This window comes from Cyprinus carpio, chromosome A22, assembly GCF_018340385.1.
Source record: "Cyprinus carpio isolate SPL01 chromosome A22, ASM1834038v1, whole genome shotgun sequence".
NCBI lineage: Eukaryota > Metazoa > Chordata > Actinopteri > Cypriniformes > Cyprinidae > Cyprinus > Cyprinus carpio.
Genome location: NC_056593.1, coordinates 14,770,101 through 14,842,189, shown reverse-complemented (window position 1 = coordinate 14,842,189; position 72,089 = coordinate 14,770,101). Strand labels below are relative to the sequence as shown.

The following is a 72,089-nucleotide window of genomic DNA, read 5'->3' as shown; positions in this document are numbered from 1 at the left end:
AGCCCCAAATTCATATTTTCAAATCAGTTAGACAGATAACCTTGTGAATATACTCAAAAACTTTCAAACAAATGTATAATCAAACATGTGGGAAAAAGTTGACAAAATAATGAATCAAATGTTAATTTTCATATTTAAAAAGTCATTGACAAACAATTGATTTAGCACCTTAAGGGGATATATTTTTCAACCACCCAATTTATTTATCAAAAAAAAAAAAAAACTGATTTTCTTTTTTATTTGTCTGACATGAAATGTACCCCTAAATATAGAATGACCCAGCTAATACTGCGGTTGTCCTCTCCATGTTCTGTATATTAATCCAGATATACTGTTTATCATTTAACACCTCACAAGACTCCAGCTATTTGTCTTAAAAATAAACACTAGTATCAAGTTACCTGATTTCTCTTTCGTGTTTCTTTTTTTCTTTTCTGTTTCTTGTTACATGTAAACTAATGGCAATGCGGGAGGAAAAGCAAAAAATACGAAGCTCACGTTGTCGCTGCATGTGAGAGTGCACTTGATAAGACCTCTGGTTGTGTTTTCTGCTCTTCAGCACAGATAGCCTCTAAAGACTATTTTGGCGGGCAGTAAGGATGAGTCAGATGAGTTTTCGAGGAGAAATTTGTGTGACACATTAGCAGACACACTGTGCAACCTGTTAAGTATTTGAAATCGGCATGGAATCGTTAACATAGCATGCTAGCATATGTTGTTTTTTTTTCTTTTTTTTTCACAGAAATTTGGTATCTCTTTTAGAGGTTTCTCTGTGCACAAAAACCCAACTGCAGATTCCAAATGTCTATCCAACATATTTTCATGAAAAACAACTGTAATAAACTATAATAACCAACAAACAATCATATTCTGGAAGCCATGCAGCTCTATATACAATTTAGACAGAACCAAAATGGCCTTGTTTAATTTTTAAGCCATTATCTACCAGATGGGCAACAGGTGGGATTGTTCTGTCCATTCACTCATGTTGTAAAATCAAATTAGCATGTTTTATTAGCCACCTGTTTGTGTTCACGTGATAAATCTAGCATTGGTTGCAGGTTATCCCGTTTATCAATTGGCAGGCCTACGTTTCATCTACTTTTTCATCTGGTTTCTCCTGACAGGAACGGATGAGGTTCCCTGCGCCCTAAGCTAAATGTTATGTTATACTTTGTCACGGGAAGCAGTCCAATTTATTTGGAGGTAATTATTTCTTTGTCTGCATTCCACATGATGAAATGTGATTGCAAAACCTGGGTTTGCAAAACACATGTTCTATCATAGCACATTTTGTTTTAAATGAGGTTGCGCAAAAATATTTTTTCTTTTCATTGGTGTTTTTTTTTTCTCTCTCTCTGAAAAATTATCCAAATATCCTTAAAGGGTTACTGTAGTTCACCCAAAAATTAAAATAAGGCCATAAATTACTCACCCTCAAGGCATCCTAGGTGTATATGACTTTCTTTCAGACAAATCCAGTCTGAGTTATATTAAAAATTGTCTTTGATCTTTCAAGCTGTTTAATGGCACTCAGCAGGTGTTGCAGTGCTTCAGTGCAAAAGAAGTTAAATAAAAAGCACCCATCCATTAAAAAATATGTGTCTTACATGGCTCCAGGGGGTGAACAAAGGCCCCCTGAATCAATGCATTTTTGTAAGAAAAATATTCATATTCAAAACATAATAATCACTTTAATATAGCTTGCGCCAACAGTAGTACACTGAAGCAGTTCCGGGCTGATGACGTATGAGGTCAGCTTTGCGCATGCACCAGTGAGTCTCGTGAAAACCAACGTTTGTTAACAAGAGCACAGGAAGCAAAGTTTCCTATTCCTTATTCCTTATTTCCTTTAGCAAAGGAAAATCATTCTCCTCTTATCTTATATCGAAATCCTCTCATATTCTTCTTTAAAAATCCTCGTTTTGTACTTCTAATTAGTGACATTGTTTTGTTTTGATCTCTCCCCTGCATTTCCGCATTCGTCACTTCTGAGCAGCACATGCGCAAAGTCGACCTCATACGGCATCCGCCCGGAACTGCTTCTTTATACAGCAGTGAACGCAAGCTACATTAAATTGATTATTACGTTTTAAATATGGTTATTTTTCTTACAAATACGCATCGATTCGCTACAGGAGGCCTTTGTTCACACTTGGCAACACACCTCATGCGAATAAAGTAAACTTAAACTTTAAAATAAATAAATAAATATAAACTAAGTAATAAAATATCTATTAAAAGGCTTTAAATTAATTACTAAAATAATTTAATTAGAAATTAACTAGAAGATACTGTACACTATACTGTACTTACCCAGACGATTGATTATATAAGGAACTGCAATTGTATTACAGGTTTCTGAAATGTTAGGTTTTAATTAGCAAATGAGAGACTATCTAATTAAATATGCACTCTTTGCATAAATTTGCATATATATGCACAATTTGTATACATTTTCAGAATGGAAATCTGAACATCGGATAAAACCTGGTTCCAAATTTTTGTTTCATTTCGTTAACATATTAAAACAACAACAACAACAAACATTTTCACCATGTTTTAGAAATAAAATTTATAAAATCAGCTAAATGATATATGAACAAATCCCTCAGTAAAGATCTTCAGAATATAGACAGGAAAATAATTAACAAATAATTAATATTACTATTAAAAAATATGTGCTACTAAACTTCAGGAAAAACAACAACAACAAAACTTATTTGCGAAAAATGCCCTAAAATTAAATACATGGCATAATGGCATAAAATAAACATTTAAAAAGTGCATTTTGCATGTTATTATTTATCAAAAGCCAAATAACCCAAAATCTCAGAATTGATGAGTGCATGAAAAAGTTTTTGCATGTAATTTCTCGCCTTAAACTATATATATATACTTCCAGTCCTTGAGAAAAAATCTGTGAATGATACTTTACTCACCCTCATGTCATTCCAAACCTGACTTACTTTCTTCTGCTGAGGTTAAAAAGAAGATAATTTGGAAAAATGTCTCTGTGCTTTTTTATTTTATTTTTTTTTTCCTCCACAAAATGGAGGTCAGTAGGGTTCATTGTTTGGACAAAAACAGGCGTCTATGGCGTCATACGGCTCAGCTTCCTAATTTCAAAAGATAGTCAGCACTTCTGTTCATGATGTGATGTGAATGAAGTCCCTATGGATGTGATGTAATGCTACGCCACCCTTTGCTCCGAAGCCCTTCTCCGCAGTCGAGACCACACAACACTGTCCAACCGCCAGCTTTTCTGCTTCCTCCATCAACCAAGTGCAGCAATACTTTTCATCTCTGAAGGTTTCCTTACCTCAGCTTAATGATAAACCTCCATCTCGGTTTTTCCTTTTTGGAAACCAATACAATCTTTCTGTGTTTTCTTGGACTGGACGCAAGATTTTGCTTTGATTTGTATGTAAAATAATGGGATGGGAAAGTCATAGATTAATCAACCAGGTAGCCAAAATTGTCCGCACAAAAACGAAAACCTGTCAGAGTCAAGTTAGAGATTAAAATGTAATACATATTGTTTGCTTGTTTTCTTGTAGTGCCTGCAAGCTTGAACGATGTTTGAGGTGATTAATCAGTCTGTAGATACAGTGCAATTTGCTGTAATTGCGCACATCTGTTCTCCAGGACTGTTGCTGTGGAGTTTAAATGCAGAGAAAAGCCATCAATCATCACATATCAGGGGTTCTTCTTGGTGGCAGTGGAAATTCGGGCTATAACATCAAGTACTGGTCAGTGTTTCTCATCAAAATCTCCAGAAAATGATTTCTTTAGGCTGTTAATTAAATATTTCCTAAAGCATATTTCTGGCCTTTAGCATTTGCTTTGATTTACTGTACATGCACAGTTGCTCATATTTCACATTGGCTGTTTTCATGCCAATGTCGCAGCAAATCAACCAAATGTCATTATGAAACTAAATGTAGTTATGAAATAACTTTTTTTTTTTTTCATTTTAAATGTACTATTTCAAATATTTTTATTAAAAAAATATTTTAAGTCTTTTTAATAAATGATATAATAATATATAACATATCATATATGAAAGTATAACACACACACACATACACACAACCATCCAAAAGGAAGTCATATTATTTAAAAAGGATGCATAAAATTGATAAAAATTTGTTTGTTCGCATGACCCATGGAATATTTTCATACCAGTTTCATTACAATAGGCTAATGCAATCAAAAGTTATTAGCATTTTGGGAAATTTAATAATTAACTGTTAATGAATGGTTTATTAGTCTTGACCAATAGGTGGCGCTGTTACCAAATGAATGTGGCATGGTCAGGGTGAGGTGATAATGGCACATACAAAGTTTGGTTTCAATATGTCAAATATTTGCAGAGATACAGCCAAAGATGCAGTTTGGCACTGTGCCTAAAATTTGTAGCAGCACTGTACGAAAACGGTTTTGCTTATCGACACGAAATCCATAACGTTTTGTCACCACAGTCAGAAAATCATCTGGTGAAAATTGGACCAAGGGTCAAGGAGGAGTTAGAAAAAGTACGCTTTCAACATACATCAAAATGGCGGACAGGAAGTTGGGAATGTTTAAAAATAGCGAAAAAAAAACTAAACCTTGCGATTTTTTTAATTTTGGAGTTCATTCAACTCAGCATGAGCCAAGGATTCAGAAGAAAAAATAATTTTCATTTTCTGGATTACGGTTCGAAAGTTATTAGCATAAACATGAGTGCAACTTTGGACAAGTGGTGGCGCTAAAGAGTTTGAGTTAGAGACTCCAAATTTGCTATGGTGACTTTTCTCACTGTCCTCTATCAGTGTGACAAATTTCACAACTTTCCCACAGGCGGTTCTATGGGCTGCCATAGACTTGCGGCAGAAGAAGAAGAAGAAAATCACGCTAATGGATACAATATGTGCCTAAGCACCTTTGGTGCTTGGCTCCTAATAATAATAAATGTTTCATTATGTTTCAATAATAAATGAATCATTTCTAAAGACATGAGTAATGATGCTGCACATTTAGCATTTCATCACAGGAATAAATTATATTTTGAAATACATTCAAATAGAAAGCAGTTATTTTAAATTGTAATAATATTACAAAGTATTTATATTTTTACTTGTAATTTTTGATTAAATAAATGCAGTGTTGAGCATAAGAAACTACAGATTATATGTTGAATTACACTGGATGTTTTGACACTGGATGATATATATATATATATATATATATATATACAGATATATATATATATATATATATATTATAATATTTACTTTTTTATTTCCCCAAACATTACTGCAGGGGCTTTGAGGCCCACAAGTGAAGAAAAGTTGGGAAACACTTGATTATATCACGTGCAGTACATTTCCTGTCTCTAACTGATGGTGCAGGGTTTACCATGCCTTGGAAATGAATTTCATTTCCTGCTCCTCAAAAGTAATGGATCACAGTGCTCTAACTTCATTTGCTATGTTTCCTTTTGGTTCTCACTGATATTTACAGGCGGAGCTGCTGAATTAGAGCTTTGTTTATGTTCTGGTTTGGTTTAGAATATTGTCAGCCAGCATTTCAGTGAGTATTAATCAACAAAGCGAGATGAGAAGGGCTCCAAAGCGGAGAGATTCCCTTGGCTAAACCTACCTGACAAGTGATGGTGTTTAATTTCCTGGTCCCTATTGCAATCCTGCATCTGTTGAGCTCAGACCGCAGGGTGAATAGGTCCTTTTTTGTGGTTTCAGTACATGTGTTTTTAAATTTATGTTTGTATATTTTGTAAATTGTTTTGTAATATGTTTATATTATATATATATATATATATATATATATATATATATATATATATATATATATATATATATATATATATATATATAGCGAGTCAGCTACAGGTGTCGAGAGAGCTATAGTAGAACAACAGAGAACTCCGGTCAGAAGAGATGTTGTCTGGCCATATGTCAGGAAAAGCGTTAAACTGTGCTCTTAAATTGCACACACAAATGCAGTGGCACGCACTGTTGTAATTTCATATTAGAGTGTAAAAGAAACTTCGAGCATGCATTGTCATAGTTATGTCATCAGCTAAATCATGAAGTTACCAATAAAGCTAATTAAAGCTGCCTTAAAACTGTGCATGCATGTAAGTATTTGTTATGTATGTGTCAAATTTAAGAACATGTCTCTGAAATGCAGTGGTTTTCAAAACTGTACTGGAGCAGCACTGTCGCCCTCATCTAACACACCCGATTCAACTCGTCAGCTCATTAGTAGAGACTTTAAGAGCTTAAGTGGGTTAGAAAAGGTAAAGTGTTGTGAGAAAATACGATGTGTGTCAGATTATATATATATAGTTTGTATTTTAAAGTTATTTATTTATTTCGATAGACTAAAATTACAAGTATAAATTTTCTAATTATAACACTTTTTCATGTGTAAATATTAAATATATTATAAATTATAATAAATTTATTAAAATATTTTAGTTCAGCATTTAAAATTAAATCAACCCAATAAAAAGTATAAGGCCCTTTGTAAATATCTTAGTTCGTTAAAAAATCTCTTATTAAAATATTTTACTTTAAAATTAAAGAGATCCGATAAAAAGTCTAAAGCCATTTTAATCTATCCAAAACATTTCTTTTATGAAAAGGTCCTCTTAGTGAAGAATATATAATCTTTTTTTAAAGAAAGAAAATAGAATATCTATATAAAATATTTAATTTTAGCATTTAAAATTAAAGTAACCAAATTAAAAGTATTAAAGTCAGTAAGAATTTAAGTAGAAAGCCATCATAGTCTATCCCAAAACGTAAATGACTATTTCATTTCATTCCATATCATTTCATCCTGGGGAACAGAAAAGTTCCCCTTAACTTAAAATCATCCATTTATGTCACTGATTGTGCACCTAAATCTCCGGCAGTGGATCAGATGTTGATTACAAAACCAGGGTTTGGGGTTTGTATTTTGAGGTGGTGGTGGTGTTCGAGTCATATGAAGTTATAGCAGCAGTTTGTTCATTTATAGGAGTTTTGAATGGGGTCTGAGGCCAAGGTAGTAATGTACTCATGAACCAGGAGGGTCAGGACAGCCTCAGGCCCATGTTTTTTCCAATTACCTTGGCTACGTGGGTCTCAGAGGCCTATTGCTGTGGTAAAAGGACATGATATTTCATCCAGGTTTTCTCGTGGTAATAAAAGACTGATTCAGCATGCCTCATTAGACGAGGCTGGTACGGCGAACGCTGCCTGTATTGTTTGGCTGACAGAACACTGAGTGTATAAACCTGTTTATGGTGCTTGTCACTGCTTTTTAACAGGGATGATACTTTTTATCTCTTTGAGACATATCTAATGTGACTTCAGAGATCTGCCTGGTTAATTTATGGCTTTGGAGAGGTTTGTTCTTTACTTCCATGGGCTCCTTCTTCTTTTATAGGCTCATGCTCATTACCTCTACAAAAATGACTTGAGCTGAAAAATTAGATATAAAAACAATTTTCAGTCAGAGACTTCTAGTAAATTTCATAATTACAAAGACACGTTGAATTAAACATGAAGGTTTTTTTTTTTTTTTTTTTTTTTTTTTTTTTTTTTTTTTACGAGTGTTTTTTTGAGGGTTGTATAATGACTGAAAGAGGTTTGTTTTTGCTGATGCTGCAAGCAAAGCTTAACATTTTTCCCAGAGTGCCATCTGTCGACAGGCCATTTATCTGAGCAAACAGGAAAAAGGTGTTTTTTCACTCCTCTCTTGCTCAAACGATGTCCTCCTCCACTTTTAATTCATGCCCCAGGGTGTGTTTATCATCTTTAAGGAGGCCAGAAAGCCCTGCTGAGACTTAAACTTACCACCAAACCCCAACACAGCGGTGTATTTTGATATCGTAAGTGCTTTTGAAGGGTTTCATGTAAAACTAGCCCACGGGCCAGCATGATAACATCGGTCTGTGCATTGATGGGCTTTTTGGAGACACCTGTCTACTAAAAAACAGTTGGAGCCAAAACCGTAGCCTTCAAGACCCAGACCAATATTAGACCCCTCGAGGCCCAGATCCATATCAAAACTGAAACACTTAAGGACCAGGTCCAAACCAAGACCTGTCAGTTTTATTGAACTGAAAGAAACAAGAAAATGCAGTTCATTTCATATACCCAATAATCAAGTTTTGCCTTATTTTCAATGCTTCTTTTTTCCATATATCAAAATCTACTGTACTATAAAATCTAGTAAAAGTGCCCCTATTATGCCAATTCGTATACCACCTTTCATGCGGTGTGTAAAGTAACTGTATGTGAATACAAATTATCTGCAAAGTTGTAAATCCGAAAGTGCACGATAAATAAAGTTATTGTCTCCCAAAAGAAAGAATCGACTCTAAACGAGTCGTTAGTAATTTGAATCCCACTTCCGTGATGGCTATGTGTCACATGGTAATATATTTTCATTAATACCCACCTATGATCTACGTTGGCCGGCCGCGAACAACTTGACCCGCCCACAAACACTGTAGCTTGTTCGTGTTGAGAACACGCTTTCCTACGCTGTGAAATAATAAAAGATCTACTTATAAATAATTGCAAATCCCAAAAGATATGGATGGGGTACAGGGATAATTCTGAATTATTATAAATATTTATTATTTAAAGTTCTATTTGCTTCTTCTCTTGTGCTTAAAATTTGTATTTATTTTTTAAAATGATTTCACAATGGATGGCCACATGCCAGACACCTTCGGTGACTCCTGGTGAATGAAGAAAATACCCTGCTGACTTATGGTTGAGGTCTTTTTCACCTTTAATATGCTGGAATTAAACTGCAGTCTTGTCCGAGACCATAAGCCGAGACCCAGATCCAGACCAAGACACTGAGGAATGAGAGCCACACCACGGTCACATTAATGTGGTCTCGAGAGTTCTCAAGAACAAACCCACAACATCAAGACTCTGATTAAAAGTGTATTCATTTAAAACTATTAATTGCAAAGATTAGTACCTGACATGCACATGGAAACCCTATTCGTCTTCAAAAAACAGTTTGGATGTTCCAGCCATGACACTGTGGTTCTTGTCTTACAGTTTTCTTGTCCATTTCAATGCTGTCTAAGCGCTCTGAAGAGCTGGAGTCTTGATGTGGAGAGAGTCGGATGGCAGGACCGAAGCCAGTGTGGTTTCTGCGGCAGACCTACTCTGACAGGTATAAACATATGAAGTTGAAGCGGAAAAAGTAGGATAAAGCAAGTGTACTAATGCTGAGGGGTCATTTTATAGTATCAAAATTAACCCCCAAAAGCTAATTGGATCGAAATAACGTAATTCTTTCATAAGCAACACACTTCTAATGTGTCTAATGTCTTATTTCTGGACAGGCTTTTCAAAGTTTTTAATAATTCTTGTGCCGTCCATGATGGTGAAATTGTGGCGGGCCTTCTCTCCTCAACTGTTGCCTGCCATGACTGTGAGGTTCATTCCATCCTGATTATAATTGCTTTCATCTTGTATCGTGACTGTTTTCAATTCTTCAGGGCCCTGTCAACTCAGCAAGGTTCACAGAGGTTGCTGTGGTTTAGGTGAGTCTTTAATAAACACTTGTTTTGGGCTCCATTATCAGATATTTTTTTTTTAAAGAAATTATGTTCACAGTATAGGGAAGGTAATAGTTTACAGATTACAAGTTACCCTATTTAAAATGTAATAAGTAGTGTTCAGTTACTTTATTAAAGTAATCTACAGTAACTGATTACATTTGATTACTTTTTTAAATTCCTAACAAATGTTTTCAACTGTTAATCATATTCAAACATTTAAATCGGGCAGAGTTAACCTTACAGTAATACTCAAAGTGGCTTTGGCCACAGGAGTCTGTTGGTGCCCTGGATTTCATTCAGTGACCCCACGAGTCATTAATGTTTAATGTAGGTTATGCTACAATGCTGAAATTACTGTATAGTTAGATCTGGCATGGTTACCAGCCTTATTCAAGGAGGAAAAACTTTTTTATCACTCGCCATTATGGTAGGATATTCCAGATTATTTTCAAAAGGAATTGCAAATCTTGCATTACCATTTGTGTTTTTGCTTTCTTTGTATTTTCATTACCATTAGTGTTTTAATGCAAATGCAATTGCAAATCTTGCATTACCATTTGTGTTTTTGCTTTCTTGAACACACAGTGACTGCCAAATTCCAAATGCAAAAGCTAAGTCCATTTGCAACTGTATTTCCGTTGTCTTACATGTTATGGCGACAGCGCACATCCACTCATTAGTTTTTTATGTTGAGGATCCGAGACCGCGTCCCGGCAACAGCGAGTGATTCAAGTTTGTGGCATGGGGACATCCTATCTGTTGGTCACTACGAGTTATGTCATGATGAAATTAGGGGTCTATAGAAAATGCCACAACTTGAACACCATCATGACCCTGTGGCACTGCAAATGTTGAAAAGCCTTAGTGTGTCAAGACAAAAGCTACGCTAAGGTCATAACCTGCCCAAAGCCCCAGTGCAAATTCACTGACCTTGGTACCGAAGGGGACCAAATGGTGAGTACATTGTTACTGGAGAAGGCCATGCTGCTGTTCCATCCATAAAACATTTTTGGAAGGGATTTCAACCTACAGTGAAAGATTGCTTCAAATCTTTCCTATTTGTTCTTTTCAGCCTGGCAGAACGATGGGGAAGCGAGCCTTCTGGAAAAGATCGCTACGGAGACCACATCCTACCCATAGGGAGGTGACTAGATACTGTGTGTAGATACTGATATGCGCTGACCCAGGGGGCAGTACTACATATGAAATGGGTCTCTGAGGCAGGTCCTACCTTAGAGTAAGGATTGAACAACTGCCAGAAGAGACTGACAGAGCAGGTCTGTCAAAGGAAGATATGAGTTTACCAAGAGGGAAACCTTACCGTTGCAGAATACACATATGGGATTACTCGTAGGGAATCAAGCCATATGGACACCTAGCCCAGTACAGGGGCTGACCGGGACTCCGGGCATGCAAACACCTGGTCCTGGTGTCAGACTGCTCCGCCAAGCCTGACTGCCGGGGGGTGCTGGAGGATGCTTGACCAGGATTCACCAATGGGGGAACTCTACTAGGAAAAGACAGTCACTTGCATCCCTGTGTGAGGGGGAATGGCGCAGCAAGTGAGACACCATGTCAGTTCATCCCGCCAATTACCTGTTACCCAACACACGGGAAGAAACTGGAGGGGCTGTCACGAGGAGCATGAGTTCCGAAAACCAGGTCCGGGTGGGCCAGTAAGGCACAACCAACAGGACCTGTTCCTCGTCCTCCCTGATCTACGAAACAGCCGCAGTGTTGTCCGTGCGGACCAATGGCCCGAGGGACCTGATTGTCCAACAGCAGCTCCTGGAACTCGCAAAGCTAAATGAACTGCCAGCAACTCCAGACAGCTGATTTGCCAAAGCAGTCGAGGTCCTGTCCAGGACCCCCAGGCTGCCTGCCTGTTGCACGTAGCACACAAGCCCATAATGGAGGCATTTGTCGTGACAACGACATGCTGGGACACTTGTTCTAAGGGCACCCCCGGCCCATAGAAAAGCAAGATCTGTCCAGGGGCTGAACCACAACACATCGGCGTGATGGTGAGACAATGTGTGCCACACCGCCATGCCCATCTTGAGACTTGGGAGTGTAACCAGTGATGAAGTGGTCTCATATGAAAACAATCTGAGCGGCGTGACTGCTGCTGTGGATGCCATATGCCCCAGAAGCCTCTGAAAGTGTTTCAGTAGTACCACTGTCCTGCTCACATCTGCTTGGGGAAGCATGGCCTCCCACACAAATAACACAATAACAGATCCCATGATCATAGGGGGGCAGCCCCACCGAATTTTCATCCTCAGAGGTCAATAGCCCATCCCCTGATGCTGCAATCGACATCTGCCCAGACACAGAACACAAAGCTTGTGGCCATTGTCAGAGGGCAGGAAATGACTGCAACCAAGAGAACCATACCGCCAACCAGAAAAGCTTCCCAACACACATCAGATGAATGGCTTTGTGGAGTATAACAAATCTTCATACAACCACTTGGCTCCGAAGAAAAAAATCTAATGAGTGGATGCGTGCTGTTACCTTATATAACTGTGTGCATGGGGAGTTGCTCAGCTTGCAAAATCAACTAGCCAATTTTTCATTAGCATTTTCTCTTAAACTCAGAGATGATTGGGCTCCCAAGTTAGACCCCTAATGTCGTCACAACAAAATAGCTAATAATTAAGTACATTCTGGGTTAAAAAATGATGTTATCTTTGTCAGGCTTTAGTATTCTTGCCAATGGCAAGATGAAGTTTCCATGCAGTTTATTTACCGCATACAGTAGGTCCCAGTGACATGTTAAAATGAATCTATAAGGAGTACATTTAAGGAACCTTCCAGTATTTTAATTGAGAACATGTTCTCAGAAAGAAGTTGATGCATTTAATATGAAAAAAAAAAAAAAACTTAATTGAATTAGTACAGTGAGCAAAAATGCTGATTCATGTTGATTCATGTTGGTATAGCTGCATATCCGGACAAACTCCTACACTGCGATCAGTGCATTTCACGTTCATGCTAATTTATCCTACAGGTGTTTGATTAAATGTCCTGGTTAGCTCATTTGCGTCCCTTCCACATAATTAAGGATGTGCTGGCTTAGCGTGTCTATAATGTATTATTTTAAGCAGCTCACTGAGGTTTTTTGTCTCTCTCCTCCTGTCTTTTCTTTGGCAGCTGACAAAAGGACTGAAGAGGAACAGGAAGACAGTTTTTGCCTTGCAGTACCTTGGAAAGAATCAGTCTGAAGAAACATATGTTAGGTGATGAAATGGGAGTCTCTCCAGTTTGAGAAGGTGACCTTTTAAAGTGCATTTTGAACTATTGTAAAACATTCTCTGAGATGAACAATGCGCTAATAAATTGCATTATGCCATCTCAAGCAAAATATTTAATGCATTTTACATATCCACCTTTCAAATATCAGTTGTTTAATTCATAACATGGGTAGATATTTTAATATTATTTATAATTATATTTAACAATGATGGTGTTATTTATTTAATTTTTTTTTCTTAAATTTTTTTATATTTCCGAAATAATTTAAGATAAAAAATATGATGGTAACAGGGTTGATGTTCTAGGATTGTCTTACCAACAAACTAAAAGCTATAAGATGGTATTATGGCGTCATTATGGTAAGTTTTTTTTTTTTTTTTTTTTTTCTTTTTTTTTTCAGTTTAAAGAACAGATAAAAATGTCATGGTAAAAGGGTTGATGTTTTCATTTTGTCTTAAAGACAAACTTAAAAAAAAAAAAAAAAAAAAAACTTCTAAAGAGTTCACTTATTATTATTATTATTATTATTATTATTATTATTATTATTATTATTATTATTATTATTGTTTAATATTGTCTTACCAACAACAAACTTACCAAAATAAAAAATACAGGATGAAGATACTTTCTTGAATTCCCTTCTTGATGTTGTTTTCACCATCAAGGGTTGACATAACCTAGTAACACACAACTTCAAGTCTTTAAATCTATTAAGTGTCTTCAAGTTTAATAATACATTGTCAAATATAGAGAGTAAATAGGGACAAAATGTATTTTGTTTTCTTGAACAAAAAATGTGAATATTATCTAAACACAGGGGTGAGAACAGGCCAAAAATATTTCAAAATAAAAATAAGAGAAATCAACAAAAATTTACATTTTGCCTAGATTTATTTAAGGGACATACACACTCTCAGTACCTATTCTGTAACTCAAATTTCTTGATGGATATGTCTTCAGTAGCAACATGAAGGATTCTGTTGGAGAGATTTGCTTTGGGTCCTTGTAGTCTTACAATATATTCTATGTTGTCCCAGATTTTCTCCATCTCTGTACATGCTGTTCCTGAGAGACGTGTCATGTTGAAGATTTGCTTACTGAGTTTGATGTCTTGTGATAGGATCTGGTCTGTTCATTACAACAGTCCCTCATGAGACGGACAGGACGAGTGAAAAACATCTCCCTTCACAAACGCATGTGTAGTTACGCACCAACTTTGGTGTGCTTCATGAAAACCTATAGATCACAACATTTGGACAAAGAAAAGAATAAACATGGCTACGCTGGAATGGCTGTAAATGGGAAAACATGCTTTTTAGGTCCAAATGATGTGGTTAAAACCTTAATCTGTTGTCTGGAACTGCATCTAATATAGTGGTAAAGCGACATGGAGTCTATCATAATTTGTTCCATTGATTCATGCTTATGGTGGCATGAAGACAGTCAAGTTGGCCAAATGTGTCAGCTCTTCCTGAGAGAGTCGCCATTAATCTGGTGCACAGACAGATGTCAGTGAAGCACCAGGATCATTTGAAATCAAAGATGACATTCATAGCAACACTGAAACAAAGGCGCTTTAATGTTAAGGGACTTTACCCTTCACTTTCAATTGAGTAATTCTCTCGCTGTACGTTTGGATGAAGGGCTGATGGAGGGTTAAATGAATCAGATTGGCCAGTATACATCAACAAACCATTTTCCCTTCACACCTCAGTGCTACTGGCCTCATAAATTGAGACTTTGAATTCTCCACACATGGCTTTTTGCTTGCCAGTAGTCAATATGACTATGACATGTCTGAAATGAGATCCTTCATTGAACAGTTTGAGAGTCCATGCGTCCTGCCAAACTCAAAGCTTGATGGTCTGATCCCCTCACGCTCTCACTTAGTTTTCTTTGTTGTTGTTGTTGTTTTTGTTTTGTTTTGTTTTTTGACTGGAGAGTGGTGACAAGGTTCGCATATGCTCTCTAATGGGATATGAACATCGCATTACTCTCCAGTGCAATACTTGCACGTTGCATGTTGCAATATTATTATTATTATTAGTAGTAGTAGTAGTAGTATTTAATATTTGAATAATCATAAGAACCTTAATGTAAGAATAATAATTATAATTGTATTATTGTGTTGTTATTAATATCAATTATAATAAAAAGTGATATTTATTACAAATTTTTATTATTATTAATCATTAATATTACAGATGTTTAAAATGTTATTTATTCGTTAAAAATATAGAATAGTCTAAACATATTTATAATGTAATCTTATTATAATGTGTATTATTACCACATTAATAATATTAATAATAATAATAATAATAATAATAATAATGTGTAATAAATATTGTGTAAATATGTATTATTATTATTATTATTACATTTAATACTAGTTTTAAAAACATTTTTATAAGAATAATTATTTATCATTAATAAAATAATAATAATAAAAATAACAACAAGAATAATAATCCATATCTAATTAATATTATGAACAAATACATATTTTATCAGCATTATCAACTTTGCCATTTTAAAATTAGTATAATGATTATTATAAGTGTGAATCCAATCCAATCCAATCCATTCCAATCCAATCAGTTTGTTTGTAGTAATGCCTGTGCATTTTGCCTTACATATAACCAAATGTTTCTGGCAAACACTGCCAAATTTCATGTACGCTGCTTTAATCAACCACAGGGCTATCCAAACAGCCAATGAAACATTCAAATCACTTAAAAGATGACTGATCTAAGGATGGCAAGGCAGTGAATGCAGGCCATTCATCAGCAGTAATTACATTACATCACAAGCACGCAAGCTGCGAGGCCCCTCTCGCTTATGGTCATTCCCTCTCTTTCTGTGGTCAAATGAGAACCACAAATTTATGTACGCAATCCCGCAGATGTTGTGGAATCATAAACATTGTCATTCAACATTACAAGGACGAGTTGCGAACACAGGACAGCGTGTTTTTGTTGGGGAGCGTATTCACTCCCCCCTTGTTCCTGAGTCACGAACTCAACCACTTCAGTTTTGTATACGATGGCAGAGAATCTACGATTGCATATCCTTTCTTTGTTCTTTCGTTTTATGATTCCAGCATCCTGTTCTCTCTCAACTGACAAATCTCTAACTGGATCTGCAGACAGCCATCTTCAGTTTGAAACCAGACTGCAGCTTTTCTTGATTAATGCGCAATTGAACCGGATCAGAGTAGCGCAATTTAGCAAATCTGTTTTCTTTATTAGGAAATGACCAGAAACAAACAACATGGTGAATCACAAACATATGTTGAGAGACCCTCACCAGACCCAAGGCCTTTCTGCACTTGTAGCAATGCCGAATTGGTCATTTCTAAGCATAAATCTATGACTTGCGCCAAAAGTCGAGATTACAGTTGCTCAAATGGCTCGTTGCCTAATTGTATGACAGCCAGGTTGGCGGGCACAACGATGGACTGCAACTGCAGAGCTCATCAGGTGGAGAGATATTCGGAGGGTTCGTTTCCCTTTTCATTTGTCTGTTTAAACAATTAAGGCCTGGACATGACAGAGAATTGGACGAGCGTCCCCTTCGATGTCCCTGGCGTAAGATCCCGCTCCAGCCGTGATTAAGTGATGTATTTTGGAGCCGGTGCCGGTTTAGTTATTTCTTTTGTTTTGGGCTCCAAGGAAAATCTCCATCAGAGCAGATGCTGGGGTAGGCAGGAGTGAAAGGGAGATGAAGGAAAGCGAGAGAGAGGTGACACATTTTCTCCGGGAAACCTCAGAGGGCTCATCACGGACTGCTGAGCTTCCAATTCCTTCAGAATATTTTAGTGTTTTTCCTTCTTATTGCGACCTAAGAAACTTGCAGTGTTGCACTCCAGTCCATCGCGAGTCCAGTAATCATGTCAGATATTATCTACGGCTTCTGCTTCCAGAGATGTTTTATTTCATAGATCAGCAAGAGTCTAAATGATTCAGTTATAAAGATGCAAATACTGTCAATTTACATACGACTGGAAAATGGCTAATGTGAAGGTTTGCTTCACATTTTTCAAATACAGGCACTGCAATAAAATGAGATTTCTTTTTAAAGGGAAAGATTAACCAGTATGCTGTTTCAAACTTTTTTTATGCATTTACAATGGAGACCAGGGCCCGTATTCACAAAACATTTTATCTTACCACTAAGAGTTTGATCCGGACCCGCATCCACTTCATATTTCAAGTGCACTCGTATCACTCAGACCTCCGTGGCACACACAGGGGCGCACGAAACGGTGTTGCAGTTTTTACCAACTTTTTTGTAAGACAAAGCGCATAGCAACTAGTGACAATTTGAATAAACCTTTTAACTTTCATTCAGTAGATGTCTCCGGTTTCTCCCCGTGAAAGCAAGATTTTTCCCGACCGGCAGAGTTAGCAGCACATTCAACTGACCGAACCGCAACAGACTTGTGAATGAATGTGTACAAAACAGTGTAACCAAAAACCTATCACTATTGACTGTCTGGGCATATGAACATGCATGTAGTTTGTTTGTAAATATGCTCATATTTTGTCACACAGACGGACAGGTTACATTGAACTAATATTTGAGAAACAGAAAATATGTACAGGAGAACTGCTTTATTGGGCATTTAGTTGTATAAAAATGCAGTAGGCTACTTTATGTAACAGTTCAGAAAGTAAATGCAAGTACAACTTTATGACGTAATGAATATGCTAATTAGCATATATAAAGTTGAATTGTTTTACAAAGTATATAAAGCATGTTTATTAAAAACAAGTTTTGTTATAACAATTATTTTGGACCTTTTCACGTTGATGAGAATTCAGATTTGGACCTTTGAATGTAAACTTTGAGAACCCCTGTTGTAGAAAAATCATGTTTTGTTCCTATAAAATTCTTTCAGTGATCAGTTCCTCAAAGAACCAGTTTTTTTTTCTCTCTCTCTCTCTCTCTCTCTCTCTCTTCGTGTGAAGAATATTTTAATAATCTGAAGAACATTTTTCCACTATAAAGAACCTTTTGTGCAATGGAAAGTTTCCTGATGGAACCACTGATACCAATGACAGTGATGAGGACATGTAGAATTTGTGCTCTGCATTTAACTCACCCAAGTGCACACACATAGTCAAGTCAAGTCAAGTCACCTTTATTTATATAGCACTTCAAACAAAACAGATTGTGTCAAAGCAACTGAACAACATTAATTAGGAAAACAGTGTGTCAAAAGAGAAAAATTCAATTCAATTCAAGTTTATTTGTATAGTGCTTTTTATGATACAAATCATTGCAAAGCAACTTTACAGAAAATTAAGTTTCTACAATATTTAGGAGTAGCTTATCAGTGGTGACTGTCAGTTTATGTGCATACGGCAGAAATGTTCAGAAAAATCAATAAAAGACGTAAACAAACAGAAAATTAACACTATAAACAGCAATTATGCAATCAAACTTATAGCAAAATGTGGTAGTTCTGTATGTTGTCTCTGGGTTAGCATCATCTGAGGTCCTCTGATGGGCTGGCATCATCTCTTCTTAGGTTTTCTGGAGACAGACTGGAGCTTGTGTAAATCTTAGTTACCACGGGATGTAAATCTCGTGGCAAAACAGAGAAACAAATAGAGACATAATTAGCGTAGCTGGTGTTTCAGCCAAGTAAAATTAATTAGTTTAACCTAAGCTAAAGAATAATAATAATGTGCATTTGATCAGATATAACTGCAGTTCAAAATTATGAGATGCATTATTTGAATGCTTGACCAAAGAGGTTTGTTTTTAATCTAGATTTAAACAGAGAAAGTGTGTCTGAACCCCGAACATTATCAGGAAGGCTATTCCAGAGTTTGGGAGCCAAATGCGAAAAAGCTCTACCTCCTTTAGTGGACTTTGCTATCTTAGGTACTATCAGAAGTCCAGCGTTTTGTGACCTTAGGGAGCATGATGGATTGTAGCGTGGTAGAAGACTAGTTAGGTACGCAGGAGCTAAACCATTAAGGGCCTTATAAGTAAGTAATTATATTTTATAACTGATACGGAACTTAATAGGTAGCCTGTGCAGAGACTGTAAAATTGGGATAATATGATCATATTTTCTTGACCTGGTAAGGACTCTTGCCGCTGCATTTTGGACTACCTGTAGCTTGTTTATTGAGGATGCAGGACAACCACCTAGCAGTGCATTACAATAGTCCAGTCTAGAGGTCATGAATGCATGAACTAGCTTTTCTGCATCAGAAACAGGTAACATGTTTCGTAGCTTGGCAATGTTTCTAAGATGGAAGAATGCTGTTTTTGAAACATGGGAAATATGATTTTCAAAAGACAAGTTACTGTCTAATATAACACCCAGATTTGACAGTTAAAAGCAAGTCATCATTGAATTCAGTGATGTCATCATCCAGCTCAGTTCAGTTTAAATAGTATCTTTGCAATCATTTGCAATTAAGTCAACGATATCACTGAAGTGTCCCCAACTAAGCAAGCCAGAGGTGACAGTGGCAAGGAACCAAAACTCCATCGGTGAAAGAATGGAGAAAAAACATTGGGAGAAACCAGGCTCAGTTGGGGGTCCAGTTCTCCTATGACCAGACGAAACCAGCAGTTCAGTTCCAGGCTTCAGCAATGTCCTGGTCTCCGCTGTCTTTCAGGGCTGTAGAGGTCCTTTCTAGGTGCTGATCCACCATCTGGTCTGGATACAGACTGGATCTGGTGGCTACGGTGACCTCGGAATAAGAGAGAAATAGACAAATATTAGCGTAGATGCCATTCTCCTAACAATGTAGCAAGTACATCGGGTGTTATGGGAAGTGTCCCCGGTTCCGGTTTACCTAATTAATGCAGCCTAAAAATCCTTTAACGGATTTGGATATTAGAAGTGTGTGTTACGTGTAAACCAGGTTAAAGATTTGTATAGTGCTTTTTATGATACAAATCATTGCAAAGCAACTTTACAGAAAATTAAGTTTCTACAATATTTAGGAGTAGCTTATCAGTGGTGACTGTCAGTTTATGTGCATACGGCAGAAATGTTCAGAAAAATCAATACTTCATCAATAAAAAGACGTAAACAAAATTACAGAAAAATTAACACTATAAACAGCAATTATGCAATCAAACTTATAGCAAAATGTGGTAGTGCTGTATGTTGTCTCTGGGTTAGCATCATCTGAGGTCCTCTGATGGGCTGGCATCATCTCTTCTTAGGTTTTCTGGAGACAGACTGGAGCTTGTGTAAATCTTAGTTACCACGGGATGTAAATCTCGTGGCAAAACAGAGAAACAAATAGAGACATAATTAGCGTAGCAAAAATCCTTTAACGGATTTGGATATTAGAAGTGTGTGTTACGTGTAAACCAGGTTAAAGATATGGGTCTTTAATCTAGATTTAAACTGCAAAAGTGTGTCTGCCTCTCAAACAATGTTAGGTAGGTTATTCCAGAGTTTCCAGAGTCAGTTGATTTTGATATTCTAGGTATTATCAAATTGCCAGAGTTTTGAGAATGCAGTGGACGTGGAGGACTATAATGTAACAAGAGCTCGTTCAAATACTGAGGTGCTAAACCATTCAGGGCCCGGTTCCCCAAAACTTTCTTATTGCTAAGTAGTTCTTAACCTATTCCTTAACCTCTCTCTTAATGTTATGGCACGATTCCCGACACGTTCGTATGCTAAGTATATCTTCTGTAAGTCACACTTTCATAAGGTTGGTCTGGGCCCGGTTCCCCAATAACGCTCACTCTTAGCGCGCTAAGAAGACTCGAAAGATATATCTTACCAAAGTTGTTTATGTTCCTAAGTGTGTTCCCCGAAGTGTCCCTTAGGAAGCTTCTTAACACGCTGCCGCTTACATCCGACGTTACAAAGGCGCTGTCCCAAGTGAAGGTGCTGAATAAGTTGGCATCGATTGCTCAGGAATCGATTTTCAACTTCACGCGAAGGTGCATTACGGCGTTAAGAAAGACAACACGTTCTATGCAAATGAAACATTCCTCAAATTATTCCAGAAACATTTATTTTAACATAGTTTAAGTTATCCTTAAAATATAGACTATTAATTAAATTATCAAATTGTCAGTAAAAATGTTCACACGATATGTTGTGACGGGTAGACGAACCGGGTATCCCTCGCTAATCATCCACCCTCCTTATCCCGTTGTGCCACTTGTGCAGCTTCTTGACATGGGTTTAACGACTTCCAAAAAAATTATGTAATACACTTTTATATTAATGGTAAGGTACTTTACAACCAGAATTCCCTGGATGTAATCCCCGGCATGGCGCAGAAGGGCGTTGGTGACAGTGTGGACGCACCTCCATACCGAGGTCTTGCTTAGGCCATAGCCCTCTCCCACGACCTCGATGAAGCTCTCTGTAGCAAAAAAATCTTAGCGCTGCAAGCAGGACTTCAGGGCTTAAAGCAAATTTCCGACGCGTTAGCCTGGCAAGCGCAGGTCTGATAAGGTCCAGCAGCTCCATAATGAGTTGTCTTGGGAGGCGATTTTTTTTAAATATAGCACGTCAGGCAAAATGTCAAAAGGGCTTAAGTTTTGCAGAATAAAAAAATTGACATGGACTAAACGGCTCTGCGGCCGGCGCCGTCTTTGATTCAATACAAGGACACGTTGAATCGCTGCCATAGTTGGTCGCTTACTGGACACCACCATGCTTACCCATTTATAGATCTTAGCCATTTAGAGTCAAATTGTTTGCCAGATTTTAATTATCAAAAGTGACTGGCAATTTAAACGCTTTAATGACATTACGAAATAGCCTCGGCTAATTACCACCATATTAGTTCTGATACCAAATAAAGTCAACTTCATAAATACTTCACCGGCCACCCCAGGTGCCACCTCAGATGAGGAGTAGGCTTATCTCATTAAATGAAAGCAAGCTGATTATAGTCAGCCTTAGTTATTTATTTTATTAATAGCCTTCTTATTTTAGTTAAGTGCTTAACTTATAAATATGCATTTATTCAATTGTTTTATTAAGTGCATTTGTATTTTGTTGTTTTTGTATATAGTTTTGCGATAAAAGTGTATTAACCAGGTTCCAGAAATAATCACTGATGGTGCTTCTAAAATTAGTGAGGGTGCTCTAGTCTTAATGCCCATTTTCACATATTTTCTTAACGTGAAAATTTTCCCCGCCAACCTCTTTTGACCCCATTTAAAATGCTCTAGACACGCCCCTGGGCCTGTATCCATTGCGAACATATTTTATTATTAGTCTTAAAATGTCCATAACACAAAATCAATTTTGAGCCACAATTGTCAACATACCATAGTTGGACTTGTACTGCGCTGCGCTGATTTCTAAAGACTGCTGCACAGTGGCGGCGACTAGCGTCTTGAGCTCAAACAATGCTAAGAGAGAGCTTATGAATGGTCCAGACCAACCTTACGAAAGTGTGACTTACAGAAGATATACTTAGCATACGAACGTGTCGGAAATCGTGCCATAACATTAAGAGAGAGGTTAAGGAATAGGTTAATAACTACTTAGCGATAAGAACGTTTTGGGGAACCGGGCCCTGGACCATTCGTAAGCTCTTTCTTAGCATTGTTTGAGCTCAAGACGCTAGTCGCCACCACTGTGTAGCAGTCTTTAGAAATCAGCGCAGCGCAGTACAAGTCAAACTATGGTATGTATAGGTTCGTATAAGTTCGTCTACCTGTCACAACATATCGTGTGAACATATTACTGACAATTTGATAATTTAATTAATAGCCTATATTTTACGGATAACTTAAACTATGTTAAAATAAATGTTACTGGAATAATTTGAGGAATGTTTCACTTGCATAGAATGTGTTGTCTTTCTTAACGCCGTGTACACCTTCACGTGAAGTTGAAAATCGATTCCTGAGCAATCGATGCCAACTAATTGAGCAGCTTCACTTGGGACAGTGCCTTTGTAACGTCGAACGTAAGAGGCAGCGTGTTAAGAAGCTTCCTAAGGGACACTTCGGGGAACACACTTAGGAACATAAACAACTTTGGTAAGATATATTTTTCGAGTCTTCTTAGCACGCTAAGAGTAAGCGTTATCGGGGAACCGGGCCCAGGCCTTTATAAGTAATAAGCAAGATTTTAAAATTTGTACAATGTTTAATAGATAGCCAGTGCAATGTTGATAGAACAGGGCTAATATGGTCATACTTCCTGGTTCTAGTAAGAACTCTAGCTGCTACATTTTGAACCAGCTGGAGTTTGTTTATTAAGCGTGCAGAACAACCACCCAATATAGCATTACAATAATCTAACCCTGAGGTCATAAATGCATGGATTAACATTTCTGCATTTGAGATTGAGAGCATAGGTCGTAATTTAGATATATTTTTGAGATGGAAAAATGCAGTTTTACAAATGCTAGAAACGTGGCTTTCTAAGGAAAGATTACTATGAAATAGCACACCTAGGTTCCTAACTGATGACGAAGAATTGACAGAGCAGCCAACAAGTCTTAGACAGTGTTATAGGTTATTACATGCAGATTTTCAGGTCCTATAATTAACACAAAGAATTTAGTAGTAAGTAACTACTCGTCATCCAGTATTTTATATCGACTGTGCATTCCACTAGTTTTTTTAAATTGGTATGTTTTGCCGGGCCGTGAAGAAATATAGAGCTGAGTATCATCAGCATAACAGTGAAAGCTAACACCAGGTTTCCTGATGATATCTCCCAAGGTTAACATGTAAAGCATGAAGAGTAACGGCCCTAGTTCTGAGCCTTGAGGTACTCCATACTGCACTTGTGATCAATATGATACCTCTTCATTCACTGCTATGAATTGATGGCGGTCATGTAAGTACGATTTAAACCATGCTAATGCACTTCCATTAATGCCAACAAAGTTTTCTAGTCTATGCAAAAGAATGTTGTGGTCAATAGTGTCGAACGCAGTGCTAAGATCCAATAGCACTAATAGAGAGATACAACCACGATCAGATGATAAGAGTCTATGATACGGTCTAAATCCTGACTGGGAATCCTCACAGATACCATTTTTCTCTAAGAAGGAAGTTGTGTTTTTTTGATGAGAGGCTTAATAATAGCCAGTTTGAAGGTTTTTGGGACATATCTGGAAGCACTTCTTTTAGGAGCTTAGATGGAATAGGGTCTAACATACATGTTGTTGGTTTACAGCAGTGAACACACACCCGAAGCAGTTGGAAGCCATTTTGCAGCGGTGTCCGGGGACAATTTACATTAAAGAGTAAGAAAATGTGTGTTATATAGCTGTGAGGTTCCTCTGCATTAAATTAAAATATGCTATGTAGCTACAGCTGACTTATGAGATATATATTATCTGGGTCTGTATGAAAAGTGTCTATTGCGTTTAAACTGATTTTACAACACTTGCCATTTTTCAAGGATCTTGCCACGATCTAGTCTTTACAAAGTGTCAATTTTTCCTGATAAAAGTCTGTAAAGGAAAGGATGCACAAAATTTCTTTATATGGAGATAATTTGGGCATGTTTTATCTGAAAGACTGATTTTGGGCATGCAGTCACTCAGTTAAAATAATCAAAATTTGTTAACTTTAGAACTAAGTTGTGAATTAGGCAGATGTATTTTTTCGTGAGAGGTTCTCATTTGAGTATAAAAACAAATAACTGATACTATTATTATTGAATAGAAACCATGATATGACTTCAAACGACAATGTATATCACTCAAGATGCATATGAACCACTTTTTTGAAACTTTTATGATGCTTTTTGATCAATTTTAGAGCTCATTAATTTTTATTACACTGAAAAGAGTAGACTGGATTGTTTTTAAAATTTCACCTCTTGTGTTCCAGGGAAGATGGCAAGTCATAAAGTTTTGATGACAAATTTGACATATTTTTCTTTTATTCCCCTAAAGCACACCATAAATCATTTAGTTTTACATCCACTGGCATTTACCAGCAAATCTGTACTTGCATTTTGGATTTGGATGATATATCTCCAGCTTCCTTGACTCTTTCAGAACCTACTTCCACCGCTTTGTGTAATGTAACCAGGTGCTGTTCTCCATCATCCTCTCTGTGTTTCTGGCTCCAGAGGTCCTGTGAAGAATTGCTGTCCACTTTTGGCCTTCAGACCAGGCCAGAGAACAGGTGGTGAAGCCATCTCCAGCAGCCTTTCTTTCACATTAGCTCTCTGCATAGTTGAAAACGATCCATGTGGCGTGCAGAGCCACACTGAAGGTGAAGGAAGGGCTGGGTCAACACGGGCACAAAATGGAGAAAGTCTGTCAGGAAATTCCTGCACAGAACAAAACGTTTGACATAAAGCCTGGTCTTAAAACCGATTGTTACATTTCTCTCTCCTTCTCTCCAGTGATTTCTGTGCCATATGTTTGATTTTCAGTTGGTTAGGTACGAAGAAACCCAATGCCCTTTTTTTTTATCATACCAAAAGCCACTGCGTTGCTAACAGCATTGACCTTTTTACAGGACCGAACTTTGCTGTTACTGGATGCCTTCTTGCTAAATGATTTGAACACACATGATGGTAATTGACAGCGTATGCTCTTGTTGAAGTGCAATATGGAAACTATTCTTTCTCTCAAATGTAATTTCAAATCGCAGGTGTCCAAATACATGAGATTCTGTGGAGTGTTCCTTCATTCCAGTTGTTGGGGTCAATCGAATAAAGAGGGAGGAAGGATAATGACTGATGCATTCACTCTGAAATGACTCCAGTGGATTGGAAATATCTGAAAAATCTCACTGCTGCTCTTCACAAAGCCAGTATTAAGTATTCTAATGAGTGGTGATCCATACCATAACAGTTCTGGGCTAATGAATACGATCCCCATTCACACCATAGCTTTATATCTCACAATTCGGAATTTGTTTATCAATATTCTGACTTTCTTTCTCGGAATTGCAAGAAACAAAGTATAAACTTAGACATAAACATAGATATAAACTAGATATAAACTCAGAATTGCTAAATTAAATCTAAGAATTTATATTGTGAGATATAAACTCGCAATTCTTAGAAAAAAATGTGAAATGTTAACTCAGCTGTGAGTTCATAGCTTTCAGTTGCAAGATATAAACTGGTAATTCTGAGAAGAAAAGTCTGAATTGTAAAATATAAATTCACAATTGCAAATTCTGAGAAGAAAAGTCTGAATTTTGAGATAAAAACTTGCAATTGTGATTAAAAAAAAAGTCAATTGTGAGATAAAAAAAAAATCTCAACAGAATTCTTTGAAAAAAAAAAAAACGTAAAATTGCTAGATGTTATCTCACAGTTGTAAGTTTATAACTCATAATTTCAAGATAAATTCTTAATTCAGAGAAGAAAAGTGTGAATTGTGAGATATGAATTCACAATTGCAATAGTCACTTGTGAGATAGTCAAAATTGTGAGATATAAACTCACAATCCTTTGAAAATATGAATTGTGAGAGATTAACTCGCAACTACCATTTAAAATGTCACTTGTGAGAAAAATAATCAGAATTGCTAATTAAAAAAAAATATTAGAAAAAAGCACAAAATTGCTAGATGTTAGCGCACAGTAGTGAGTTTATTGTGTATTTTGATTATACTTAACATATACAATTATTTAACTTAATTTTTCCCGTTTTAACTTTAATGTACATAAAACAAGTATATATATATATATATATATATATATATATATATATATATATATATATATATATATATATATATATTTACATTTACATTTAGTCATTTAGATGCTTTTATCCAAAGTGACTTAGAAATGAGGACAATGGAAGCAATCAAAATCAGCAAAAGAGCAATGATATAAGAGTGCTATAAAAAGTCTCAGTTAGCATAACACAGTACACATAGCAAGGGCTTTTTAAATAATATAATAAATAAAAAGAAAACAGACAGAATAGAAAAAGAATAGAGCAAGCTAGTGTTAGAGGTCTTTTTTTTGCTTTTGTTAATTGTATAATAAATGAAAAGAAAACAGATAGAATACATAGAATTTTTTATTTTTAAGAATAGAATTAGAATAGTGAGTGTTAAAGTGAGAGGGTCAAATAAAGATGGAAGAGATGTGTTTTAAGCCGATTCTTGAAGATGGCTAAGGACTCAGCTGCTCGGATTGAGTTGGGAGGTCATTCCACCAGGAGGGAACATTTAATTTAAAAGTCCGTAAAAGTGACTTTGTGCTTCTTTGGGATGGCAAAATCAAGCGACATTCACTTGCAGAGCACAAGCTTCTAGAGGGCACATAAGTCTGAAGTAATGAATTTAGGTAAAAGAGTGCAGAGCCAGTAGTGGTTTTGTAGGCAAACAACAATGGCTTGAATTTTATGCAAGCAGCTATTGGTAGCCAGTGCAAATTTATAAATAGAGGTGTAACGTGTATTGTTTTTGGCTCATTAAAAATTAATCTTGCTGCCTTGTTCTGGATTAATTGTAAAGGTTTGATAGAACTGGCTGGAAGACCTGTCAAGAGAGCATTGCAATAGTCCAGCCTGGACAGAACAAGAGCTTAAACAAGGAGTTGTTCCAAAAGAAAGGGCCTGATCTACTTGATGTTGAATAAAGCAAATCTGCAGGACAGGACAGTTTTTAGCAATGTGGTCTGAGAAAGTTAGCTGATCATCAATCAAAACTCCAAGGTTTCTGTCTGTTTTTGAAGGTGTTATGGTTGATGTGCCTAACTGGATGCTGAAATTGTGATGATACGATGGGTTTGCTGGAACCTCAAGCAGTTTTGTCTTGGCAAGGTTGAGTTGATAGTGATGGTCCTTCATCCAGGAAGAAATGTCTGTTAGACCAGCTGAGATGCGAGCAGCTACTGCCGGATCATCAGGATGGAATGAGAGGTAGAGTTGAGTGTCATCAGCATAGCAGTGGTATGAAAAGCCATGTTTCTGAATGACAGAAACTAATGATGCCACGTAGACAAAGAAGAGAGTTGGTCCAAGAACTGAACCCTGAGGCACCCCAGTAGTTAGATGTTGCGACTTGGACACTTCACCTCTCCAAGATACTTTGAAGGACCTATCTGATAGGTAAGACTCAAACCACTGGAGTGCGGTTCCTGAGATGCCCTTTGTCAGTAGGGTTGACAGGAGGATATACAGTATGTATATATATATATATATATATATATATATATATATATATATATATATATATATATATACACAAAACCCTGCAGTCTCTGTACAATGGACAGCACACTAATAGACTAACCTGCTAAACCACCTGCTTCATTCTAAGTCCAAATGTTAATTTATATTTTTGTAAAGTAAATTTATCTGGATTTTTAGATATTTTAATTGGATAATTAGACAGAAATACTTTAAAAATGTTGGCGTATGGATAGCATCAAATAAACAACCTAGACTAGCATAAAAATGATATTTTTAGCAGGACACTCAAGCTTTCAGGCATTACTTTGGGGAAGAAGTCATTTAAATGAAAGCACGTTAGGAAAAACTACAAAGAAAGCTCTTGACCTACATGTCAGCTAAAGAAATTGAATTAAAGATCATTTAGTAGCGTCTGGTGGAAAGATGCTCAGAAGCAATTTTGTTTTGCTCAGAAATCAGGTCACCAAATAATCTTTCTGGGAACAATATTTCTTTGTTGACAAAGTTTTTGTTGTTGTTGTTGGTGGTGTTTTTTTTTTTTTTTGACGAATGTGTGGCCTTTTTTTGAATCTTTACATTTATTTTTTTTATTTTTTATATATTTTTTTTCTTCAACAGTCAGTCTTGCACATTGGCTCATAGGGAACCCCATTGCATTGCCAGTATTAAATTTCACTGAGGAAAGTTATAATTAGTGAACATTTTACCCAGCTTTCGCTTTATTTTATACGATGGTCTGTCTGAAATGTTACGTTCTACAGAGTAATTTTATTATATATATATATATATATATATATATATATATATATATATATATATATATATATATATATATATATATATATATATATATATATATTGTATGTCTTCCCAACCACTAGGTGGCAGTAGTGATCGTTCCCCCCCCCCACCATGCCTTATTTCTGTGCAGGTAAAGCCAGGTGAAGGTGATCTCCTGGACTGAAGGATGCTCGTTTGGGAAGTGCTCTTGTCAAGAAAGTTTAAAAGCCTCATTGTGCTCGAGGGAAGAAGAGTGTGTTTCTTTTTTTGAGTTTGAGTGTGTTTCTTATTATAACATACCTAAACGGGAAGTTCTAGGGAGTGGGTGCCCTTTTTTATTTTTGAATTTTTTTCTCCTGTTTAAACTAGAGAGGGAGTAAGGGAATCATATTGTTGTTTATTTCCTTTTTATTTCTGTAAGGTAAGCGTAGACTTGGTCACGATAGTTAGAGGCATTTTTGTTTCTGTATTTTCTTTGGGATTTTCACCCACTCCTAAAGTCTTAATACTTCCTTGATTGTGTTACATCAAATAAATTGTTGTATCACAGTTATGTTGTTTACTTTTTTTTTTACTTTAATGTTGCTTTCCCCTATCCTAGATGGGGTGGAACATAACAGAACACTTGATTCTGTTTAGCTGAAAGGTGACTGTTAGTCTGGTTCAGTTAGCCAGTCATCGAATTGAATGAAATCACTTTTTGTTATATTAAGGTCACAATAAAACTTAAGGTCTTAAAACTTTTTATTTTATTTTATTTCTTTATTTTATTGTGCCTTTAATTTATATATTTTGTTCTGTTTTATTATTGTCTTAGAAATGTTAGTATTTCTTATATACTATTATAGTATTTATTCATTGTTTTAGTTTAGTTTAACTTTTAAGGATTTTTTTTTTCTTTTTTAGATATTTCTATATGGAATAGATTTAGTTCCCTTTTAGTCGGTCACTCTCGACGTCATGTCGGTGATAACCAACGAATTGGGATCTCGCCAGAGAGACCAATCCACTTTGAGTGTAAACTAAGGCCGGTGACACACTGGATGCGTGGCGTAAGCATCTCAGCTGCGTGGCATGTCTGTTTTTAATTCGGCTCCCATGTTAACAGGTTAGAGCTTGCAGACTGCCTGCGTGAGACGCGCGTAAAACGTGTGCATGCTAGAAATAGAACTGACACCTATTTTTCACGCGACACGCAAGCGTGTTGGAAGCGTTTCCAGGTAAAATAGAATAGGAAAATATGTTTATATGTCATTTTGTACACAAATACATATTAATTAATGACATTTTGATGTTTGAAAGTCTATAGGTTGACATAAATTCAGATATAAATGTAATTTAAAAAATAAATAAATAAATAATGTTATTGAAATAAACAGACAGCCCACTTACCCATTTTTCGGATTTTGGAAGGTGTAGGTGTGTGAAAAAAGTTGAAAATGTTGTCGTGAAGACAAGAGCCTGGTCTGTCGGCGGCCTCCCTCTATGTCACCTACAGCAGCAGCAGCGTGCCAGCGCCGCGTCAGGCATGGTTCTGGTGTGTAAAGACACAGAAAATGCGACGCAGCCGCCACGCAACAGAAACGCCACGCTCACGCCACGCAGCCAGTGTGTCACCAGCCTAAATGAGCCAATGCACATTGGCATGCAGTTATTGCATCCAGCTGCTGCTGATCACAGCGTGAGTATAAGAGGCAGCAGGTGCACAGCATTCATTCATCCTTTTGCTTCGGAGCCGAGTGGTAGTGCATGACTACTGCTCTCTACTTCGGTGTTGCAGAGAGACAAGTGAGTGCGGGCATTACAGCACAGCAGCGGTGGTCATGGTCTCATGGTGGAGAGCAAAAAAGATCATCCACGTGCAGACAGCCACACCAGGAGTGTGCAGTGGCCAGCTCCCCTGCGTGGTTCAGCACAAAAGAACATTTCTCTAAAAGAGCAACACCGGTGATTGTGCCTTTTTAAAGATGTCTTATCACCTGTGCATTTCTGGGTGCAGTCATGATCTGGTGCCTTGGGACAGTCATGATCGCTGTCTCATGTGTCTGGGTGTTGAGTATGCTGAGCAAGCGTTTGTGGATAGTGCATGTTCTATTTGTGGGGACATGCCCCTCTCAGAGTTGCATGGAAGACTTCGCTTTCGTCAAACGTGGTGGGGTCCCTCTGCCTCTGCCGCGATTCAGTGTTCATCCCCGCAATCGGGCAGCACTGTGTCTCACCCCCTCTAGACCAGATGTCAGTCGCTGCATCGGAGGGCGAGCTCTCTTCAGGGATGGTGACCCGGCTGCGTTGCCCCCTTCGGGTATGACAGCATTGTCCAAGCCAGACCCAGAGACGACGGCTATGCTTTCCCGGGCCGCCAAGAATGTCGGGCTTGTGTGGAATCCTCCACCGCATCACGATCCTTCAAGGCTGGATGAGTGGTTTCTCGGTGGAGGTCGTGTTCTCAGCACCCGCTCTGGTTCCATTCTTCCCGGAGGTGCATGAGGAGCTTACAAGATTGTGGAAGGCACCTTTTACTGCCCAAAACAAATCTTGTAGCTCCTCCGCTCTCACCACCCTCGATGGTGGAGCCACTTTTGGGTACACAGGCATTCCCTCAGTGGAGCGGTCGGTGACCATGCAACTGTGTCCAACGGCCGCTACCACTCTGCTTTCAGAGCTTGTGGGGAGGCGGCTTCTGCCCACCACACCATGGCAATACCGCAGGTGATAGCCCTGAAAGACCTCACGACCGTTCAGTCCTTCATGAACTGCATGCTGCAACGGACCTCATGCTTCAAGTGACAAAGGTGACCGCACAGTCCCTGGGTCGTGCGATGTCCACATTAGTGGTCCAGGAGCACCATATCTGGCTGTGTCTGGCCGACATGAAGGAACATAAGGTGCAGTTCCTGAATGCTTCCATAACTCAGACCGGCCTTTTTGGCGATGCTGTCGAGAAAACCTGCTGCTTCCATCCCGGCTGCAGCACCTCAGCCTGCTCGTCGCCATGGGCAGGGCCAGGTGGAGAATCCTTTGTTTCATTTTGTTTTTGATCCCCAAAACTTCAATAAAAGAGCAGTTTCCTCAGTCTCTGGGTCTCAAGAGGAGGGAGTTGTAAGCTGTGCATCACAGGGTCACTTCCTACCTTCTCTCTCGCCAGCAGGCAGCAGTGGGTTGGCCAAGAACACCCCTCCTCCTCATTCGTGGAACCAGGTAAGAACTGTAGCATTCAAGTCCCCGCTTCATGTTGTCACATGCCGGGCTGTCACAAGCCTCAAGCCCTGTGTTTCCTCCCACACCTCTGCCATCACAGGCCTCGGGCCGAGTCCCTGTGTGGTCCCACACTGCCCCACTGTGGGTACGTTGGTGGCTCCATTGGTTCCTCTGGCACAGTCTCTCAGAGCCTGTTTAGTGCTCTTCAGTCATTCTTGGTGGCTCCTGCGGACCATCAGACTCGACTACGTGATTCAGTTTGATTTATGTCCCCTACTCAAGGCTGTCAATGCCCCTGTCTTGCATGCGGAAATTGCAGTCCTGCTGGCAAAGGACGAGATAGAGTCAGTCCCTCCAGCCGATATGAGGTCCCTTACTTCATTGTGCCCAAGAAAAGCGATAGGTTACGACTGATCTTGGATCTGCGAGTTTTGAACCGTGCACTTCACAAGCTGCCATTCAAGATGTTGATTTGGGAAAGTATTTTCATGTGCATCCGTCCCCAAGATCGGTTTGCAGCGATCGACATGAAGGACGCGTACTTTCATGTCTCGATACTCCCCCAGCACAGGCCATTTCTGTGGTTCAGGACGGCGGTCCCACTGAAATCCTTTCAGAGGCTTCTGGGCCATATGGCTGCAGCTGCGGCGGTAGTTCCGCTCGGTCTGCTCCATATAAGACCGCTTCAGCACTGGTTCCATGGTCGAGTCCCGAGGTGGGCGTGGCGACGCGGTACTCACCGGGTTCAGATTACACCGGCCTGCCACAGAACCTTTAGCCAGTGGTCAGATCCCTCATTTCTCTGGGCAGTGGTTCCCTTGAAATAGGTATCCAGGGATGCTGTGGTATTCATGGATGTCTCGGCCGCCGGCTGGGGGGCCACGTACAACGGGCATGCAGTGTCAGGGGTTTGGACGGGTCCCCAACTGCATTAGCATATCAATTGCCTCGAGTTGCTAACAGTACACCTTGCCCTGAGCCGCCTCAGAGGACGCCTTCGGGGCAGGAACATTCTGGTCCACATGGCCAACACTGCGACCATTGTGTATATCAACTGGCAAGGAGGTTTACGCTCCCGTCGCAACTCGCCCGCCACCTCCTCCTGTGGAGTCAGAAGCATCTGAGGTCCCTTCATGCCATCTACACCCAGGTAATGTTCAATCAGGCAGCCGATAAGCTGTCTCGAGCAGCACTTCCAGGAGAATGGAGACTCCACCCCCCAGGTTCAGCTGATCTGGAGACGGTTTGGAGTTGCTCAGGTAGACCGGTTTGCATCTCCAGAAACCACACACTGCCAGTGGTTCTACTCCCTAACCGAGGCAACGCTCGGCGTGGATGCACTGGCACACAGCTGGCCCCTGGGGCCTGCACAAATATGCGTTCCCCCCAGTGAGCCAAGATCACGGAGGACGAGGAGCAAGTCTTGTTAGTGGCTCCATATTGGTCCAACAGGACCTGGTTCCCAGAACTCATGCTCCTCGCAACAGCCCCTCCCTGGCCGATTCATCTGAGGAAGGATCTGCTTTCTCAAAGATAGGGCACCTTTTGGCACCTGCGTCCAGACCTGTTGAAACTTCATGTGTGGTCCCTGGACGGGATGCCGGGGTTCTAAGTGACCTACCCTAGGAGGTAGCTCTCACTATCGCATCGGCGCATGCTCCGTCCACGAGACGGGCCTATGCATTGAAGTGGAACCTGTTCATCGAGTGGTGTTCCTCCCATTGGGAGGAGCCTGGAGATGTTCAGTCAGAGCCGTGCTTTCCTTCTCGCAGCATGAGTTGGCGCATAGGCTGTGCCCCTCCACCCTTAAGGTTTACATTGCTGCTATTTCGGCCCATCACAACCCCACAGAGGGGAGGTCAGTGGGGAGGCATGATCTGGTCGTTAGGTTTCTTAGGGGGGCCAGGAGGTTAAATCCGCATAGGCTTCACTCCCTGCACCCAGGGATTTGGCTTTGGTGCTAAGAGCCCTACAAGCTGCTCCCTTCGAGCCTTTGCGGTCAGTAGAGGTGAAGTTTCTTTCTATGAAAACCCTGCTCCTGACTGCATTGACCTCGATCAAAAGGGTGGGGGACCTGCAGCTATTTTTGGCTGATGAATCGTGCCTTGAGTTTGGGCCGGCTGATTCCAGTGCAACACTGAGACCCCAGCCCAGCTATGTGACCAAGGTTCCTACCACTCCTTTCAGGAGGCAGACCCAGCCCTTGCTTTGCTCTGTCTCTGAATTCCTGAAATCTGGTGTGAAGCTAGTGCCCATATGAGTGACTGGGTTGGGATGCCATATGTGTATTTCCATGGTACAGCATTTAAGGCCGTGTTTCCCCTGGCAGACCACGTCCTGCCGTCTCTAATGCAGCACACGTGCTCATGCAGTACATCACAGACTACAGGACCACCAAGAGCACTACTATCAGCTCATCAGACAGCCTACCAGATGACATCAACACCTTCTATACCCGCTTCGAGACCATCATCAACACAGAAAGGAGGCACACACACACTCAGACCACTCAACCCCCCTCCCCCCCTCCTACTGTCTCATTAGCTTTGGTACACAAAGAGCTGAGGAAAATCAAGCCCTGCAAAGCAACAGGGCCAGACAACATCCCTGGACAGGCCCTCAGAGCCTGTGCTACGGAGTTGGCTGATGTACTCACTTCAATCTTCAACCTCTCCCTCAGTCAGAGCATCATTCCCACCTGCTTCAAGACCACAAACATTGTCCACCTTCCCAAGAAGAGCCCCCGACCTGCCTTGTTCTTGTAAATGGTGATGATGTTGGCATCTCTAAGGACATCTGGGAGATATCCACTGTTCCTGCACATCACAACCAGATGATGTAGGACAGAGGCAAGAACATCACCACCTGCCTTATAAGCCTCAGGGGGGAGGCCGTCAGTTCCGGGAGACTTGTTATTTTTCAGTGCTTTAATTGCAGATTTGACTTCCTCAATGGTAATATCTGCATCCAGATCAGACATAGGGGAGAGTTCAGGAACAGCAGCAGTTATTGCCAGTGTGTCAGCTGTGACAGGCTGAGCATACAGAAGGCTGTAATGCTCTGCCCATCTCGCCAATTGAGATTCCAAATCAGTCAGAAGTTCACCTGATAGGGAGCAGAGTGGAGAGGATTTTTTAGGGACTGGGCCCAAGGCTTCTTTCAGACCTTCAAAGACTCCTCGGATGTTTCCAATGGATGCACTTGACTCAATACGATCACACAGTGTGCTCCAATAAGCCTGCATGGCTATGCGAGTGACCTGTTGTACATTGCAGCATGCCTGCTTCAATTCTGCCTTATTTGAGCGAGTGTTATGCTGCAGGTAGGACAGTCTGGCTGAACGCTTAGAGTCAATTGCAGGTAGGAGCAGGCTGGCATGGGTTTTGAACCAGTCAGGCTGGGATCTGGATCGCTTTCCAAAGATGGAGAATGCAGCCTTGTGGTAACAGAGTGGAAGTGCTGCCAGGCAGCCGATATGTCTGCATGAGGAGGTGATAAGACAAAGCTGGAAGCAAGTAGCTCCTGGAACACATGCTGCAACGCAGGAGCATGGGTTGTAGAAACATCCAGATGAGGAGTAGGCTTGGGCCTGGCGTAATGAAACTTGCTTGGTACCATCCTTAGTTTGCAACGTAGAAGGGCATGATCAGTGTCACAATCTGCTGAGTGCAGTGATCGGCAGTGTGTAATTTCCTTCAAATGCTCACGCTTCACTAGTACATGGTCAAGTTGGTGCCAGCGCTTAGAACGTGGATGACGCCAGGTGACCTTGGAGGAGCTTGAGCCCTGAAAGAATGAAGAGGGGACACAAAGTTTGTGGGTGCTACAAAGTTCCAGTAAGCGCTGACCGTTATCATTCATGTTGCTATATCCATGGTTTCCCAGAATGTCAGGCCATGCACTAGAGTTAGCACCCACTCAGGCATTAAAGTCACCAAGGATCATCAAACGTTCAGGTGAGGGGGTCTTCTGAACAATGGCGCTAAGTTGATTGTAAAAAAGGGTCCCATACATCTAAATCAGAAGTTAGTGTACGGGTGTAAGTGGCTATGATTGTAACTGGGCCACAGTTTGTGTGCAGGCGCAGTGAGGAGAGACGTGAGGAGATGGGCACAGGTTTTTCCAATGAGGACAGTAGCTTGTTTTGGATTGCAAATATATATATATATATAGATAGATAGATAGATAGATAGATAGATATACATAGTCTATATTTCTATTTTCAAAGTCTATATTCATACTACTGCAGCATAGTTTTTATTATTATCTTTCTTACATTGTATGTATGTGTGTATAGTTTGTATAGTATAGTTTGGGTATGTGTATGTATAGTTTATAGTCTTCGCAGTCATTGTGGACAGCAAAGTAAGAATTTCATTGCTCAGGGAAACTTGTTTCCTCACTGGGTATATGACAATAAACACTTTGAATCCTTTGAATCCTTAAATAATGCAGCCATGAGCCATCTCAGAGACTTCCATGTGCAGTATGGCCCCTCGGGGTTACTCCACGTGAGTAAATGTCACTTAACCCCTTCTGGGAGAAGGTGACTCCGCAGTGTGTCCTCTTCCAAATAGAAGGACACGCTTTCCCAGTATTATCCAAGTCCTACTGCTTGTAGAGCCCGGTCCTATCGTCTTGCTTATAGGAAGGATCAGGACGCCTACACAGGGTGCTGGAGAGGGCAGCACCTGTGGCGTGTTGGTAGGGATCCCAATTCATCGGTCATCACTGATGTGATGTCGAGGGTGACCAACTGAAAGGGAACATCTCAGTTACGTATGTAACCCTCGTTCCCTGAAGGAGGGAAAGGAGACATCACGTCCCGTCACCACAGTTGCTGTACCACCACTGAGCTGCCAGGTCACCGGCTCAGCTCCTCAGCAAAAGCATGAATGAATGCTGTACACCTGCTGCCTCTTATACTCACACTGTGATCGGCGGCAGCTGGATGCAATAATCGCATGCCAATGTGCATTGGCTCATTTAGTTTACACTCGAAGTGGACTTTCTGGCAAGATCCCAATTCTTCGGTCATCACCGATTTGAAGTCTCCATTCCTTCTTTCAGGGAACGAGGATTACATACATAACTGAGATGTTTTTATTTCAGTTTTAAATGTAGTAATTTTAATACTTAAACAAAAATTAGAACTGTTTCTTTGTCAACTAAATGAAATAAGTTGTTTAAAATGTTTACCTAATATTTATATTTTATTTTATTTAAACTTTTTCAATTAATAAAAAATTATCCTTAATAGATTTAGTTTTACTAAATGAAAATAATAAAAATAATAGAAAATAATAGAAATGATAAAAAATATTATTTATTACATGTATAAAACTGCACACAGAGTAAAATAATCAGAAACCATTTCAATGTTGATTGTATAAAAATAATTTATATCAGTTATCCAAAAAACCATGACTGTTTCACAGTTGTTGCATCATTTCCACCATACTCAACAATTTGCATCAATAAAGGTTGTATATTTGTGCTAATAAATGCTAATACATTGTTAGCTGTAAGTCTATTTTGCATACGTAAAATGCTAAATATAAAATTAGCCTTAGCAAGACAATGATGCCAGGCATTTTAGTCCAACTAATCTTACAAAATGTCACTTCAAACACTGTCAATTGCATAGATAAAGTACCATCTGGCTACACAAAGCATCTTTATCCACTGATGTTCAGTGTGGATGCTAAATGCAGAGCTAGCTTGTTGCTATTAGTCATCTGAGGTGAAAGAGAAGAGAAAATAAGAGCGGTTTCCCTCGTCTTTCTCTTTCACATGATTAATGTGTTATAGGAGTATGTGATTTGGCTTCAATAAATCACATAGTGGATCGATGGAAATAATTTTGGTGTTAAAAGCGAATAACATTGTGTCTGTATTTGTGTGTACTGTTTCTCTGCTGGAGGCGACTCTCAAGGCATTGTTTTGGAAATACTGACTGTCTGTTTTTCTTTAAGGTTGACGTGTCTCTCCCACTGGGTTGAGATTTGACAAATCACATGGAGGAAATACCCTGATCTTCTTGGTGCCGGGATTCCCTGAGTGAGGGAGCTGGATGGAGACATGGCCTGCTTGGATAAGATGCCTGGCTCCCAAGAAAGTGTGTGAGAGAAAGAAAGAGAAGAACAAGATTGATGGTGCTTGTCTCTGTGTTGATTGGCTGGTTTATTGGTGAGTTGCACTCATAAGGATGGTAATGGCAATACCAGTTACTCTGCTGTTTTTATCTCTTCCAGCTCTCAGTTCATTTAGCATCACAAGGTCCAGATTCAGACCAGGATGATTTACTTTAGTGGGCATTTGGAATATCGGAGGGGACTAAAATTTTGACAAGATGAAATACAGATTTATTGTTATTTTAACAGTTTTGTTGTTTCTATTTTTAAGTTTCTCTATCTATCTATCTATCTATCTATCTATCTATCTATCTATCTATCTATCTATATGTTAAATCATGCTAAAACTTTAGCAGTGTGCTAAATAATGCTAACAACATCATGATAATCATTTTAGAAACATGCTAGCAGCATGCCACTATTATCTTGAACTGTTCATTTGTAAAATAATAACCATTACTTGGACACATTCACTCCTGATAAAAGATCACTCTAAATTGTAATGTAGACACATAAATTTTCTGCAAAGCTGCTTTGAAACAATGTATATTGTGAAAAGTGCTTTTCAAATAAATTTGAATACCATAATAATAATAATAATAATAATAATAATAATAATAATAATAATAAGTAGTAGTAGTAGTAGTTGTATAATCATTTGTTTATAATACTAATAATTATACTAACAATACCATACTATTATTATTATTATTATTATTATTATTATTATTATTCAAATTCACAATATTAAATAAGCATCTTTGTTTGTGATCTTTGTTTGACTGTGGTTACATTTAGAGGAGAACAGTGAGAAAATAACAATGAAACACTATGTGGTACACCATTTTATTTCCTCCTGCTTAAATGACTTTTTTGAATTGAATTCCAAGGAATTAACCAAATTTGTGGGGTGCTTATGAGCAAAAAAACAACAACAAAACAATTAAAAAAACAACAACAACAACAACAACACAAAACAGTTATTAAAGCATTTGAAGGTTTTATACAAAACACTCTCACTTCCACTTTAATATTGACATCTTGGTTTTGAAGCATCATGTGAACAAAATGCACATGCACATCTGGTTTAAAGTCTTTGAAGAGGAAAAAGATGAAAACAAATGGATACTATACTCCTCCAAGAAAGAAGAAAAAATGGGGTGGGGGTTCAAAGAGAGAACGGGATAAATGACAAAACTAGTGAAGGATAGTTCTGTGTTATAGACTGAATCTTTTTTGTGCTCATCCATCTTGTGGTTCATAGACCATGTGCTACATATTGAAAGCTTCAATCAAATTAACTGGTTTTCCATTAGGCCTGGGAGTCAGTTTCAAAGGGTCAGTGTTTGGCTAGTTAGCATGTTCAGTTAGCCCTTGAAAGTAGATGTGACTTTCTAAATATCGTTGAAAATAAGCTAAGTTGGTTATTGTGTGGATGTGCATGTGTGCCTGTGGTTAAAACCACATATATATTCATCTCACCACAACTGATCGAGGACATTTAGTGACAAGGACATTTACACACATACATGCACATAAAATGAGAGCAAATTAGCTGTATTCCAATGAGCCATGAAAATTATTGCAGCACGTTTTCACATGCTCTGTGGGGTTTGTTTCTGTTCGGATTGATAGTCAACACATTCATTCCTCTTTCCATCCATCTTATATCACCAAAAACCCTTTGTGCGCAAAGTTTAAGGCTTTAAGAGTTTGAATCAAACTCAATGTTAATCAAAATAATCCCAATTAATTGCTGAATAAGACTCATTAGCTTATTGCGGCCGGAGGCAAAGTAACCATTTTCAGATATGTATAAATATTAATGCCTTTTAAAGCAAAAAAAAAAAAAAAAATGTAATAACGACCAAAGTGTATTTGTGAACGTTCACAATGTTGGGACCTAAATTGGACACTGGACTTGTCGCAGGAAGCTTAATTCTTCCTGGCTGCATTCTTGCTGACACGCCAGGCACGGACCATGCAGTGGCTACTTTGAACGCAACTGTGAGAAGATTAAAGTAAGCTGTAAAGTCTCCAGAGAGAGAGAGAGTTGTTGATTTGTGTGAATGCCTCGCTGACGAAAACAGCCAAGTAAAGTTGTGAGGGTGGCCTGCAATCAGTGAGTTTAGGTAAAGCGTCTCATAATCTGCAACATTATACCAGTTGAAGCTGTTCAGGACCTTGTCACCCCATTTAAAGTCTTTCCGTCATTTTAAAATCTCATGACCTTAAAATCCCAATCTGGACTTTAGACCCATTTCCCCACAAACTCTATACCCAATCATATGTCATCGAATTGGCTACAACGGTAGGTTGCATAATAGCAATGTTTTTATGTAAAAGAAAAAGTTGTGGAAAACTGTGACCAAACAGATTGTTTTGCCATTTGTGCTTATTTGGACACAGTATGTCGGTCTTTAATTCTGTTGTCAACCTAATCCAACGTTTATATCTTTCTATCTCTCTCTTATACACTCTCCCCTTCTTTCTTTTGGTTGGAAAGCTAATAAAGTCACAGAGAGGCATTTTGAATTTTATAGTCTTTTTTTCCCTTCTAGCTTTGTGGTTTTCAGAGAATGTCCCTGTATTTGGTTTGGCAGGGCAAACCCCTCTCTTTTTCTAGCTCTGGAAAAGTATAGTAATGCAGTAAAGCATGTATTGGTGTTTATTTTTATAATTTGAGTTGGTGAGATGAGGCAAGTTAAGTGGAGTTTAATGGTAGTCAAATGCCCATCGGTCAAAGAGACCCAAGTGTTAACAGACCCACCTGACAGTCTGTGTTTCATTGTATTCTCTAGAAATCTATAAAAAAAATGGTGCTACCACAAAGACAGAACGCAGATGATTAAAAAAAGAGACAAAATTATGTTTTTTTTATTATTGTAAAATACATACAGAAGAAAACAAATCCAGAACAACAAACAACAGTATCATCTTACAAACAAATTCCATGAAAATACGGATAAGTCAGAGAAACTCCGCCAAGGGATTGGCATGGACAAAACCGTACAAAATATGGGACCCAGACAAGCTCTCCTTGAAGTATTACGACCTTCAAGACTCCTTGAAAGTATTCTTTTTTTTTTCTTTTTCTTTTAAACTTGTATCATGTTTCACAAGCTTAAAGGGGAATGATTTTTAATTCTATCATAGGTTTCCTGAAAAAATACTCTCTCCATATACATATAAATATATTTGTGCTGTGCAAATTGCAAGTGTAAGGTTGTCCTTACAATCTAGAACCATCAAATATACCAGACTATAGCCATAGTACAAAGCATCTGAGTGAATATTAATTTGCATGTTTCGTGTGTGTGTGCATGTAAAGAAAATGATTATGTTCATCCCAACCCGTTGTAAACATAGACGTGTCGTCGTCTTGTGTCCATTGTGTCTATTCTAGTGTGGGTAACCTGACTTGTTGAGCCAGTACAATGTGTCCATAAAAGCAACATAGCAAAGAGTCCCAGCTATACATATCATCTGACATACAGTATCAGAGACCTAAACTAATACAGCTGCCTCTGGTGGTAGAAAAAAGCCAAGGCTGTCTTTAAAGCGCAGAATAAAAGCCTGGCCCTTTCTCACTGGATGAAAGCCAGTGAAGAAACCACAAACTTTGATAAATAATATTATACAAAATATCTAAATAGTTTCAGGGAGCCAGCTTCCCAATATTTAAACAAGTATTTTTACCTTTCTTTCTTTTTTTTATGTTCATCACTTCAATGCATCCAAAGTGTTTTTCTCATATTGAAGTATTTATTTATTTTACTTTGTTCTAATTATTGTATGATAAATAACAAGATGAGGCACTGTTTTGCTATTACATGTCACAAATGCACTCGAAAGTATTCCCTGACTTTGATCCTGTACACTATTATACATGGTATTAACTTTGGTGACGTAGGCTGAGGAGTGACCAAACTCACCATCATTGGTGGGAAAAAAAGAAAAAAAAAGCCTGTCATGTGACCTTAGCAGGCACCAACCCCAACCAATGAAAGTTACTCTTAAGCTCTTAAGGGTTCCTTGCAGACACTTGCTCCGGTCCTACCATTTCCCTGGGATTGGCGTACCGCATTCATACCATGCGACATAGGTGACATGGGAGTTTCCACCTATCTGGCCGAAGTGGACTGGTTCTTGTCTCATTGCCCTGTAGAAGCCTGAAAATCATCAGGAAAACCATTAGACTCCAACCAATTATCATTTACTCACACTTGTATTTGAAACCTGTACAATGTCCTCTCAACACAGTTCTGAAGAAAGGGCCAGTTGTTTTTTTCCATGCAATTAGTTTACATGGGGACTGGAGATTTCAAGCTTCAAAAAGAATGCAGGTAAAAGTTTCATTAAGGTGGTTCATATGACATATGACATATATCATATGATAAGATTTGTGTGAATAATCTTCCCCTCTAGTGCGCTCTTAACGTCTGAAAATGGATCATGTTTTGCTGAGGTTTTTAAACTGGATCGATTTATTCTCATTCTGGGGTTGGAATGCCAAAAAGGTGAGTACATAATAAAATGTATTTCATATGTCAACTGAAAGCACAATAACATCCTATTTGTGGTTTCTTGTAGTTTAAATACCTGGCCTGGATGGTAGCTGGTCTGCAGGAAGCTGAGTGCCCGTTCTTCCATCCAGGAATGAATCCACAAACTGGCAGTGGTCTTCACCGTGACCCGTCTGGTCTCCAATATTGTAGAATTTACCTGAAGGCATAATGAAGAAAAGACTTGCCAATTTCTAATCTATTCTAGCTGCAAATGAACCCAATGTACAGTATGCATCAGCGTTCAAAAGACTGACCATTAAGGGAGTCGCTCAGGTAGATCTTGTATCGTAGGGAGTTGCAGAGTTGGATGCCGACAAATTTGCGGTACCACGTCCTCTTGACATACTGCTTCCCATTGCACTCAGAATAGGAATCGGTTTTGAAGGGGAACTGGGTCCAAATGGCATCTTTACCTGAACGGCATGCCGAGAAACCCCAAGATGTTATTTTATGAACTGACAAGGCCAGATATTATGTTCTGGCACAAACTGTGCAAAACATTATTTCTTTCAGTGGTCTTCTGAAAAGATTACTGGAGTACAGACACCATTTTTGTTTATACACATGTTAGCAAAGGCCTGCTGAGGGGCTGCTCCATTAGTTTCTGTTTCCACTGGCTCCTGTCATAACCTCGTCTTACTATTGGCTAACTTTGCTCTCTATATCCATTGTTCCATTACTCTGTCAATTTCGGCTGGAATAGAAAATACACAGGAAGAAATAGAGGGAGATTGATATCAAACTGGCCCATTCTTGCAGCTCAATGAGTGCAAGAAAGTACAGAGGCCCTTATTTGAGAGCAGGGATGGAAGAGGATGGTGTTATCCATTTGCCACTCTTGGGTAAATGTTTTGTCTGGCTGAGAACTTGGTATGGAAGAAGTGAACTCATAGGAAGTCTCCACAGCTCCTTTACCCATTCTTTTTCTTACTTTCCTCTACTAGGACTGCTCGTTACATTATCCATTTATTCAACAGATAGGAATTTATCACCTGAGAGAAATAGTGTACAAAGAAGAAACACGTACCTGAAACGTTCTCGCTTACCCGCGGATCCGCTGCAAGAGAAAACAGGGCAAGAATGAGGAGAAATCAGAAATTATGGTTTTGTTTTAGAGCCACCTGGTCATAGAGACAATCATAATGATCTGTAGACCATAGGAAAGTTACTGAGACAAATCAACCAACTCTGCATTGGCTATCCATGGGTGGGCAGAATGCCTTAAGTGAAAAAAAAAAAAAAAAAAAAAACTACAATAAATTCCAACAGGCAGAAAATACTGCGCTTTCCAGTGGATTTTGAATATCCCTTATGAAGAGAGATCAGCTGGCATGAACTAACCTGCCGGATCTGCCAAAGCTATAGGGGAGAGACTGAGCCTCAGGGGCTTTGGCGGTAAGAGCTCATCATTCAGTTTTCCTCTATTTCTTTCCCATCATCACACATATGGACTCTCTTTCCTTCCTCATTGCATTTGCCCTGCTTTCCATTCTGTTGCTAGTCTCTTTCTTTATGCAGGCCAGACAAGGTTTAAAACTAAAGCCCCTTCCAATAAAACATGGGGATGATATGGGTCTTTATTTGTTCCTTTTTTATGATAAGTTGTTAGTGAGCTTGTAAGACAGGGAAAGGTTGGCTGTGTGACAGCACTCCAGGGGTGCATCTGCAGGCAGTGATAGGGCCAAATGTTGCAACAGTACGGGGACATGCTGGAGTCATTATATTAACGACAAATAATTAATTACATATATCTCTGAGATAAAGTAGAGGTCATAAATATTGGCTGACTTGCACAGACAGCATGCAAACCCATGGCAAAGCAATCTGCAGCACTTCCATGGGGATATTTGCATTTTATGCCTAATGTATGACTTTAAAACATATTTTATCTTAATACTATGATTTGGATGGGATATGAGAATATGGGATTGATTTATGATTAAACTATAACTAAAATAAACATACATTCAAATAGCTCCAGGACATCTCTTTCACATTAAAATGGCATCTCGAATGTTGGAACAAGTTGTTTGAACTGAAATGTGTTGGCAGTGTGTGAACACAACCACCCTAAAATGATAAAAATCCACCCTTTTTTTTTTTTTTTTTGTACTAAAATCTTTACCCTTTCTTAAAATCCATCCTATCACAACCCTAACAGACATAAAACATACATCCAACCCCAAATACAATTTTATCACCACCGGAACAGATGTAGAATGTCTACTGGTGTCTTACCTTAGACCTGCCCTGAGTGAGCTGTCATCAGTTGGCCATTATTTAGACACCAGACCAGATGTAGACCAGAATGTCTCCTAAGCGATTGAGGTGTTTTGTTGTTGGATGTAATAATGAACATAGCAGTCGTCATTTACTCCTGACATCTGAGCCACTGAACTCGCAGTGGATTACATTTGTTTCTAAAGAGAATGTGCCCCCGATCTACCTAAATCTTCACGCAAATCATTCGTGATCCAGCTTCACTAACAGAAGTGAGTATAAGTATAATTTTTGCAAAACGCTTTTCCTAATAATGTGCTAATTAGCAAGTTTCACAATGAATATGGCTAAAGTAAACAGTCTCTCTGAGAGCGGCTCGGAAGAGAGGGGTGGAGTCAGCAGAGCTCATTAACATTTAAAGGAAAATGGGACAAAATGGCTTGCTCTGAAAAGAGCTGTTTTTGACAGGGTAAAAAAGGTGTTTTTTTACAATACCATTGAGAAATTTTAACCAAACTATGTTACAGACTTTCATTAAGACCCTAAAGAATAATATCAAACGGGCATCCGATGACCTCTTTAAAGTATGCCTATGACAAGAAAAGTTCAAGATTGAAGTATTTTTCTAGTTTAAAACACATGGCCAAAAAAATCTGTTTGGCTTTAAAAAGCTTTTATATAATTTCAAGAAATGTAAAATTTAATGACTCCAAAATGTATATATATATATATATATATATATATATATATATATATATATATATATATATATATATATATATATATAGAAAAAAAAATAAATAAATACTTGAACATATGAGTGTACACATCTCAAGTTTTTAAATACACCTTTTTTTAAAATAAAGCACCACATTACATTTTTTGAATGCACCACATTACTTTGATTTGGGGGACATATATTTTTCAAATAAGCAGTGAAGTTGTTTTCGCATTTTTATTTATTTTTTTATTTAATTTTTTGGTATGTATTTATTTATTTATTTTCTAAGAAGTAATTCTACAAAAAAAAAAAAAAAAAAAAAAAAAAAAAGAAAGAAAAGAAAATGCATTACCTGACTCTGTGCTGAAGGTCACTGGTTCGCTGGGCGGCCCTTCTCCGAGTTCATTTTTGGCCTTCACCTTGAATTCATACCTGTAAGGTAATGGGACATTACATTTCTGCTTTGATCCAAATAGAACCATTAGGTATATTCATTTCGGTTCTAATCCTATGCCCCTGACACAGCAGCGAGTATGCTTAATTAAAAATGATTTAAAAGAGATTTCTGTATTGGAAACCTTGTGGGATGTTGTCAAATTCCAAGCAAAATGAGCTTCTTATTTCCCGTCTTCTGAGCCCTCACACTTGATATATTTATTCTGCAGTCTGAAGACTCATAGTCTGTTGCCCCCTTTAATGGATCCTCCATGTGTGACGTGCCTCGAGATGCAGTCCATAGGAAGCACTGGTTTATATTCTGTCACCAGATCTTGAGCCTATATTCAGTCTCATTAAAAAGCTAGCAAGTGTGGTGGCTCCCCTACAGCCAGACCACAGAGCAGATGTCCAACACCTTGTCCAGACCTCAGGATGTGGGTAACACCCCTGTTATTTGACACCCACATCAACTAAAATGCATCTATCAAATTCAGCAGAGTTCCTTAAATAGAGAGGTTGGAGTTGAGAGCATTGAGACTGTACCTGCTCTCTGGTGTGAGGTTCTCCACAGCTGTATGAGTCTGGTTGGTGGTCAGAATGGAAACGTGTTCACCATCAGGACCATTAGTAGTTGAGATAACCTCATATTCTGTGAAAAAAGACAAATGAAAAGGAAATGGATTTGGGACTGACTGATCAAAGTTCAGGGTTAGTTTTGACTGATTAGAGTTTACCCATCAAAGTTGAAGGTTAGTGTTTGACCAATTAAACTCAGGATTTAGTGTTTGACCAAACAAAGTCATCTTGGGTTAGTGTTTAACTGATCAAAGTTGACCAGTGTAAAGTGTAAAGTATTTAACATCCTAATGCCTAAAGTTGATATTTGACTTATATACTAATATTATAGTCTAAAATCAAAAAACAACAAAGTTCAAGTTTTAATGATCAAAAGATCAAAATTGAGGGTTAGTGTTTGACTAAATGTTCACATATCAAACTAGAGGGTTAGTTTTTGACCAATCGAAATCAAGAATTAGTGATTGTCTCATGAAAGTTTAGGGTTATAATATTAGAACAAAGTCAGAGGGTTAGTGTTTGATCGACTCAAAAAAGAGGACTGCTGTCTGACTGATCAAAGTTGACCAATCAAAGTATAAGTTTAGAATTTGATAGATCAAATTAGAAGGTGTTTGACTGATCAATATCTAAAGTTAGTGTTTGATTGATCAAAATCAAGAGTGTTTAAGTGACCTAGTTTTGAATGATTAAAGTTGACCAATCAAAGTTAAGGGTAAGTGTTTTACTGATGTAGAGGGTTAGTATTTGAACAAAGCTGACCAATCAAAGTTGAAGGTTAATGTTTGACCGATCACATTCGAGATTTAGTGTTTGACCAAACAAAATATACGTGGGCTAGTATTTGACTGATCAAAGTTGACTAAAGTAGAGGGTTAGTATTTGACCGCTTAACGTTGAGGGTTAGTGTTTGACTGACTCAGATTTGAGGGTTTTTTAGTGTTTGACTCAACAATGTTGAGGGATTTTCTTTGATCAGTCAAAATTGAGGGTTAGTGTTTGACAAAACAAAGTTCACAAATCAAAAGGTTTATTGTTTGACCGATCAAAATCGAGAGTTAGTGTTTGATCAACTCAAAGAAGAGGACTAGTGTTTGACTGATAAGTATTGAAAGGTAGTGTTTGACTAGTAGAAGGTAAGAGTTTGACCAATCAAAATCGAGAGTGTTCGAGTGACCCAAAGTAGAGGGTTAGTGTTTGACTTATCAAAGTTGACCAGTCAAAGTAGAGAGTTAGTTGCATTTTGATTGCAGGTCTTGATGACAATCAAATCGATTTTTTATATCCGATTTTTTTTTTGACGACCCGCTTACATCATCTTAGTATCCGGTTTTTGCATTTACACTATACACTGCTGAAAAAAATCTACCAAACGTAGACGTTTCTGACTCGGAAAAAGGAAGTAAAACGATCAGCACGAAATTACAATGGATTGCAGAGCAAATAAAATTAAACAGTGCTTTTCCCATAAAATATTGAAAAAAAGTCAACAAAAAAAAACAGCAAAACATTGGTCAACGGCGGAGAGAAAAAAAAAAGCGCTTTAAAAACCGGTTCCCCATATCTCGACCGAAATGTCTTCAAACTTATTTAGAACTGTTAACAACCCTGCATTGATGCCTGCACTCTCTTCGCCCCAAAGACTTAAAAGACATTAAAACCTCCGCATTGCTCCACTGTGTGATCCTTCGTCCTCTAATAATTGATTCAGTTGAAAGGAGTGGTGTTCCACCTGAGTTGACGTCACTTTTTTAATGACGTACGACTCGCATTTACTGGGAATATCCGATTTGGTCTGCTTACATGGCACACGCAAATGCACGTATCACCGATTCATATCCGATTTGGACTTATGAATTAAGGCCTGAATCCGATCTGAGAAAAATCGGAATCCATGCGGTTTTTTCCTGCTTACACGTTCAGGTCATATGCGATCTGTGCCACATGAGAGGAAAAAATCGGAATTGGGTCACTTGAACCATGCAGTGTAAATGGGGCCTAAGTGATCATAGCTGAGAATTAGTGTTTTACTCACTCAGTGTAGATGGTTAGTGTTTGATTGATCAAGGTCGAGGGTTAGTGTTTGACCGAATAAAATCAAGAGTTTTTGACTGATCAAAGCTGACAAGTCAAATTAGTGTTTGACAGATTAAGGTCAAGGAATAGTGTTTGACCAAAGTCAAGGTTCAGTATTTGATTAATCAAAGTAGAACGTTAGTATTTGACAGATCAAAGTCAATGGTTAGTGTTTGACTGACTCAAAATAAATGGTCAGTGTTTGATTGATCAAAGGCAATGGTTTTTGAGTCATACCCTAAACTTTGACTTTGATTAATCGAAGACAGGGATCAGTTTAATTTCAACACCACAATATATCACACATTATATTTCTCAGATATAAACCAATAGATATTAGACCATGGTTTTCCTTCCACCATTCATCCCTCAATCCTACCTGTCGTCTCATTATCTGTTTTCTCCCAATCAAGAATAATGAAGGAGGGACATCCTTCCACGGTTACAACAGTGAGGTTGGATGGGGCTGTTCTTGGCGGGTTGGTGACATTTTGTTCTCCAGCCTCCTCCTCAGGGAAGTAACTCAGAGAGGTGGTGATGGAGCAGGGTTCATCTGGCTTCTTATCTGTCTTATAGACCACATGTGGAGCTGGACAACAACATATTTGTGTTTAAATTCAGACTCCTCTTTGCTTTGGCTCTGAAATTTAAATTTGCACCATTCAGATTCCTTGGCATGCATGGCTACAGCAGTTAAGAAAGTCTTATTACCAATGTAGCGTTCTTTGCCCATGGCATCAACTTTAGAAGCAGGAACAGAGCTGAATACTGAAGAGTTCTCCATGTCTCAAATCGGCGTGCTAAGACGCCAAACATATGAACAAATCAGTGTCGACTATATCAAAACTATGGTTAACAGATTGTTTCAACCAGCATATTTTTATACATCATCTTAAAATGTATTTAAAAGATGTTTAACCTTCAGCAGAATATTGAAGAATAAGACAAAACATCACATGAAGGCAAACCTGTCACTGTGGGAGATGTTGTTGTCTTTGGTTTGGTTGGTTTTGCTGTTACAGGTGGCAGCTTGGGTTTCAAGATGGAAGCTTTGTCCTGATTCAGGTCTGTTATCTTGTCTCCTGTTTACATAACAAGTGAATACATTAAATGTTTTAAAAATAGCATCTTCCTAAGTCGTTTAGTGTTTACTGGCAGAAAAGTATATCAAAACACATTTTTACATTCACATTTCTGTAGTTTTAATTTTGCAGACTATGGGATTCCAAGAGATGGACAAAAGTCTTTTGTCTTTTAAGTTTAATTAACACTTTACCCACCTAATCCTCCAGGTTTGCCAACAAGATTAGGCTTTTTTGCTGGAATAGGAAGGCGTGCAGCTGGAGAACCTGTAATCATGGAAGCAAAACTGATGAAGTGAAATCATTCCAGATTCAGATATCCTACTCTCCCATTTCCTTAATTTGTTTCCACTATAAACTAACAAGGACACAGTAAGTCAAAAATGGCACCAAAAGCACTATAACAGGTCAAAAGTAACCACCACACATTCTTAAATTTATTCACACATCTTCATCATGTTCTCTTAACTTATGATTTAAGTTTTATTTATATATATATATATATATATATATATATATATATATATATATATATATATATATATATATATATATAATAAAAAAGTGGCACACATCACTACCAGAGCTGTTGAATTGCTTTCACATTTTAGTGAAGAACCTAAAATGTGTGCCTTGAAAATACCTGTTGTCATTTAACCATGTCTGTTACAGTGTCAAATATCTAACCATCAAGTAATACATCCAACTTAATTAACTCAAAATGTCGAACAATAGATGAAATGCCCTCATTCTGAACCACAATGTGGTCAAACATAAAATCTCCTAAGACGAAAACACAGGTTTTCAAATCTTTCTTCTGATCTATGGAAATTGGAGTATCTCATACTCTAAATAATAAAATTGAACATAATTCTTGTTTACTTTTGAGAACCTGCAATTTGGATGTTTTGCTAAATGAGAGTAGCAAATTGAGAGGTCAAACTCACTTGTGAAGTTAACTGCAAATTGAATAAAATTCCCTGTTTTCTTTCTGATTGCATGGATGAAGTCTAAACATTGGCACTCCAACTGCCTTTCAAGCCTTCAGTTCTCAGTGCCATCTTGCAGTCGAGCCAAAAGAAAACAAGCTAGAGCAAGTGGACTCTTCCCAGGAAAACTGATTCAATTTACATCCAAGGCACCAGTTGTGAAACCTTCAGTTCATCACAGGGCAATCAAAAGAAGCTCAACTCCCTAAACCCTGTGGTACAAGTCAAAACTGCAAAACTGGGTGGCGAAAAAGCCAAACTTTGCTGAAAATAAAACTAAGTACCAACAGATGTCATACTTTTGCAGAGGGAAAGTAATTTCCAGAGAGCTAGCCGAGATTTTTGGTGGTGATGCCCGATGTTTTGGGTGATCTAAAACTTTTGTGGTTAGACGATTTCAGGCAGTCACTGTCAAACAAATCTGCCGTAGTACCTCTCTTCACTGAAAGCCAGCTAGCCATGATCTCCTCAGATCTCCAACTATTGGTCAGTAGAAGAAAATTCATGTCAACAGTTTGTGCTAATTTTGTTGTATTTCACTATTTTTGCACAAGCTGTAAGTAATAAGTTGTGGCAATCATTTTGCAGACCTTATTTTGTCTGTGATTGTTTTATTTGTGTAGATTTTTTACTGATCATGCCAGCAGTAATTCATCAAATGATCAAATAATAGGGAATAGTGGTACAACCAGACAAATATCCAGACGTTCAATGCAGCTAAACATCCTATTGGAAATTTAAAGTGTCACTTCAGTATCTGAACTGCAGTGGTGCTGTACAGTGTTTACAAAGTATGCCAGATTGCAAAAGTCTGCTGCATTTCCCAAAACTACTCAGAATCAATATGCTGTGTGGATTGTGTTCAGCGCATATTTTGTGGCTGTTTTTCTGCTGATACCTTATTTTTATGATTTTGTTAGTCATCTGAACACTAAATCAATTTTGTTGTGGAATTGCTGCAAGTGAAATTCTATTCATAATGCTAAAGCAATTCTCGGTAAGCTGCCCTCCAGCGTCTTTTGCCATTTCAACTTTGTTGAAAAGAACAGTAATGAGAATTAATAGTTAATGGAAAAATATTATAATTTCAGGCTGTTTTTGTTTTTGCTACACAGATAAACAATATGGCAGACTAAAAAAGCCATCATACCACATGGAAGCTCAAAAATATATCAAAGCATGCAAGTTGTCATGCACACAATGAACTTTAACCAGAAGCAGCTAAAGTCCTCTGCAGAAGTTTCAAATATTATTGGTGAAATGCACAAATAAAAGAGCCACAGAAAGTTACGAGACAGTTTAGGACAATGCGGTGGGTTTGTGTGTCCTCCAAAAAGACATGTTTTTCTCTTGAAGATAAATGTCCTACAGCACCATGATGTTTTAGAAATTAAAGGAACCAATCTGGGGAAAAGCTTTGACAATTAGACCACAAAGCTCGTGGCAGCACGGGATCTGCAGAAGCTTGCAAAACGACAACAAATGTCAAAGACAACATGGCAGATTTGCAAGCAAATGGCTTGACTGGTGAATGAATGGACGGATGGATGGACAGACATGAGTTTACAGGAGATTATGGATGGGAAGGACATTAACATGGGCACATGGGCTGCGTCACAGACAGACTCTCTGCAGGTTAATGATGGCTAACACACACAGAGGACGAGTAGGCTCTGTTTACCCATTCTTGCTGTGGACCATATGACTGGTTTGGGGAGAGCAAATCCCTTATGGTGCTCACCGTTAGCTGTTGGAGGGGAAAAGAGTGGTTGTTACGGAGAAAAGGAAGTCTAAGGTAGCATTATATTGTTGTTTTGCTGAGGTGCACAGCAGCTGAAGAAAACTAGGGGTTTACATAGAGTAATAGGCTGCCGTTCAACTGCCTGAGGGGAAGAGAAGGCTTTCAAGATCAGATTAGTGCAAATGTTGGCAGTCTGAGTGCCCATCGGGCTAAATCACACATATTTCACTGACAGTAAAACTGTCAGTTGTGACAGAGTATGATGGCCAGTTTGCACACACACCACATGTTGCAAAGGAGAAAATTTGGCTCTTGAAGAGACACTGCCCCAAGAGAACTGCAACAAAAATAACTTAGCTAAGAGGGGAAGATAAATAGCTGACAGGGGAGAACAAAGAGGGGGGGAAATATTTTAAGTATTTTTTTGTTGTTTTCCAGTAAAAAATAAAAATAAAAATAAAAAAAAATATTAAAATAAAGAAAGAAAGAAATACTAAATATTCTTAATATACATCATACATTATAATTTATAATTGTATATAATTTCAGAAATATCCCCTGAAAATAAACAAAACAAAATCTTTTGGATGAAAAACAAGAGAAAAATATTTATGCACATATATATATATATATATATATATATATATATATATATATATATATATATTCGATGTAAAGGAGGCAAGTTCTCTTAAAAAAAGAAAGAAAGAAAACTCATAATAAAAAAGAAAAGCAGAAAAGAAAAAGAGTACAAGAAAGAAAAAGACTGGAGCAAGAGGGGTAAGAGTAATGTCTTTTACCCCCATATCTTCTGGAGGAGTCACCAAGCCTGGGGGAAGAAGGTCTCATGCCATTAGAGAGAGAGAAATGGTTTCTGCCCAGTGATGTCTGGTTCCTGGTGGTCACTGTTAGGACTGAATCGACAGGTTTGGGTGGAAGAGAAGAGATGGAGTCTCTCCGGATGCTCTTACCTAGATTAAAACAACAACAACAGCAGCGGCTTTGGTTACTCTGGGAAGCACTGCATGCTGGGGCAGGTACTGTTATGTGTTAAAAAGGTTTGCCATCTGTGGGCTGATGAAAGATGTCAAGGTTAGCTAGTCATGTTTCATGTAACAATTATGATATATAAATTGAACTAAAAGTACCAGTATATAATCACCATAAGGACAACGTAAGAGCTCCTTTTCAAAAACAAGTGATCTGCCTTGCTGCCTACATAGGCAGCATCCTAACTGAAATCACCCTCTCAAGTGAATGATTTGGAACACTTTCTGTAGGTAGCAACTCAAAAGAATGCTCCTCATACAAAGTATTCAAGAGACTTACAGTTTACAATTAGCTTACAGTTACAATTTCAATAGTTTTGTGTTAGCATGCTGCTAAGCTAACAGCCCGACATTTTTGATAAGCATAAAAATCTACAACACTTGGGAATTTTATATAACATTGTATAAGTTAGTTCATTCCTAATTAAATTTTTATTGATACTTTTTGCTACTGGAAGAATTATAATTATAATTAAAATTTTTCCCGCTTTATTTGCCACCTTCAATGGATTTTATTACTGAACATACATAGCAATGCATCATGGGATTGGCTTTCCTACATTGGATGTATGCGATAATCATGTTACGTGCATTTCGGAAAACCTATGATGCCTAACAATAAGTCTAAGTAGGCAACTTCCAACGTTTGAAACAGAAACTATTGTTTATAGTAAAACTGAATGATGTGTAAATTTAACAATAAATAATGTCTGTTCTGACTGCAGTAAGACTAAATCTGATGTGCTGATGATTGCAGTAAAGTGCAGCAGTGCATTCCTGTCCTGTGAAGACAAAACATGGTGTAGGGGAGGATACAGGAAAGCTGATTTCAGACAATAACACAGACATGATATACACGGATGGGACAGTTGTGATAGCTTGCCTGACAGAGCAAATAAATGAGAGGATTGTGTGAACTGATGTCACCGGTTCTTGATGTTTTTATTGGCGCTCTTGCTCACATAGACTACAGACAGCTCTTCCTGTAATCCATTGAGCTGGAGTGTGAAATAATGTCTGTTTGTGGCTGAAGTTACCGAATTACTTTGTTTTGATTGAAACACGGTTTGAACATCCATTAATTTCCTGCGTATAACTTTTCTCCAAAACCACCTTAAAAAGCGGAGAGTTAATTGAATAAAGCTTTGAAGTCTGATATTCTGGTGTTTAGACTAAGTTTGCAGTGGTAGAACGCAAAGCCAAAGGTTGAACGGCAAATGGCAAAATAAAATACCCAAGTATCTATGTGGTAAATAGTGACTCGCTGAAGCAATATGTTGTTTTCTCATTACCTGTCAACCATCAGATCCTGAAAGTAGTATTTTTTATTTTTTTTCAAAGAACTTTAAAAAAGAACAGAAGGAAACGTAGGAATTACCAGAGGAACTATGTGGCATCTGAGTGGCACTAGGTGCCCTGGTTTGGGGGTGTCCATGTCGGGGTGTCCGGGCACTGCTGGGTAAGGAATAGGGGGTAGGGGTGACTGAAGGATGGGAGGGCTTAGTGGATAGGAGTTGGGGAAGGACGGGAGGGATCTCCACCAGCTGAGAGGAGTCATTTCTAACATGACTGTCTGAATCTGTTCAAGAGAAATGAGCAGATGAGCTCTCCATGCTGGAAAAACCAAGTCATTACACCTCAAGGTGGTCTAGTTGGTCAACCAGTTGAAGATGGAACATGGTTAATCGGATCAGCAGCTTAGCCAAAGTGGTCTAGCATCTCAAACCAGGTTAATCAGAGGTCCCACCAGGTGTTAGGACAACTGATAATCCATCTAGAGACCATCTAGCTTCTACCAGCAGTTTGGACCACCTTAAATTGGTTTTATCTGGATTTTCCAGCAGGACTGATTATTGAGACCATGCCTGGAGAAGATTCCCAACAAGGTGGACTGTACACTCCTAAAAATAAAGGATCCAAAGGGGTAAGGTAGAGGTTTGCAGTGATGTCCTAGAAGGGTTATACAAAGACCCTTTCAGTGAATAGTTCTTAAAAGAACCATGTTTTTTCTTAGTGTGAAGGACATTATAAAAATAAAATAAAAAATTCACTATCAAGAACCTTTGGGGAATGGAACGTTTCCATGGAGGTCACAGATTCTACATGGAACCATCGGTGCTAATAATCTTTATTTTAAGAGTGTTTTGTAAAGAATGTTTGATAGTAAACACATTTGTAAGAGTTACTGAGTTCCATCCCATTGATTCTTGATGGTACAGATGCTTAAGTGCCTGTTACCAACACTGAGGATTTGTTCTGATGATTTTATCCGGGGTTGAGAATGAACTTGATGACTTTGGTCTCATAATCAGTTTGGCTCCAAGTGGAAAAGCTCAGAGAAAGTTGTACTGTTATCTTAGCCAGAGTTCAGAGACAGAGGAAGACAGGAAAGGAGATGGGACTCCCAGAACTCTGCCTTTCCCTGCTAGAACTGTAATGGGACTGATTCTTTCTCTGCATGCAGTGACTTCATGCAGACTGAAGGAAAGTGCAAAACAAAGTGCAAAAACTCTGAAAATGAATGAAAGGGTTGATGAAATAAGAAAAAAAAAGATGGTTTTGATGCTCAGAAGATGGAAAACAAGATGAGGTTCAGAAAAAGAGGCTAAACTGTGAAACTATGAAAAAGGCCAAGTTGATACTAAAATAAAACATATGTAATGATACTAGTCTTTCTACAACATTGGTAATATCACATACCGACTCAAATAATGACTGACAAATGGAACTTTACAAAAAATGTACTCTGACACTGCCATGGTGCAGTGATGGCATTACATTACAACTCTATGGTACTCTGATATTTACAAACGTTCTCTTATGGTAACCATGTTTAAATAGCATATTACCATCATGGCAATGTTATTTTTATTTAGTAGGATAAGCTTTAATTGAGACATAATTTGCTGTTATATCACTACATACTGTATAAACAAAGGATTCATAGTGACACAGAGGGACAAAAAGGGAAAAGGACAGAAATGAAAACAGAGTGCCGTTTATGACCACAGTAATAAAACAGATGGGGGACTGAGGAAACCAAACATTTATAACAGTTATTATGTGATTGACAGGTGATGAAATGATAGGGGACTTGATGGACAGAGATGAGCGTGATTGGTGGACACAGAGAGTCTGACTGGTGCTGATGGGTGGAGCGTGAGCAGGCCTACAGAAACCGGGCCAATGCATGACCATGCGTGACCACAGAGGGGTTTTCACTGAGCAACACCCTGGGGAAACTTACACTTTCTCGTCACTGTCAGGAATCCTCATCACAGTGGAATCGGGACTTTCTAACTCAACGTTCTTACAAGGCATGCCAGCATGCAGCCAATCATTACAGTGGATGTCTTTAATCCCAACCCATGCCTAGCAAAGCGATTACCAACTGACTGCTCATAAGCAGAGTGATTTAAAACAAAACATCTCTCGGTTACCAGATGGGAGCTGAGACCATTTTGGCTCATTGGCTCTTGGAGCAGCCAAAGTTCCTTGCTGGACCATTGGTGGTGCTGTGGAAAATAATGCAATGTTTTTTGTAAAAGAAAAAATGAGCAGGTATCCCCAACAAGGCTCTTGAGAGGGAGACAGTATTAAATGTCTTTACTGTGACTTCAAATGCCAGTTTAAAGCGAGTGACTGGAATAAAACCAAATCCTGTATGAAAGAAGAGTGCAGAGAGAGTGAGAGGGAAAATTACCAAATGATGTCTTGGGACCTCCATTAACGCCTGTGTTTTTGGGTGGTCCTGCCTGGCTTATGTTGTGGAGAGCTAGAAAGATGATTGTGAAGGAAGAAACCAACAGAAACAGTACTGAATGCCATTTGACTCATTTTACACATAGACCAGAACACAGATTAAAAGAAAAACATTCATCCAATTGTGATGATTATTCTTATTACTTAAACAAGTAACCATGCAGCATACAGTGAACAGGATTTATCAAGCCACGAAAAAGGTTGTCAAGGTTTAAAAATGACAAAAAGCTCCCTAAAAACACCTAAAAAGTAGCTTAACATTTTTTTTTTTTTTTTTTAAGATTTTTCCAAATTTTAAACAAAGCTTAGCTTATAAGTCATATATAGGTTGAATTTTTCCAAAGTGTAAACACTGGTCTGCTATCAAAACATTTCTTTGTTTGAACGTTCCAACCAGCCTAGCATAGCAACACATCCTCGGCCAATGTTGTGAGTTTGGGTGGAGTTATCTGTTTATTTGACCAATGGCAGAAGTGACAGTTCACCTTTAAATTTCAGTATGTTCCACACTCAAAGCTACCTCACCTCTTCAGATGTCCCAAAACTACTTTTAATGATACCTTTTAGGTGCTTTGTTGTCATTTGACAAGTTTGACAGCCCTTTATCACTATATGCTTCAACTGTATGGTAAAGAACAGTGGGCCATTTGTCAAGTTATTTGTGATCTACAGAAGGTAGTAAGTCATGCGGGTTTGGAATGACATGAGGGTGAGTAAATGATGACAGAATTCTCTTGTTTTCTTTACTACATATGGGGCAATTCTTAAAAGTTGTAGTAGATGGTCTTACCATGTCGAGGTGGGAACAGACTGCTGTGGGGTCCAGCCTGTAAAAAGAGGGTTACACACATTTTTTCCCTCTTTCTTCTTTAAAAAAAAAAAAAAAAAAGAAGTGTTGAGTGAAAGAACACAGAACAGCTTTTGGTCTTCGTATCATGTAAAGGAGCTCTGTAATCAGGGTCTCTCCACCATGTCTAAAGTTTTCCTGAAATGCTCTGACAGGCATGTATTATTTCCAGTCTTCACTGAGAAAATCAAGCCCCTTACACACATACTTAAGCCAACAACTGGATTCTTGACTCAAGATTGAGAATATGTAAGAAAGAGTTTGCTCACAGGCAAATTTCTTTGTGTCCATGACAGTTTAAAAACAGACCATGATGGACAAGAAACTAGGAAAGGCAACTCTGGCCATGCATGGTGTGAGACCAGCTAAACCATCCAAAACCAGCTTAGACTGATAACCCAGGCTGGTTAAAACTGGTTTCTTAATGGCCTTACCTGTTGGTTACATATTACATATTAAATCAAATTAGTCCACCCTTCATATATATATATATATATATATATATATATATATATATATAAAATTATTATTATTTTTTTTTTCCAGGTCCAGTGTTGTTTTGAAGTGCCACAGTGGTAGAAAAACAGATAAATTATAATAATTTTTTATTTTTTTATTTTTTTGTCCCAGTATGTGAACATGGTTTGAATTAAATTACAGCAACATGAGAGAAACACTAAACGTTGTGTGTGGCATGTGGTTTTGCCTGATTAAGTCAGTTGGACATCCTCTATGCTACAGTATAAAGTATACAGTAAGTTGACATGAATCAACACTACATACCAAAGTCTTGACAAAGGGTTGGTTGGACTTGAAGGTTATCTGCATTTTTTTGTCTGAAAACAAAATGATAGCAGTGAAAGTTACACTCGATCATCTTTCAGTTTCTCAGCTTTAAGAAACTGAAAGATGTAAGACTTAAATAACTTTAAATGGATGTTACCTCCCATGTTGGTGTTGTGGATCACTGGTTTGCTCCATATTCCACTACGGTCGTCTTTGTTGGATCGGACACCAAATTCATAGGGTGTGTTGGGCTTGAGGTTGTCGATCACAGTATCAGAGGTGGGGCAGGTTTGGTAGATCCACTTCCTGTTCCTTTCTCTATAGCGGATGGTGTAATGTCTGGTTCAAAGACACATTGGTTATTTAAGTACTGTATCTAGTGGACAAAAGGCTCAACAGTCATTTCTACACCCTAGTTTTGGCTAGTTATAATAAGTCATCAAATGATGCATGTTGGAGGTCCCACAATTTTAGTAAACTGGTTTTCTGTCACCATAACATTGATCAGGCGTTAAACAGAGGGGATTATGTTTATTTAGGTTTATTAAGAGTACTGGTTCATGACTTTAGCTCCCAAATGTTTTGGTGCAGGTCAACATTTCCAATGGCCTTTCCAAAAGTCTCCCTTTATTGAAGGAAAATGTTCACATACTTCTGCATATGAAAACCAGAGCGAGTTAGGGAGGCTGAGAGTATGTCAGTGCGTCCCAACAGTGCCTGTATCCTCAAAAAGCATTTAAACATGTAGACACACCACACCTGCAGTGGCAGGTTTCCATATCCCACACATTTTTTTTCCCCCTCTGTTTAGAAAAACATTGCACTCGTTGAATGGGTCTCTCGGTTACGTGACATAAATCCAGTCTCTTGTCAGTGCATTAAGAAAACTGAAGAAAAACCGGCACTGTACTGTAAGGCATCTGAGGACGGGACCCCTAAATACTAGGGACAGGGTGCCATGATATTTTATTATATTTTTTCCCCCATGTTTTTCGGGTTAAATGGTCCCTAAATATGAAGTGAAGTAAATTAAGTCTTCCTCTGGGATTTAGGGCACTCATATGGAACATCTTGGTGGAGGAAAAAGTAAAATCCAGATGTGTGTGTAACTCACCCATCCTCCAAGCAGTCGTTCATGATGTTTCCCTCGTAGGGCGTCTTTAAGTAGGTTCCCCAGGACAGAAGTACGGATGTCGGTGTGACAGAATCGATCACCAGGTGAAGAGGTTTGTCCAGGTTCACCTTACCTGTTTCAAGCCCAGATTTATTCAAAGTTATGAGAAGCCAATGCTATCTGAAGGTCTTCAAAGATTCCCACTGGCTCAATTGCACATCTGTTGTGTATTTTCCACTAAATATACCGTCATGGACTAGTTAGATTTTTAATCCATTGCCAATATTTTTCTTCTTTTTTTTTTTCTTTTTCTTTTTAATATATATATATATATATATATATATATATATATATATATATATATATATATATATATATATATATATTTGCACCCTACCTGTGCAGTGCTTTTTCACATCATTGGTTGGGATGGGCTGAACAGCTACCAGGTACTTGGGCTCAGCATCTGTGAAAGCAAGCATCTAAAGTTATTTAAGGGTTCAAACAAAACCATAAAAAGGACAATTTCATGGTGCAGTGCAAGTTCCTTTCATGAACTTCCATCCAACATGAAGGAAATAACCTAAAAACAAGAAAAGAAATGTAAAGCCTACAACACATGTCAACAAAAGTTTGACCCCTGAAGACTCTCATGACTCTGTGTCAATGTCAATAAGTCTCATAAAATTAGATTGTTTGACCTTTTATGACAGATTAACAAAAACCCCAACACCTAAAAACCCCAACTCTGCAATCTCATTAATAAAGATTCCAAGACCTCAAGATGTGTCTGTTAGACAAGAGAGACATCAAAAACATGCAGTGTTGGGTGTTCTCCAGGACCAGGACTGGGAACCACTGTTTTATGACATGGCAAGTTTAGTTTAGGTTGTAAAAAATAGATTTACTTTGACAAATATATTTGAAAATGACTACAATATTTACACATTAAAAGTATTAGGGAAAAGTTTTGTTTGTTATACCACAAGTCATTAAATGTAACATTTTGTTACAATTTTTTTTTTTTATTACAAAAGTTTTTTTTTTTTTTTTGTATTTATTTTTATTTATTACATGTGGTTTAAGCTAGATTTTTTTATGGCCTTTTTTTGTATCAAGAACAATGTTATTGTCACTGGCCCACAATTCTGAACGTTTCTGGTAAACTTGTTTAATAAATGTCTTGAGTTGTTTAATGTGAAGCTTTTCACACAATCCACTGCAACAAAATTACAAAGATTATAAAAACATACACTTACCCACTGTAACAAAATTAAACTGCACATTTGCCAAAAAATTTATTTGGTGGGGTGATAAGTTTGTCATTTATGCCTTTCTAGTAGTTATGAATATGTACACAGGAAAACTCATTTAGGCAAAAAAAGTCCATTAGACTGATGGGCAGTGCCAAAACCCACAAAAGTCTGGACATTTATAAGTGTATGTGCGTGTGGCATGTCAAGTTGGGAAAACGCCAATAACTGCTTTTGCCTTTTGACCATCTATTGTGCACGTGTTTCATATTGAAATGTCAGCACACACTGTAAATTCAAGTGAAATGATCCTTCAGCCTGCAGCCAATATTGAATAATGATGTGACTGTGTGTTCCTGTGTTGGACTGTGTAGGTAAAGAAGCCAACAACTTCTCTTTGGAACAAACAATGCTTTGTTAGCAAGCTTCTGGATAAGCGCATATACTGTACATCAATGTGTAATTATTTTTATATTTGCGTCAGTACTTTCCATTAAGCTGAAGCTCAAAGGCCTTGACTTAAAGGCTGAGACTTTGTCCACTTCAGTCTTAAATCTTAAAAAAGAGATATGCATGTATGTATTGTTTGCAGTCAACACAAATGACCAGAATTGCATTTTCTAGGATTTAAAAATTCTGTCCGACACTGATAAGCTGATAATTATTTACACGTCATTGCTGTTAACAGATAAGTGGCCGATATTAAAATTCGACGTATAAAAAAATACTTATTTTCATGTTATGGCTGACAACTGATAAATAGCTAATATAAAAATTCTACACAACATTGATAATTATTTTCATGTTATAGCCGATAACCGATAAATAACCAATAGTAAAATTCCATCCAATTTTGTTAAAATAAAACACCAAAATTGCTTTAATTGTAAAGTAAATTTACATACCACAGCATTTTAATGTACTATGAACATGGATATTTATACTGAGATTTGCTAAAAGTTACATTTGTTTTTAGAATATATATATATATATATATATATATATATATATATATATATATATATATTAAAAGTTCATGTTAAATGACAGCAATTTTAATCTAAAATGTAAAAATTTTAGCAGTGGGTATGAACAATTAACTATCCAATATTAGCCAATACCATATTTAAACAAAAATCTCTAATATCGACCAATAACCAATATGGTATTGTTAAATCCAGCTAAATCCACAAGCAACTGCACTCTGTTATACTTGCAAAAGCCTAATGAAGCACCTGGCATAGGCCGATTTTTAAAAACTAACATTAGCTTTAGGGTCCCTATGACCTGACCCTAACCTCCTCGGAATGAACTCTGGGATTGTAGCTTATGGGAGCATGATGATGTATGGACAACAGGAAGTTATTTTACAGACAAAAAAAGTGGTAAGTGTTCTTGGGAGTAATATGTGACCTTTTTACCTTGTCAAGCATGATGTGTGGGTTTTTGGTGATGACAAATACTGTGGTTACCAAACCTTTAACAAATAGCATTCATTTGGGGTTCAGTTACAGTTTGTGTTTTCAAATAATGGAAGAGTTGGTGCAAACATGGGTGTGCAAATCAAGACAGTGGTTTCAATGGGTCAACGAATCAACATTTGTGGTTACTCCTCCATTCCCATGCTTACCCACAAAACAACATTAATGATTGTTTTGTGGGCTTCCTTTGGGCTCTTAAGTGAAATAACGGCTGCCTGTGGTTAAAGTCGAACTTACCAATTTCGGTCTCATAGGGTTCCCCATTTTCTGGAAGCTGAATGAACTGTTTGGAGAACATGCTGGAACCATATCCTAAAATGTAGCCTTCAAGTTTGATGTCAGGGTTGGGTCGAACGAACTTCAGAACTATGGTATCCCCGCTCGCGTTGATTCGAACCTTCATATTCTGTCTTCTTACTGCGAAAAGGAAGTGTTTGAAATACTTTTAATTGGGTTAAGAAACAGTGCTGCAGCTCTTCAAATGTTCTGTGTTTCTGTGTTTGACATTCAATGGCAGAAAAGAGTGACTTTCAGAACACTGCAATGAATAAATGATTAATTACTTAAAGAGTAAGTCTTTATGTTTCCCATGTATTGGATGGAGTTTGTTGATTTATGAGGCCAAAGGGGGGACGAAGGAGCGCTCTTCTGAGGAACACAAAATTGTGTGCCATGAAAATCATAGAGGTAAATCAAGGACAATGGATTTCACAGCTGAGCTCCTCGTCACTTCACTCAAAGCACAGTAGCATATGGACCTCCAATATTATGCACTAGTTATGCAGCATTACATTCAGATGAATTATGAGCCTTTGAGGCTCTGTACAGTTTCAGGAATTTGACACAGACACACATTTAAAATGATCTGATCATTATCTTTTCAATCCTGTGCCAATAAATCCATAATAAATTACCTCCTTTTATACCAGCGTTGTCTTTCACTGCCATTTCATTGGATAATTTGCAGCATGGAAAATGTCTTGAGTCAGTTTCAGGCCCATTCTAAATCCAATAAGCCACCAGGCTGAGCAGAGATTTTTTCGCTTCCACCTTTTCTCCATCAATCAGAACAGTTTAACCCTGAGTTAAAGAAGCCACAAAACGTCCTCCTTAAACTGATTTAAACTGGTTGGTATGGCCTTTGGAAAGTGATGTGTGTATTTAACTTTATAAGTAATTGCAAGCTTGGCAGGTCAAGCTCATCGCCCCTATCTATCAAAGTCTTGATGAAGCACTTCAACCAAAGCTCTCATTAATCAGGCTCATTAAACAGGCAGTTCACCCAAAAATGAAAATCCATAACACTCACCAACCTAAAACTATTTGATGTCGGTAGAGAAAAAAAGTATTTGAGATTTTGAAAAATGTTAATGCAAATCTTTCCAAACAGCAACAGTTCCTATTGACCACCAACAGATACCCTAAATTGGTCATAAGATAGAGCACTAAATTACACATTTCACGTTAAGTCATATGACAGCTTTGTATTAGAAAGTCAAGTCTTTTAGTGAGCTGGTAATTCAAGAACTGCTGGGACCAGATCATTGAGTCAATGAGTTGAATGCAAGAACTGGATCAGTGAATGAAGTGAATTTTTTTTTGAGCCTATTCTTGGGATGACCTAGACATTCAATTCACAAACTACTCAGTCTGATTGTGAACCAGAACAACCAGTGTAATGAAAAGTATAGATTTAATAATAATAATAATAATAATAATAATAATAATAATAATAATAATAATAATAATAATAATTCATTGATCCAGTTCTTGAGTTCAACTCAACTGACACAGCTGCAGTGGTTCTTGAGTCAACAGCCTGGCAGAGGAAAAGATTTTCAGTAAATAATGATTTAAATTCAGTCTGTTTCTCACACATAACTATTGTATGACTTCAGAGGACTTGTAATATAGTGCATGAATTTTCTGGACCACTTTAATGATCATTTTATAGTGCTTTTTTGTTGTTTTTGAATGTCAATGGTCACTTTTGGAAAAGAGCTACATGGATGCTATTGCTTCTTGTGTTCAAAAAGAAAAAGAAAAATAGCAGCATATGGATCTGGAAAGACATAAAGGTGATTAAATAATGACATTTTTTAAATTTATTTATTTATTTCTGATCTGTCTGTGAAGAATCACCCAACATTGAAGCATGGACGTGTGGAAAGTCAACAGGCTAAATTCAGTAACTCGTCTTCTTAATCTTTTGAAATCAGTTAAACAAACAGAAAAGAGGAAGCGTGTGTGGTCAGGGAAGCTGCTGGATTTGTACAAGGGAAATAACTACAAACCACTGAATCACTAGGATCACTGTAAAATAAACAGCTCAGTGAAGAACACTTGAAAATGAACTCTACTTTAGGTGTTCCCTATACAACAGAGCACCGTATCACTTTGATTAACTATAATTAAAAGGCAGGCACAGTCTTGTTTCTTCACCTATTCATTCAGATGTCTTTTTCAATTCCTAACTATGTCATTGTAGCTTTAGACTGGGGCCAAGGCTCTGAGTCATGGATAGGTTGACACTTGCGGCTGAGTGGTGTTTTTGGTTTACCTGTTCTCACCAGCTTGTCACCACCGATATTTTAAAAGCTGTAGCTGAGGGATTTTTTCTGTTCCCAAAATGTAATAGTTTTACATCTGACAAGAATCATAAAAAGCCGCTTTGACGTTTTATCATGCCAGTGGAGGAGGGCTGGACAATGGAATGACCTCTGTGGTCAAGGGAAAGGAAAAACACAATCGCATTTTTCGGGAGATCATGCAGGTCAAATCATGGAGCATTTTGACAGCAGTGGTAATACTGTGAACCCGGTTGATTTTCTTTTTATTATTTTACATTTTTAATAATTTTATTTGGTATACATTTTGTTATACATAAACATTCCTACTTAAGTGCCAAATGTAAATAAATAAATATTTAAATTACATTTACATTCTATTTTTTCATTTAAGAACCCATTCACAATAAGTGAATGAATGCAGTGTAAAAGAAAATAAAAAATACTTCCAAAGTTCATCAACAGTGTATAAAAATGATTCTGTCTTCAGGGAAAACATCCTTATTAAAAAGCGAACAAGCCAAAGTCTTATATTACATTTCAAATTTGAAAGAAAACATTTCTTATCCCTAAAGGATTCAGTAACTCAGCTAATAATGCGTTTTTAGCCAAGTCACGTTGTGCACTTCACTTTGCGAAGTAAATAAAATTATTGCTAAATTATCGAATTCCAGATGGATGTAAAATAAAATAAATCCATTTAATCAATAATTCTTTCCTGGGTTTATGAATCCAAAGATTTGATGTTGTACCTTAAAACAAAATCAAAAAATCCAGAGGATGGGTAAATAGCAAAGGGTGGGCAAATAGCAAAGATATGGAGGGGAAGCAAAGGGGGAAGGAATATCTCATTTGACACCACTGACAAGCTTAATCATGCATGCTCTTTCCTGGCACTGATGTTGAATGACTTCCAGACTCAGACTGATCAGCCCCCATCCAGTGCCCTGCCCCAAGCTGTGTTCTGTCAGATATGGTTCGTTTTTAGCTTGTGCATGAATAAGGTCCAGTTTTTATTGGACGTCTGGCACTTGTTCCACTTGAAAAATAATTTACAAACACACTGATTTCTAAAAGGGTCAGTCTGATTCACAGCATTCCTCCTGGACAGAAGCCATGCTACACAAAACACTTGCCAAGTCTGCATTCAAAATCAATTCGCTTTATCAAATCAAACTTGGTTTTGCTCAGATGTTTTTCGTCATGTTCAAGACTTTAAATAAATAAATTCAAGAAAATTAGAAGAAATCTTTGGGCTTCACAATGAACAGCCAGCAAGTGTCTTTAGTGATTAAAATGAATGTCAATTCTTTTCACTGCTGTTTTTTTTTCTCCATTGGATGTTTTTGTTTCTGTCCATTTTTATTTGTATTCTTATTATTCACAGTTTCTTAATTTGTAGAGGAAAGAAAGTAATGAAATGACATGAGGTTGAATAAATGATGACAGATTTTGTTTTTGGGTGAACTATTCCTTTAAGTCAACAATTTTCATGGAAAACCCAGAAATCTAGTCCTTATGTAGAACTCCAGGCTCTTGTGCACCACATTACGGGACAAACATGACCCAAATATCCAAGGAGATGATTAAACAAAAAAAAAATTGCACTAGACTTCAGATAAAGCAAATCACCTGAGGGTGCAAAGAGAGTGTAAATCTACTGTTTTCCCAGACTTCTGCAAATCATTCTTCTTTCAGGCACATTTACAACAGTTCTGATCTCTGCACTCAACAGCTGCTCTCCTCTCCCCTTCACCTCCCAAATCCTTTCATCCTCTTTGTCTTGTTCTGACTTTTCTCTGGTGCTAACTTAGACACATCTTGATATTAAAACAACCAGTTTTAGTTGCTTACACACAACCCTTCATTGCTAGCACAACTCCTAAACACATGCTCTTTCACAATTCAATGTTTTCTATTTTTTTTTTTTTTTTTTTCTGATACTGTTTGGCTTCGGTTCTCTGGGTGCATTGTGAACCTTCAGCGCTTGTTTTTACAGTACATCTGCCCGCGCATGACTTGTTAAGCCATCTCTGCCCCGTGGCAATTTGAAGTACAGTAACAAGTAGAAGCTACATTTGAGCCGGGTGAACATACAGACATTACAGACTGCTTTGTCCTTTTAAGGCGTCAATTATCAATCAAGTTCATCCATGCTGAAAAAACACTTAAAACCAGCCTAAGAGGGTTTGCTGGTTTTAAATAGTTTAAGATGGTCTAGAGGGACTCCCAGCCTGATCAAGCTTGTCTTATCTGGTTTAGCTGGTTGTGCAGCCAGTCCAAACTGATATTCGGCTACTTTTTGGGAAGTGGAACCAGCTGTAAATTGCTCAAAACCACTCTAAAACCAGCAAACCAGACCAGCCTGACCAGATAAGTGTGTTTCTTTTCAGCAGGGATGAGAAGTTAAAATTTTCAATGCATCTTCGCACTTGTTGAACTCAGCCCCACCCGGTAATTTAAACTCTGTCTTCAAGAAACGAAGTTGGCTAATGAAAGATAAACACTGAACGCTGCTGGGCTGGTTGACTAGCTGTGCTGAATGAAACTCGGTACAAGAGACAGGGCACTGAGCCAGTGCAGACATTCCTCCCCTCCGGAGATGGAGGTGGTTTTTAATAGCTGATAAATGAGCGCTGATAGTGAACCGAGAGCTTGTATTACTAATGTCGTAGCTAATCTAAGCACCCAGGGACGCTGGGAGCTAGAGATCTTGCAAAGATATATGCTACATACATACATAAACTGCTGGCACTGAGGAGGCAGGTGCTGGAACATATGTAGACACACACAAAATACACTATGAACAGGATACTTAGGTGTGATGTATTCATTCAACAAGCCCTAGAACACACACAATCAAGCACCATCATGGAATACACACACACACACACACACACACACACACACATACAAACACATACATACATATGCATACATACAAAACAAAACATTTACAAAAAAAAAAAAAAAAAAAAACCTTGATTTTGGCCAGCTCCATACACCATGTGGTAACCATTATCACTCTACTGTTTCGAATTTTAGTCTATCAAAATTTAATGCCATTTTGCAACTGGCAAAGCCAGAATATCAAAGTGCCTGGATGGTTTCCGAAGTTGGATTCTGGACAACAGCAGACAAATTGCACGTGCCTCATTTTCCAGAACCTTTCAGGCTCCAACCCCATTTTTTCCCTTTGCAAAGACTGGCTTCACCCCAAATGTAATCATGTTGCATATAATTTCCCTAATACTCTGCTCATGCACCCCTCAAATGCACCTGCAAAATGCATTGCATTTTCTTAAAAATGAATGAAAAATAAAACGAAAATGACCGGTTCAGGGCATCTTGCAATTCAAATGTAGCAGGTTAATCGAAATGAACCTGGTCCTAACCTGCAACTCTACAAAAATCTTTTTAGGATCACATTACAATCCTAATTTTACAAGAACTACTGCAGAAATGCATGACATTCTGAAACACAAACAGGTGCATCATAGAAAACACACTGATCACCAAAAGACATGAGTGACCGGTGCTGCAGGGCATTACACTGTGAGTATGCGGCACTGTGGTGCTGAACTTGCCTCTGACTCTTTGTGCTGAGCTGCATGCGAGGAGGAGAATTCCTGCAAGCTTCAGAAGGAAGCCCAAGTGAAGGACAGTGCTGCCTGCCATGGTGCTCTGCTCCAGTCGAGAAGGGATGCTGCCCGATTTCTTTAAGACTGTTGCTGCTGGTGCTAGTGTCAAGTCAGGACTTCTTGAGCTCACCGTGTGCCTCTGCTGAATGATAGACAGTGCGAGGAGTCCTCCAGGATGTATAGTGACCAGGGAGGGAGGAGATTGCTGATGCATGCCTCGATCACACCCACCCTCACCAATCCACACACATTTGTGGGGGGTGAGCATGGTTTTCATTTACTGGTTTTGCTCGACCAAACACTCTCTCACATTTTCTTCCATCAGGGATTTTTGCCTGCAGCTTTTTGTGTTTGTGGGTGTGCAAGTCTGTGCTTGTGTCAGAGTGTTCCCTAGAAATTTGATTGGACCTAGTACACAGACTTGGGGCACCCCTACAATGGTAAAAAGCACAAAGGGAGTCTGAGTACCAAGAGGACAATGACTGATAAAGTACATAAGCAGGACATTAAATGGACAGGAAGACTGCATAAACTTACCTTCCTCCAGTGATATAACCTGGTGCAAATATAGTATCCCTCTATTTCATCATCACAGCAGCACTTGTCTATCTGTGCCCATTGCTAACCACTGTACATTACGTCTTGTCTAGAAGGGTGTCCAGCCAAACATTCTCTGCCAAGTAACCTCACCTCCAGGGACAAAGGCGAAAATTGGGGAGGTGGGTGGATGGAAAGTGATTATAATGACAAGTGCTTCCAACACGTGCCACTGTATGCAACGTGCAAAGGGAAGCACTCACTCCAGTGAGTCTCGTCTGACCCACAGGATGTGAACAAAGACATATTCATGAATCAAGCCACCCAAAAATTATGCAACTACAGCCTAGCATGTGTCTCCTACTACATCATCAGCACAGAACACCATAAAACAAGAGCTCTACTCCAGAACGTCCCGTGCTCCAAGAAGAGTTATTTTAAAGAGCAAAACAAACTAAAAAAAAAAAGAACAATTTTGGAAAACCACTCCCTATCATGATTCAAACAAAACGTCACTCGTTTGCAGCTGTGAACATGTCTACAGCTGCTTGCTTTACCAATACAACAGTTTACAACCAAGTGAGTTGCCAGAATCAAGAAATACATTTATGTAATAAATTTAGTTGATTTTGTTGTATGTATTTTGAGTATTTGAATGTGTGTTTGTTAAGGTTTCATTGTATATGTGAAGCACCACAGTCTGAACTAATTTCCCCAAGGGGATTAATAAAGCTTTAAACGAATTAACTCAACAGGCCATGGGATGCCTTTGGCTAGAGTTTTAACCCCACATACATTTATATATATATATATATATATATATATATATATATATATATATATATATATATATATATATGTGGTGTCTACAGCTGGTACCACTCTGAGTCTCTGTGATTGCCTTGTAAACTCTTAATTAGTCACTTCAAAAGACAGAGCTGGCTAGCGCGAGATAGCGCAGAGTCTTGGACAAATTAGATAAGACTTGTAGACCAGAATCAGGTCATTACTGCATTACATACCTGAAAACATGTTGACCTGTAACCCTCCCTAGGAACATGCCTCAAATTGTTATGCTGCCTTTTAACTGCCTGACCATCACCCTGAGGTCAAGAAGCTCACCTTTCAGCTGAGCCATGGATTTTATAATGTTTCAGCTTGAATGCATGCTATGCCAACACTTTTCTTGGTTATACAGATATATATAAAATATTTTCACTTTTAAATGAATTTAATTAGTGAAATCAATTAATAAGATAAATAATGCAAAAAAAAATTAACTGAATTATTTTAAATATATATAAAATAAATTCCATTGCACATTTGTTGTGTTGTTGTTGACTTTGCTGTGATATCGAGAACCGTGAAATTGGTATCAACTACTGAAATTGTGGTACATGTCCATACTAACAGAAGAACAGACACATATGACACACAATCTGCTCATGGCTTCTCCTGCTTCATATCAAAGTGATGAGTGTTGAAACTAAAGGAAAGACATGACAGGGCTCCTTGCAGTGTGTGTGTCATTGAAATCACGGCTTATATAACAGCTTCACCGTGTCTGGCCTGCTAATCGAGCCTTTTAGAAGGGAAAATCATTCTTAGCCTTACAATGCAGCCATTGTCTTTTAGCCTTGAGCAAATGGCATCAGTTGGAGGAGTGTGACGCGGATCTATGAAATTTTTCTAAAAAGGAAACAAACATTTAAAGCTTTCCCTCCAGCACCCCCTGCTATACATATTTAACAGATTATATAAATGAGATGTTCCATAACCTACCTGTCAGGTTGAATTGCCTTCCTCACAGGTATCACTGACACAGGCCATATTAATGCTGCTCAGGTTTGGGCTTGTTCCATTGTATTCCAAATGGATGAGAAGTTAAAGCTGGTTTTGCTCTAAACATCTGAACTGCGTGGCTTATATTACGGCACAAATGGCCAATGAAAATGTCACATCAAGTTAATGGCACATTTCTGATTCTAAACTTCATTCTGACATTCGTCTTGCACACATCAAGCAGTTCCTTGGATTTCAAGGCCTGTTTGATATGTGTACATAGAAGCATTGTTAGTCCCATCTGTGAAACATTTCATGCTAAAATAAAGCCCGGCTCAAAGCGGCCCTGGATTACCAGGGCAAACGTTCAACAACACTCTCTGCTGACTTTCATCAAACTCCAGACACTTGGTTTACAAGTAGATGTATTCAACTAGAGAAAAGAGAAGTTGCAAAACTGACTTTTAAATGCTAAATGCTATAAAGTTTCTTTTCCTGGTTACACTCTTGATTTGACAGGGGAATTTTTACTGAATATTAGTGCAAATATCCAGTAAGTTCAACCGCGTATGTCAAAACAGGAAACATTTTGCTTTTATGATCTGGAATGGTTCTAGTGTTTGGCTTTTTAAAACCGAAACCCCTCTGAAATTCCCTGCTGAGTCACATTAACCATAATTTCTTACCCATCATCATCATCCTCTAGGAAAAACACTTACCTGTTTTGTGACATCCATTCATCATCTGTCTGTTCTTACCCTCCAGTGTTGTGTTTTCCTCTCTGACCTAGAAACACATTGATCTC

General features: G+C 38.2%; 1 protein-coding gene across 1 annotated transcript; it reads right to left on the bottom strand.

Annotated features, from left to right (window-relative positions):
* Positions 1 to 40,902: 40,902 nt before the first annotated feature.
* Positions 40,903 to 69,197, bottom strand: LOC109089912 (target of Nesh-SH3-like). The gene is given in 23 exon segments (XM_042712010.1): positions 40,903 to 42,226; positions 42,657 to 42,779; positions 42,877 to 43,035; positions 43,650 to 43,679; positions 45,916 to 45,995; positions 46,545 to 46,650; positions 49,033 to 49,242; positions 49,365 to 49,433; positions 49,436 to 49,453; positions 49,622 to 49,735; positions 49,934 to 50,002; positions 52,406 to 52,471; positions 53,266 to 53,436; positions 54,893 to 55,093; positions 56,955 to 57,029; positions 57,218 to 57,289; positions 58,067 to 58,103; positions 58,907 to 58,959; positions 59,067 to 59,248; positions 60,024 to 60,156; positions 60,421 to 60,489; positions 62,995 to 63,174; positions 68,912 to 69,197. Coding segments are annotated over 23 exon segments (2,601 nt in total). The 5' UTR covers positions 69,180 to 69,197; the 3' UTR covers positions 40,903 to 42,110.
* Positions 69,198 to 72,089: the final 2,892 nt, after the last annotated feature.